At 33.5% G+C, this 72,089-nt stretch overlaps 3 protein-coding genes across 3 annotated transcripts in view; 1 reads left to right on the top strand and 2 right to left on the bottom strand.

Moving 5' to 3' along the window:
• The window catches only part of LOC132637586 (uncharacterized), a 2,489-nt gene extending 295 nt beyond the window's left edge, over positions 1–2,194 (bottom strand). Inside the window, exons 1-4 of the mRNA XM_060354653.1 lie at positions 1,779–2,194; positions 1,015–1,565; positions 437–921; positions 1–146 (exon numbers count right to left, since the gene is read on the bottom strand). The exon at positions 1–146 is cut by the window's left edge and continues 295 nt beyond it. Of these exons, the coding sequence (XP_060210636.1) occupies positions 1–146; positions 437–921; positions 1,015–1,565; positions 1,779–2,194 (1,598 nt within the window). The remainder of the gene's footprint in view (positions 147–436; positions 922–1,014; positions 1,566–1,778) is intronic.
• Positions 2,195–22,762: 20,568 nt separating this feature from the next.
• LOC132636130 (cellulose synthase A catalytic subunit 1 [UDP-forming]) lies at positions 22,763–30,916 on the top strand. Its single transcript, XM_060352839.1, has 13 exons — positions 22,763–23,038; positions 24,475–24,670; positions 24,770–24,951; positions 25,744–25,861; positions 25,958–26,147; positions 26,692–26,958; positions 27,067–27,412; positions 27,862–27,999; positions 28,088–28,426; positions 28,511–28,778; positions 29,242–29,438; positions 29,536–29,886; positions 29,989–30,916. Exons 1-13 carry the CDS (start codon positions 22,958–22,960, stop codon positions 30,574–30,576), a joined length of 3,261 nt encoding a protein of 1,086 aa, XP_060208822.1. The 5' UTR covers positions 22,763–22,957; the 3' UTR covers positions 30,577–30,916.
• A 4,190-nt stretch (positions 30,917–35,106) lies between these two features.
• Positions 35,107–38,883, bottom strand: LOC132636131 (adenine nucleotide transporter BT1, chloroplastic/mitochondrial). Its single transcript, XM_060352840.1, has 3 exons — positions 37,973–38,883; positions 35,904–36,065; positions 35,107–35,824 (listed from the first exon to the last, which is right to left on the bottom strand). The coding sequence occupies exons 1-3, from the start codon at positions 38,540–38,542 to the stop codon at positions 35,351–35,353; spliced, it is 1,206 nt and encodes a 401-aa protein (XP_060208823.1). The 5' UTR covers positions 38,543–38,883; the 3' UTR covers positions 35,107–35,350.
• Positions 38,884–72,089: the final 33,206 nt, after the last annotated feature.

Raw genomic sequence — 72,089 nt, forward strand, 5'->3', positions numbered from 1 at the left:
TTCATCTTAAGAACAGCCCAAGCATGGGGGCAGGGAATCTCATCGACTTGGAACATTTTGCAACTACAAGTTTCCTTTTCAATACACACAATGAAACTCCTCCCTTCATCAATCACGGTGTGTAAGTATTCTGTTGATGGAATTACCTATGCAACAATATACAAACAGATTCACATCAAGTTTTTATTACAAACATAATACGTCATATCAATATATAATTTTTTTGTAAGAAATATACTTATGTATAAGAATCGTAAAGATGAAATATAAGCTATGAAAAAAATACGTATACAGATGCACGAAAACAAACCTTCATGCGAGTAGATTTATTCTCATTAATGGTCAGCAATTCTTGAAATTTTTTCCCAAGCGTCGTGAATGTATACGAACCATTTTGTCGGTTTGTGAAATTTCATCGTCCATACATCAACCTAACTTCCTCCAGAAAATCATATATTGGTAATTCTCTAGCAGATACGAGTGCTGCATTAATGGACTCAGCAATATTTGATGTTAATGTCCATGCTCGGTTAACTGGACAATAAAGCCTAGCCCACTTTGCCCTTCCCACTGAATCTAAGTACTCCTTCACCCGAATATCCTCTTTCTCAACTTTTCCCATTAGCATATCAAAGTCATTCTGTGTGTATGCTTTTGCCATTTTATAGTATACACCACTCAACACTTCATGACTCTTCCTATAGTTATTATATACATTTTTCCAAAGATGCCATATGCATGCTAAATGCGGAATAGTAGGATAAATTCTAGCAACAACCTTGATGATGCTTTCATGTCTATCAGATACAATACACATGTTATCCCTTACCCCATATGCTTCCTTGAACCGTTGAAAGAACCATGCCCAAGACTTATCGTTCTCAGAATCGATCACGCCATATGCCAGAGGAAGTATATTACCTAAAAATTCAATTGAGAAAAGCAAAAGGTTACTGATGTTTACTCCACTGTATTCATTGTATGCAAAAAACAGTACATTTGTATACGAATTACCTGCACCATCCAAAGTGCTCGCTGAAACAAAGGTGCCATTGTATTCTTGTTTTAGGTGGCTCCCGTCTACAACCACTATTGGTCGACAATAGTCGAACCCTTTTATAAAGGCATACAATGCTACAAACAGATATAAGAACTCATTTTCAGGCGATTTTTGCATTCTTATATGAGAACCTGGATACGTTTTATCCAAGATGTATACATATCCAGGTAACTTCTTGTAAGAATCTGCTGGCTGTCCCCTCAACTCGATCATAGCCTTTTCTTTAGCACGATAAGCCTTCATGTAATTCACATCCACACCAATTTCATTTTTCTCATCATCTACTATATCCTTTGGCGTATACTTCCTCTTGTGATTTGTTAACTTTGGTTTAATAATGCCTGCTATAAAACCACTACTTGCTTGAATACAAGAACACACCTTATCATTCAATGGACATGTATGTTTGTCCACAAACTCTCTAACTTTGAACATTGCAGATTTGTTAATGCTTGAAGCTTTCATTTTCCACTCACATTGTTCTGATATACATACAATGGTGTAGCTGCAAATCCGCAATTGTATACTTATACATTCAGTTACCGACACATATCAAATCATTAGGCCAAAAATTGAATACAATTTCATATACCAATTTAAACTAGATAGTCAGATATATGTAAGAAATATCAACTAGTTAAATACACATCACTTAATGAAAAAATATACAATTTTATTGTTATATACAAATACATAATAAACAGTTTAACAAGCATACCTTATAGAATTTGATCTCTCTGTACGGAACTGAAACCTATTGTCAATTGCATATTTTTTCATCACAGCCTTCAAAGTATCCTTGTCATTGTATACCTGATTTACCATGATCTCCTTGTGATTATGATTTGAAATGATCAAATCATTAGACACAACTATTTGCTGACCAGAAGTTGACGTTGTCACTTCTGTCACATCATCTGTATTCATAACTTGTAATTGACGATTGTATTCTAATTGCGTTAAATCACCTTCAACTACACTTTCACTAGACACATTGTATTCAATCAACTTATCAGTTGTGGTAATACACAAAGGATAACTCCCAAACTGCCTACTATCTTTCTTCAGTTCAACATACACCCTGACACTCATGTCATTGTGTATTTCAAGCGGCATAGAATCACCTTCGATCATGTATTTGCTATTAATTGTTTTGTTACTTGTATCTATTCCTACCTGTTTCGCTAATACATCAACTACATTCTCATACGATGCATAATCTTTGAAAACTATTGCATCGATTGTGTAATTCACAAAACGATTCTCATCGTTCCAAATCCCAGAATGTCGAATTACTGCCGGTATGGTAAACTTTTTTTTTTTTTTGAATTCAGTAGTGCTAATGATTATCAACAACTTCAATGTAAAACTACTCGTATCATGAGCATCAACTGAACTATTATTTACCTTCGAAATTCCGAATAAGTCCAGCAATTTTTGTATAGAACAACTCTAAAAAACCTGTAGAAACTCATATGAACAACAGCAGATTCTATTGCGACAATCTAAATTAAAATCGCAATTGATTTTTGAGATTGTATTCTGAACGCATTCTATATGTTTGAGTTGAATTTACTGTTAGGAGGTTAAGCTTTGTTTTTTCCGTTTTTGAATATTATTTTTTGAATTTGAATTGGAGTAATTGTAATCGAAAAGAATCGTGTGATATTTTGGAAGCCAGGTCATTGAGAGTGATTCTAGGAAGATTTTACTTAGTTTGCCTTGTTTAGGAGATTTCATCCCACGATTTTAGCAAAATTTAATGACTGTATTCATGAATACAGTGACACTTAATAACGAATACAACATGAAAGAAGCGCTTACTTTAGCTATATGTTTGCCACGAAAAGTAAATAGCTAAACTGTAGCTATGCGGAAAAAAAAAACCCCCCAAATAATAGTCATTTATGAAATTTTCCCTTAAAAGAGTCCAGGGAGATAGCACAATTGCACAAGCATAGCCCCTTAACAACTAGCTTCCTTTTTCTGATTGTCAATCCAGTATGTGCCAAGCACTTGCTCATCTGGAAACATTTTTGAGCAAATTTTTCACTTTATGGCATCATAATCTATATCTATAACTATATTAAAAGCACGAAGGGTCTTAGAAATGTTGTTTGAATTTTTTGCCCTTCATTAAAAGACTATACAATAGACAAAACAGTCATTTAGTATTTTCCTCAAAATATTATTTAATTTTAATCCTAATATTTAGTAATTCGGAATCAGCTAAAGGTATCAAATCCTTTCCAATTATAATTACAGTAATTAATGTCGTGTAATTTTGTTTTTGTGGAGTCCAAGTCGAAAACAACCATTAATTTATATCAACTACAATATTAATTATTAAATTTTGATTATGTTCCTTTTGGACTAGGTAAAGAATCCTAAATTATAGGACTTCAAAATCAAATAATTTTTTACCTATTCCAGTACGCATAAAATAGACGGCTGCTATATTTACAAATTTGTGATGGATTCTAACTACTTAAAGAGTCCTATTCAAGTAGGAGAATGCTTTGAAGCTTTTACCTCTAATTAATTTGTATAAATTATCCCATGAGTCATCTCCTATCTTCACTCAACGACAGTCAAAAACTAGGGAGCTAGAAATTGGGATAGTAGAAATTAATTACTTATTCAATCTTGATTGACTGCAAGACGAAAGAGTACTAAAACATGTACAGTATTAGAGAAAAAAAATTTGGAATTAGTTGTGCAAGAGAACAAGTATCTTGCAAAAGAAGTTTACGCCTTTCACCAGCTTGATTTGGCCAAAGCACTTTTTTATGATGCTCAGGTAAATTGTTGATTAAAGTTATATTATTTAACTTCTTGTGATTACATAATGAAAGTACTATGTCAAATTTGTGTTTAAGTTGTTTTTTCATTATATATTATGCATTAGGCGAAGGAGTAAGATTCTCGATGTTTATCACTAAATTTTAGGATGATCACAATATAATTTATGTTTTTCATTCGTATTGACTTTTCGATTTTTATGCTATCATTATTTTTATTGTATTTCTTATCTAAATTGATATATTGATGCTTGTTGGTTGGGTAAATTCTACTTTTTCATGAAGTTGCGTAAGAGTTGAAAGCCCAACTTGATTTGGCCTAAGCACTTTTTTATGATGCCAAGGTAAATTGTTGCTTAAAGTTATACTATTTAACTTCTTCTGATTAAATAATGAAGTACTATGTCAAATTTGTGTTTAAGTTGTTTTTTCAGTATATATTATGCATTAGGCGAAGGAGGGAGATTCTCGTTAGTTATGACTAAATTTTAGGATGACCAATATAATTTATGTTTTTTCATTCGTATTGTCTTTCCAATTTTTATGCTATCATTATTTTGTTGTATTTGTTATCTAAATTAATATATTGATGCTTTTTGATTGGATAAATTCTACTTTTTCATGAAGTTGCATAAGAGTTGAAAGCCCTAATGTGAAGCCGCTGCAAATTTTGCAGAATTCAAGTTTTTCTGATATTTAGAACCAAAGCCAATTAGTTAATGAGATGATGATGAAACTAAAAGAAATGGAAGATGCAGTGGTGGCTCGGTGAAGCAGACACTTGAATGAGCTCGCGAGAAAAGTGGAGGCACATGTTATATCATATATAGATCTACAGATGATACAGTATCTATTATGATGTCAAGGTAAATTGGTACTTAACGTTATTTAACTTTTTGTGGTTAAATAATGAAAGTACTATGTCAAATTTGTGTTTAAGTTGTTATTTCATTATATTGTGCATTAGATGAAGCAGGAAGATTCTCGCGGGTTATGACTAAATTTTAGTTTGATCACAATATAATTTATATTTTACATTCCTATTGTCTTCCGGATTATTATACTATCATTATTTTTGTTTTATTTGTGTATACATATGTTCGTGTATATATATCTCATTAAAGTTAAAACAATTCTTGAAATAATGATGTTAAATTAAGAAAAGAAAATAATGATACTTCAAATCTAAAGAAAATAATGATACTTCAAATCTGAAATGCCAATTGACACCCAACGTATAGAAAAATATTTCTACTATAATAAAAGAGTGGGTGGGAATCAGGATCGTTGTCGTCCGTATGACATTTACATAAATAAGTTCAAAAGCATGGGTAAGGTATTATTCCTTTTAAAAGTATGATCCCACTTGATTTCTTTACTTCACACGCTTAAGTACTATTCCTTTTAAAAGTGTAGGCCCACTTGATTTCTTTACTACCATTTGACAAATGCTTTTTGGCCATGTGGGCTCCACTCTACTTTGCAATTACAATTGACAATTTTGGCTATTTTCTAATGCTGAGAACTGAAATATACGAATTACAGTTCAAATAAATTACTACTTTGTTTTGTTTTATATCATTTTGGTGCTTCCTCTTTTAACTGTTAATTTACTTTATGCAAGGGCTACACAGTGTTCCTTTTTCATTTGACAAAATTTAGTTCTACATTAATAATATCTGTTTAGTAAATCCTTTTTATTTATTTCAAATTCATACTTATAAATAATTAAATTTAGAAACCTGTTACTTATTGGAGATTAAAATTCATTTTGAGGGCATTTATTTAAGCCATAAGAAGTCATGCGTGGGGTCCTCAATGATGTATTGATATTTTGCGTGGACCGGATCATTACTGCTCCATTTATATAAGCATAAAATAATAAATATTTCTGGTAAGATTTTTTATTTATTTCTTTTGAAGAAAAAATTTCAAATATAAGGTATGATTAAATTTTACTTCCACATTTGGTTATTGTACAAAATTAACAAAATGTTTTAAAAAAGGTGTTAATTAATATTTAAAATATTTTTATATCTTTTAATAAAAGAAAAGTAAATTATGTTTAAAGTGTATGAAATTATTACTAATAGCCTGGTATATCTTATCAAGTAAGTTGTATTCATTTCTTATTAATAAGTTTCTAAAGATACATGTTTCAGAAATATTTATTCTCTATTTTAATCAAATGAGTGAATAAAGATATTCAAAGAAATATTTATCTTCTTTATTGAATTTCATAAAATAAATACATAATAGCTTCTTATTTATAATTGTAATTTATTTTTAAAAATTACATTTTAATATGTACAAATATACCTCATAGGGTGAAGGTGTGTAATTTTCGTAGCATTGGAGGTATAAGTGTTTGATTTTAAAATATAAGGGGTGTATTCGAAACTGAGTCATAACATAGAGAAAACTAAAAGAAAAAAGGTGGATTTAGATTGAACCCGTAAAACACTAAGATGTGTGTACATATATTCTTTAAAAAGGATTAAGATACAGTAGTTGTTTTATACTTTTTTTGTAAAAAAAAATTCTTCGTATTGCATCCGGAGAGAGAGCAATTAGGAAAAAGGAATTATATACAATTAATGGGATTTGAACCCTTCATTTCAATCGTGAAAGGCAAGGAGCTCGCCTAAGCTAGCGCTCAAGCCCTTAGTCTGTACGTAAAAATATAGGATTATAACAAATGCTATTTGAATTGTAATTGTGCTTATGTAATAAAACTTTCATAATTTTGTTATCAGACCGACTCATTTTTCGTGTTGATCCCGTGCTTGCACGGGCTTCACATCATCTAGTTTGAAAAGATACTTGACTTTTCATGCCATAAGAATCATTGAAATAGTTGTATTAAAGATTTGAGAACTCACCCTTCTATAAATTGCTCGACTCAAAAATTTAAAACAAATAACAGAAGAACAATCTAAGTAACAAAAATGAGAAAGAGAATTTGATATTTGCCTTTTTTACCATATAAAATAAATTTTACATTGGATAGAGTTGTAATTTATAATATTTCTCATACGTAAATTATATGTTTAATTATTTTCCTAATATTTAAAATTCCAAAACCAACTAAATTTAATATGGTTTCCGATAAAAAGGGGGAAAAAGAAGGAATAAGTGGAAAGCTCATAGCAAAATTGCCGTATGATAAAAAAGCAAAAAGAAGAAGAGTGTAAGTGGAAAACTCATTCTTTAATTAATATCCCTAATGAAGAGTGATTGTCGTAGGTTAAAAAGGAAAAAAATAATTAACAGGAGAATAAGTAGGACACTTAGACCTCATTTGTTTGCACTTAATGAAGATCTGAATCTGAATGATTCATATCTCAATCCATTAAATACATTTATTTTTATTAAGATTAGTCACTTAATACATCTTAAGAGGTCTGATTCGGTCAGATCCTCAACGGAGTCTAAAAATCATTTAGACCCTTTGCTTCTTTTATTTTTTTTAATGTTAAATTCGACCGAGCATTAAACTTTGTCTTCTTTTCCAATTTTCTTCAAGTAGAAACACAAATCATTAAGGATCCTAAACTTGCCTCTTCATCTCATCTCTCTTCTGTATTGTCGGGCCAGTAGAAATAATACACATTCAACCTCTGAAACAAAGAAAGCAAGAAACAATCTGCATAGAATTCATTGCCAGAAAAGTTATAATTAAATCTGCTTAATGGACCCTTCTTCCCAAATCTGCATAGAGTCTGCATTATTGACCCTTCTTCCCAATCATCACTCCTCCAATGGCCAAAGAAATTACAATTAAAATTCATTGCCAGAAAATTTAAATCAATAGCATATAACCAACTACCAATACATGATAAACAACCACGAACAAGATCTAGAAAGTCCACCCACAACCACCTAGAGAGTGGTGATCTTTTATTGAGTTATGACGGCAAAGATGGTGGGTCTGTTAATTAAAGTAGCCAAGTAGGTGGTTGTATGAATTCTGTGAATTGAGAAAATAAACAAAATTATTGTATCAATTTCTTCTTTTTCGTCTTTGAAATTTAAGATTAGAGAATGATTTTAGTGGAATCTGAAGGTTCAAATTTGCTGGTGAATTACTCGAGGGTTACAGCAGTGGAAATGTTTCGACATCATTGGTGTTGAAAATAGTTCAAAGCTCTTTTTTTTTAATTATGTTCATTAAATATTTCGTCCCAATTTATGTGTTAACTTTCGGATTTCAAGAGTCGAGTTAGATTTTAGTGCAGTTTTTTTTTATATATTTTTAAATATTGTGAACTGCTAATTATTGTGGCGTATATTATTTCTTATTTAGTTTTGAAATATGTTAAAAAAAATTGAAAAAAATAATTGGAGATTCTATGACCGAATTTGCTATCAAAATTAAGAAATTTGACTTTCGAAATGTGAGTTGTACCACATAAATTGGGACAGAGGGAATAATAATTTGGAAATAAAATGAAATTAGGTTCATTCAGATGTTAAAACAAACAGTCTTAATTATTTAACATTCAGACGTAGAGATAACTTCTTAATCATTCAGATGTGCATTCAGATTCAGACATCTTAATCTTAATGAAAACAAATGCAGCCTTATACTTTAATATCCCTATTAAAGAGCCTAAAAATTGTTGGCTCTTATATATCCCAATTTTCTATTCTCCATGGACAATAGGGCTTATAGCCTGTTTGGCAAAGCTTCTAAAATCAGCTTATTTTAAAAAGTACTTTTTCAAAAGTGTTTTTTAAACAACTACTTTTGGCGAAAAACAGTATGTTTTTGGCCAATTAATTAAAAAAAAAAATTTTGAGCAGCAATTAGTTTTTTACCAAGCTTTTAAAAAGTGATTTTAAGAGTATTTTTCTCAACAGTGTTTTTAAGAGTATTTTTCTCAAAAGTGTTTTTGGCCAGAAGCTATCCCGGACTCTTCTTGATAATCAAATACTTGAGGAAGATCTACAAAATTCTTTCATGGAGATCAAACAAATCCTAAGGAGGTTCACATCATCCTATGTTCGAGAAAGACACCACTAACGGCCCTCGAGTTACGAAGAAATATTAGGAGAGAGGAATCAAGGGAATAAATAGATTTGTACCCCTAATATTCATTAATAAAATCCTGTTTCAACATATTTGTTTGTGATTTGCAGTTTGTTTCTATCATTTAGAATTTGTTGCAAAAAAATCGGCACACCTAGTGGGACCAAGTCTGTCCTTCATCTCTTCTCTCACAAATTAATCCGCAGCGAAAGATGGAAGCTCCAGTTTATGAGTACTTCAATTCTCGTCTTTGAGTTTCGATAAGTCTACACTCTGTTGACACCCAATTTTGTCCCGCCTTTCCTCCGAAATACCTATTTACGCTTCTAATATTTTGGCAAATCTAAAAAATGTATTTATATTTTTACTATAATTATTAGTTTTTATTAATACCGGCATTGCATTATGCTGTCATTATCTTTTATTACCATTTCTACTACCATTATTATTATTATTATTATTATTATTATTATTATTATTATTATTATTATTATTATTATAATAATTCACAATTTTTTATCATTTTACCAGCTTATGCACACGCATCGCATTTATCTTCGCGTAATTTAATAATAGCATTTATTTACTGTTGAATCTCAAATATATTATCGCCCGGCTATTACGACGTCATTTTATTTTCATCTAAATATTAATAAATACATACTTTTATATCAGGGGATAGTTTAGCACACTCAGTACATGATTAATTTAAAATGGGTTTCTTATGTAAATTTAGAAGCCAAACTATTTCTTCCACCCAACCCACATTTTCAATCAATTCAGCCCAAATAATTACCCAAACGGACCAGCCCATACCCGTTTAATTTTGACCCGGACCCGACCCATCCATTTCAAAATAAGGGAAACCCTTTTAGGGTTTCCCTTTCATTTTCGTCTCCTTCACGCCGCCTCCCCCCACTCCCTTCTCTCTCCTTTCTCCTCTTTCCCGCTCCCTTTCTCCCTCTCTACCCTACCCCTTCGTCTCTCTTCTCCCTCCATCATGTCTCTCCACCTTCCCCTGTCCCCCACCACTGCCGTCTCCACTCACCACTGTCCCCCACTTCCCTTTGTCCCCCGCTCCCTTCTCTCTCTTTCTCCTTCATCATCTTCATCCCCCACCACCGCCGCCTACACCCCGCTCACACTTCCCTCTGTTCCCCACTTTCCCCTGCTTCACGCTCCTCTCTCTCTTCTTCACAAGCAAACCCTAGATTTCCCCTATAAATAATGATTTCTATGTTCGTTGAAGGGGAGGATTTTTGGAACACTGATTACAAGTTGTTTTAGCCGCAGAAACCCCTTAGAGATTAAAGTTGAAAAACCCCAAAAGTTTTCCAAAATACCAAATTTGCAGTACGTTGTGACAGTTCAAAATATCGAATCAAAAATACTCAAACAATTTTTTTCGTCTGTTCTGTGGTTGTTGTGAATCCGAGCATACGCAAGTTCAAATTTCAAAGTGTTTCGAGTGTAGATCGAAGATTCGTACCCACTTCGCTGCACCCGAAGAAGGTAAATCTCCTCCTTTTAAGTTATTTTAGCAATCGTTTGAATGCTTTAAACTATTTTTGTTGATTTGTTCGCTTAGTTGTATTTTAGTTTCGTTTGGAGTTATTCTGGTTGAATTAAGCATAATCAGTCCTGTTTAGTTTAATTCTGTGAGTATGTTAGCTTTATAGGTAAGTTTAGATTCACCCGGTGCTTCAAGTTTACATTGTTGGTGGGTATGTCATTGGACTAATCAGGTGTTGGTCCAGATTAGATGACCTGTTAATCGTGTTTGTGTGCATTAATTTTTCTCCATCTCACTTGATTAAGTTCATTTAACCATGTTCGTTTTAGCATTGAGTTCGTAATTTATTAGATAAGCTTAGCTAGTTGTTGGTTGCTTAGTTGTGTATATGCCTCATCTTAGTCACACCTAATGCAAATTGTGCATGTTCATCTCAAGTTAGCTACTGTTCATTTTGTCTATGTTAAGTCTTATATTATTTGGTAAATTTTCGTACAGATTTGGTTTCCTGTGATTAGTTGAATTTAGATTAATCCCTGAAGATGATATGCTATCTGCCTATGTCAGCTTCAAGGATCATATTTGCATACTTGAATGGCTTAATCTTGCATGTTTAAGGCTTACAATTTGCATAATTGTGTCCACATCATTAGTCGTGTATGAGTCATTAAGTTACACAACTCATGAACTGATTAATATCACTAGCAAGAGTTTATGTGCTTTTTCCCACTATCATAAAAGGATGTCAGATGTTTACCAAGAATCTATGAGTTAGTGTATGTTTAAGCATAAGGTTCAACTGGCTTAAAGATTTGTTGTTTCTTCTTCTTTCTTGACAAATGTGTTATCGTGTTTGCTTAAGATGAGTTTTGAAAGTAATGACTTATTAAACTGGTGATAACATGCCCAAGTACACTTGAAAGATTTGCTTAAAATAAGGATTGACTTACCAAGGTCAAGTTGAAGCCTAGATTCAGAAGCAAATCATTTTAGAATTAAAGTTGACAGTCAAACAAACCTATGTGATGTTGTATATAGTTTAACAAGTTTGCTTTGATAAGGAATAAGTATCCAGATTTCTTACTTTAAGAATTGATTCTCATTCTGTTTGGTTTATATGACCCTGGAAAGTTTTCTGGTTGTGATGTGGACTGTGCCAACAGAATCAAGATTTTAAATATAATCAAGATTTGAGATGGTTTGTTGATTAGATGCTGTCTAGGCTTTAATGAATGCTGGAATGACTATTCTCTGTTATGAATAAGCCTGTCTTTATTCATTAATATCCCTTAAGAGTATTATATGGATCAGTTTCCACTAATTACTGTTGTGTTATTGTATCTCTACTATTTTTTGGTGTAACAGAGGTTTTATGCATCTCTTTGTAAGCACATGACCATATAGTGAAAGTGTTGTAAAACTTTCCAAGTTGTGTGTCATTTCACTTGAGAATCTGGACAAAATTCAATGAATGTCTTGCCTTAGAAAGGACTAATAAATTCTCTGATAACTTATTTCACTTGATGTTAACTGTTAGAATGTCAATGAAGATTAACATAAATCACGCTAAAGGTCAAAAAATGAATCTAAATAAAATCTAAATAAGACCAACAAATATCTGAAAATCATGGGATCTTTTCTATTTGATTGAGATGTTATGCATATAGGGATATATCAAGTATACTGTCCTCACATGTTTTGATATGTTACAGGTTTACATATCAAATATGCATTTGGTATATCATCCATCATTAAGTATGCATGATCTGTTAAAAGGATAAGAATATCGTTTATGTCACTGCTTCTTTCCCCTGTATCGATACCTTGCCTGCAATCTTGAGCCCCTCCCCTGAGTTTTGAATCTGTTTCTTTGCCCTTATATGGATCTCTCTACGTCATTTGATTATTGCACCTTTTGCCTAATCCATTGGACCAAGCTTTGTTTATTTTTATTTTTTTATTTTTTTTGGTACCGTGACCATTACTCCTGGACTCTCTGTTTGGCCGAGTTTTGTACATGCCTACAATTGACTATATGTTGATTTGCATGCTCATGACGATTGGCTATGCCTATTTAAAGTTCCGAAACTACCTAACTACACTGCATATTTTCTGTGGGATCCAAACCATTTATCACCTGCTTATCTGCTTGACTATTATGTTCGCTTGGAACCATATTCACGCTAGTAAGGATTCCCGGTGCTACTGTTCTGTTTGCCTGTCCTTTGTTAATTATTGGTTGCTATAATGCAACGTTGACATCATACCCATGAACTTACTGGATACTTCGATGGCTGTTTTCTTACCTGAGTATTATGAACCTGTATAAATGCTCTGTGATAACATCATGTTAAACAAATCATTGAAATAGATAATCCCCGAGGACTGCCCTGTTGATGTATGATCTATTATGGTGATTTTACTTTCTTTTGGGTCGATCTGTTATGCATATTTCAGTTTAATCAGTCAATCTTGTCGAAATGCTTGAATAATGATTAAAGAATAATGTTGAACTTGCTATATACGTTGGTTTGATTTGTGGTATATGGTAAGGTGTTTTTGTTAAAATGACTCATGATTAGGAATTGTTTTGTCTGATGAAGGCTGCTTAACGAATTAGAAGTCTAGGAGTTTGTGTATGGGAGCTGCTTGTGTATGAATAAATGTTTGAGTTAGAGTATCTCTATCTCTAAAGACTCCTAATTTTCTTTAAGTGATCTGTTTGTCTAGTGTATACCGATATTTATGTGGGATCTGTGGTGGTTTGGTGAATAAATAATATGGCCAGTATACCTCTTTACATTTAATAGGCGTTTGTATATTGCAAGTATACTCCACTGATCCGTTTTATTTACATTGTGTGTGTTTGACCTTATTCATCGATTATATACTAATCCTTTCTTCCGTTTTTATGCATGACTATCGCGTACGAGTTCGAGAGACTCGTCTTCTTCCGCATTCGGAGTTGGGCTAAAAGCCCAATGTGACCTCTCCTGTCCAGTTCTGTCCGCAACAAAATATAGAAAACAAAGTTTCTGGGCCAAAGCCCAATAGACAACAGCAGCAGATCAGCAGTCCTAAAATGGGCTGAGCCTGTTTAATATCACTTGCTCCTTTATTTCATTTTATGCATTTGATTTGTATTTGTGCAACTAATACTTTACTTTGTTATTTCCTTAACTTAGATGAACCTTAGCAAATTAGTGGGGTTAGTTTAAGTAATGGGTAGTTAATCCAAAGAAACTAACAATTAATTCCATAAGTTTTATTCTCTTCTTTCCATGTTAAAACTATTTATAATGTATAATATTTATATTTTATTCGGAATGATTGATTTGCAAAATGGCATGACTATATATTTTAAGTAAAAGGAATCATATATCATTCTTACTATTATATACATTTCAAAATGTCACTAATATGCAATATTTTATAAACATTATTTTCAAGAATCATCCGATTATACATATTTTCGCTGAGTATAGTTAAATAATAAAAGGGAGAAAGAAACTCGCGTCCTTTTGCATCATATTTATAAAATGAAGTTAGATTTTGGTTGCATTGCCATATTCACATAACAAAATTTTATTCAAAGCTCAAATTTACTAAAAGTTATTACTTATATGCAAACCATTATACTTTTCGCAAGTCTCATTTTAAAACACATTATTATATTTTCGTTTAAGGCTTTGACGACACTATACAAACCTTATTTTAGATTGCATTTAAAATCTTCTTTTATGTAAATTATTATATTCTCTCTAAATCTTATTTTAAGCAACATTCTTATATTTTTTCTTAAAAACCTTAGCAACATTTCTTACCCCTTTCTTAAAATTTGAAGCATCTTATTTAACATTAATTGATTAACCTAAGTTTGGCCGGTAAACCGCAGTTGGCGGATTCTAAAGGATGCCTAACCCCTTCCCTTTAGGATAATAAGAACCCTTACCTAGAATCATCACTGATTAAGCAGACCATTAACAGAGGTTTAGTTAGCTTTACCTTAGTTAATAATTAGGTGCCCTAATTCACCTTAAAATTAATTAGGTGACGACTCCTTAAAATAAACAAAAATAGGAATCACCAATATGTTGTACTCCTAATTTAACCCGATTAAAATGGGGTATGACACACTCCAACAAGCCTTGCAGTAGGGGGCATTTGTAGACGACAATAGGACTCTACAAGATGAGTTCAATCCATCTTTAAACTCTAAAGTTGGTTAGGATTTCTTGGAGGCTACTCTACGTTAAACCCTAGCTCACACCTGTATAAAAGAATACATATTCCCTTGAAAAGACATCTCGAATATCCCATAAACTCATGGATATTCACAAAGATATCAAAATGTGAGACCGGACTCTTCTTGATTATCAAATACTTCAAGAAGATCTATAAAACCCTTTCATGGAGATCAAACAAATCCCGAGGAGGTCCACATCATTCCGTTCGAGAAAGACGCTAGTAACGGCCCTCGAATTACGGAGAAATATTAGAAGAGAAGAATTAAGAGAATAAACAAATTTGTACCCCAATATTCATCAATAAAATTTATGTTTCAACATATTTGTTTGTAATTTGCAGTTTATTTCTATCACCTAAAATTTGTTGCAGATACCAACTTCACCTTGAAAATAAGAAAAAACACATAATGTCGCTCATCATACATTATTTGTCTTACAATTTTCGATAGTATGGATATTTTATTTTTAATGTTTGATTACAAGTAGAAATTTACCGAGGGTCTATCGGAAACAACCTTCCTATCTCCCAAGATAGGGGTAAGGTCTGCGTACACTCTACCCTCCCCAGACCCCACCTTGTAGGAACATACTGGGTATGTTGTTGTTGTTGTTGATTACAAGTAGAAATTTATTGGTCATATTTGAAAAAGAAAAGAAAAAGAACAAAGGAGATTTCCTATACAGTTAACTCTATGTATCAAATTCAAAGGTTCAAAGGTGAAAGAAGCACTAAACTGTTTAACATAATCAATTTTTAACATTTTTAGTTTCTATTTTCATAGATCAAATACGTCGTTTCAATATACTTATGTCTAGTATATATTTTTTTATTGATTGACGCGATCCTCAAGTACAACGCACATACGCTAAATCTAGTAATGACATAGTTTGGAAGTGTAAATTCATTTGGTTTGGGCTTATTTACCTTAATGACATACATGGGTAGTGGGCTTAAATTGTAAGCCCAATCTGATGTTAAAAAATAAAAACTATGACAAAGTTAAAACAAAAATATATAAATTAAACTATAATAATTATCTTTTTGTGTATAAAATAATTTAAACACTATATATATATGTCATGTTGGTTTGATCTCGGATTGACTTTTTTTAGTTAATATCAAACCAAAGCACTTATAGTCGGGTTTTTATTTTAAATACCAAATCACTGGTCGGATTTCTTTCAGTTTGACTCGATTCATTGATTTGGTGCAGTTTGCGGTTTGGTTTTGTTCACCCCTACTTCAGCATATTCAATCTTGCGCCGCTATTGTCCTTTCCAAGCGACTTCGAGGTTCCTCTCGAGATTGAACTAATATGGAAGGGAAACTAAAGTGTAGTAATAGTTGGTAGTTCGAGTCCTTAGCTCTTATTCATTCACTTCCTGAAATGCATGAAAAATACTTGAATTTAAGGGACCGATGATCTCATGTTAAGTATATAATATGTGCTGAATTTTTTATTTTAATTTCAACTTTTGTATGTTAATACAAAAGTTAACCGAAGTTGTTCATCCAAGGGGCCGAATCTCTAAGGGGCCGTTTGGCAGTGGCGGACCCAGGATTTTAAGGTCATGGGTGCTGATCTTTCTTTAAAGTAAAGTGTAAATTGCTATCGATGGTAAAGTATAAACATAGAATTATTTGAACACAATAATGAGAAACATTTAAAAAAAAAAAAAAGAGTTAAAAGCTGGATGAAAAAGTGAACAAAGCAAGTCGAAAAGAAAAGGGTAAAAGAACAAGGATCTATTGGAGAAAAAGGAGAAGGCAGGGTACAACTAAAAAACTTAAGGACTTCTAAGTTAAAACAGAGTAAAAGAAAAACTCAGCAAATTAAACTAAAAACCAATAAAGAAAGGACAAGTTGGATGGGAGAAAAAGAAGGAAAAGTTAAGTAAAAAGAAAAGACGGAAAACTCTTAAATATTGTGTCACCTGGGAATCGATCCACTACCAAAACCAAGCTCTCAACCAAAGCACCTATTGCAACTTTTGATTTATGGGTGCTACTCAATTTATATATATCCATTTTTCAAGAAGTTTCTATATAAATAAATATAATTCCTGTCCGGGTCAATGGGTGCTCGAACACCGGAAATCAGTATGTGGGTCTGCCCCTGCCGTTTGGTCGGGAATAAGTTATCATGAGATTATAATGTCGAAACTATAATCCGAATATTAAATAAATGAGATATACTTTTATTTTAAACCTTTTCTTTTCTTAAAACTTTGAAAGCAAAGCCTTAGAGAATATCAAATGTGTCATTTTGTTATTTTGTTTCAGGATTACTAATCTCGAGACCGTAGTATAAACAATCCAAAATTGCTAATTCCGAAATTAAATTATACCAACTATCCAACATGGAATGAAAAAATTCCACAATCCATTCAGAAATTATAATCTTTATCCACCCAAGTTGAACTATAGTGAATGAACTTGAATCGTATTATATTGTTTAATTAATTGAGTCTTTCCACTATGCGGATACAAAACAAAAAGAAAAAAGAAGAGAACAAAATGACATTTCCTTTCTTTCAATTGACGGAACATTCCCTGTTCTTAAACTATACACTTTTAAGCCAGAACTGGAGGCTCAATATAATGTTCCTTCAGTAACAATTAAAGCATATTAGTCATGCAGTGTTCATTGATGGCCTCAATGAATTATTTTTTTTCTAAAATGGTTCTTTCGGTTGAGTACTCATTGTCATTGCATAATGAAGAGGATGTTGGGATTTGGTGATTAATGATTAAAGAACATTACAGATGTAATGAAGATACATTAACTACTTTTGCAGTTTCACTTAACAAGGCAAATTAAAAATTTCATTCGACCAATATGTTTTCATCTCTCTCTTCATTGTTCTTTTGGGTATAATATATTTTATAGAGTTGATTTCTCATATTATCACACAACTCATGATTATTATTTTAAAAAGTTACTTTTTTTATTAAAAAAATTTGGATCGACTAAAAATGTAACTTTTTGAGATAATAACTACTAGCTGAATGACCATATAAGAAATCAATCATAATTTTATACTTTGACATCGCTTGATCCTATTAAAAATTAAACATTTATTTATTATATTCTTTACGTTTTCTAAGAAAGTAACGAACCACTATAATAACCCACTCCATTCAAAATTCCAACTAATTGTGACTCAGAAATAAATGGTATTATCATACATTATTTTCTAGTGAGCAAGTCTAAGATAAAATCTTTTCTTATAAATGTGATGGTGATGCCGTATCTACTGATTTCTAATTTAGTTAATCTCACGAGGGAAGTTAGAAATATCTCAAGGGCCAAAGATTTGACAAAGGACCTAACATCTTTTCTAGTCAATCTTTAGATATACCTTTTTAATTTTTATTTAACTACTCTTGCTTGTCATGCAGAATTCAATATTGTTATTAGGAAAAATAAGAACAAATGAACGAGTGAAAACTGAAAACTAGAAACTGTACGTGACAATAAATGTGTGATAAATGCTTTACATCACTTAAGACATATATATCAGATTTGTTTTTTGTCAAAAAAGCAAGAAAACTTTTCTGTTATATGACAATCTAAATAGAACTTTTACCGCTGGGACGGATTTGTCCCTCTTATTTACTCTTTCTGAAAATAATTTTAGGTATTATCCAAGTCATGGATATCTATGTTCAAATAATGGCATTTAAGAACATAATATTCTTATATAATTTCTAAAGCTTATCGGCGACATGAACTTTTCTTTTTTACCCCAACAGAGAGAAGACAGCCTAAATTAGGAAAATACATCAAATACTTATTCATATTCAAATTGAATATGTTTAATACTCCTATGTGCATTGAAATTCCGATTTAAGTTTTGGCCTCTTTTTCAAGGAAAAAAGTTGAATGAAAAAGCATAAAAGTAGGTCCATGCATATAGATTCAAAATGTAGTTTTTTAAAAAAAAAAAATTAGGTATGCTTTTTTTTTTTAAAACAATAATTTAAATGTGTTTAATTAGGAAAGTAATTATGAATTACGGTACATCTTTTTGTATTTATAAAATAACAACAACAACATACCCAGTGTAATCTCACAAATTTGTAGCAAAATACGAAATTTAATTTTAAAAAAAAAAGCTGAGAAATTGATATCTGAACAAAAATAAGTTTTATTACCCAGAAATGAATAGAAGAAAGACAAGCTCAGATTACGAAACAAATTGAGTAACAAGTTTGAAATGAATTTTGCCAATTTTCCCACTTGATAAGTCTTATTTTATTTGAACGAATATCGAATTTTAGTATATAAATAAACAGAATTTGCCACACAAAAATATCATAAGGGGGCGTCGGTGAGGAGCAAGGGTGCATATGTAATTAAACGCAAACATGACGTGAATTTCTTTATATTTTATGTTTTTGGTGAAACCAGCAAATACTGAAAGAGAGTACAAAATGACAAAATATGAAAGGAAAAGAAAAAGAAAAAATATTGTCCACCGACAGATACTAGAGTTGTCGGAAGAGAGAAACCGGGAGTAGCCGGTAATAACAGCAAAAAACAGCCTGTTCACAGCCATGGGAATTGCCTCACTTCCACAATCTTTCTATTTTGACTTAAAAATCATACACTGTTAGTATTTGTTGCTTGTATAGCTTCACAAGTTGTCATTGATTGGACCTGGTGAAAAATGTCGGAAACGGTTCTTCATTACCACTTTTGACTTAAAAGAACTTGGTTTTATGCCACGTCAGTAAATTATACTCCCTCCGTCCCAATGGCACCATTTGATTTGCCATGAAGTTCAAGAAAGAAAGAAAGACTTTTGAAACATATAGTTCAAAATAAGTCTTATATAAATGTATGGTTGTAAATTATCTCATAAAGTTAAATTGTTTCTAAATATAGAAAAACAACATTCTTTTTTGGACGAATCAAAAAGAAAATAGTACCACATAAATTGAGACTGAGGGAGCAGGATCAATCCTAATTTTACTTTAATCATGAGATGAAATGATTCAAGATATATTATAATATTTCCTCTATTTCAATTTATTTATCTTATTTTTCTTTTTAATTTATTTTTAAAGTATTTTTTAAGACAATTTTTTAATTTCAACATCTCACATGACATATATAAAAGTATAAGATTAAAGGGTATTTTGAATTTTGATACATTATACATATTTTTAATTTAAGACCGCAAGATTTAAAAAAATTCTTTATTTTCTTAAACTTTGTGTCAAGTCAAATTAAAGTAAATAAATTAAAACATAGGGATTAGTATTTACTAGAGATAACTCCGTATTACTCACGCATATCCTACTTTATGCAACAATATTTGAAATTATAATCTCGGGATAAATTTTGAGATTATTTTATTTTACATTGGCATTAATTTTTTTAAAATAGCAATTTCAAATTTATCTACATTATGGTTGTGATACTATTGTTTTTATACCGTATTCTATACAAGATTACAATCTTAAAATTATTAATTCCGGAACAAAACAACATGACAACACTTTGCCTTTTGTTATTATAAATAGTGAAAGAAGACACTATCAAAGATTGCGATGGAGTGGTAAGTATTTTTCTATCCTTAATTATAGGTCTCGAGTTCGAGCTCTGAGTATAAAATCGTCTTTGATAGGGAGCGCTTTTGTCACAACCCAACTAACGGGCCATGATGACACCTATACTATCCCCTGGTAGGCGAACCATTCCTAAATTCAATTACTTTTTTCAAGATATAGGATGCTGAAAGAAATCGGTAAACACAAACCAACAGTATAAGTAATAAAACCAATGCGGAAGAAACACTTTTATTATTAAAATTCCCAAAACCTGGTCTAGACTCGTACAAAAGCTTCTAAGAGAAATACAATTTGGAGTAACATTACAGACTCAAAACTGGATCAACTTCTGTCTAAAGATAAGGAGTAAACAGAAGTCTAAAGAGAGATTCCAGGCTGCAGGATCCTCTAATAGCTCACCCCAACGCCTCTGATGAATGACTTGAAACAGTCGCGAGACTCCGAACACAATCTGGTCAGGTCATGAAAACCAGCAACAACTCAGGTCATCACTACACCGTTCATTTCTCTTTGCGAACTATGGTGGGGGGGGGGGGGGTGTTCAGGTATCTAGGCAACTAGTCATAAAATAATAACACACATGGCGGCAAGCCCACATAACAACTGAAGGAACTAACCTAAATGGCATTCTTCTCCGCACCATGCCCAAAAGCCTATCATGCTTTCCCCGTCAATAACTCATCTACATATGTGACCTAATTGGAGTCTAACATTAGTAAACCGTGACCTATCTCGAAGCCGAACAGGAGCCACGAACAACAAATCCGAGCCTTTTTCTTCCGGAGCTTCCAAATACAAAGATGAAGGTCTACGAAATATGACACTATGTTAACAACGAGTCCATGAATACCCAAAGAACCACACTTCTAAGTAGAACTCGCTACCCCAAAAGTGACACCGGGCCCTCAAGGATAAAATCGAAACTTTAAGTTAAATACATCCTACCCATATCCTACGAGGTTGTAATCTTAGTTGTCTACACCTTTCAATCATAGATGTCTCTTAGAAATCATTATTTCCCCCCACATCCAAAAAAATGGCTAAAACCCAAATCTACCCATTTAGACATCAAGTTTGGAAGTTGAAACTTTAGTTGGAAATGGTTTACCCAAACTAATAACTATGGAAATTCTTCAAAACCACCCAAGATTTAGTTGAGAAAAATCATTTGTTTACCTAGGGTTGTACAAATCATAAAAGTCTCCCCAAATTCCAAAATCCAAGCATGAAATACTACCAATCTAGTGAAAAGATTTAACGGGAGATAATGAAATGAGGGTTAGGATTTACCTCCTCCCAAGGACATAAATGGTTTCTCTCAAATTTTCTCCAACAATAGCTCTAGAACTTGGTGGGTGTAAATGGTGGCAAATCTCGAAATGAGGAGTTTAATACTAGGTCTGCCCAGTGATTTGCTTAGACGTGAGATTTTGCTAGCAGACGCGATGCCGCACCCGCGGAAAATATTCCGCGGATGCAAGCTCACTTAACTAGGTAGAATTCCGCAGAGGCGTAAGAAAAGCCGCGAATGCGGCCCAATAATCACAGATGTGGCACATCTGTAACAGAAGGTAAAAATTCTCACCAACTCTCAAAAGTTGCCTAATGGTCAAACCGTACCTTCCTAAACAACTTAAAAGACCCTAAAATTCTCGAGGACCACGCCACCCATCCTCGTAAACCAATTAACACAAAAAAATAAATTTCGAGAAGGGTATTTTTCGGAGAAAAGGATAAAATAGCTATAACGACCAAACAGATCGTCACGTCTTTATTCCTTAAAGTATGGCTTTTTCAACGCGAGTTTAAATTATTCGAGTCCCAAAACTGATATCAACAACCGGTGAAAAACCAAAAAAAATTCTTAGAACCCTACCAAACTCTTGGAATGTGAAGGTCATTGCCATTAGGGTGGCTAAAGACATATCAACCATGTCTCTTGATGAAATGGTTGGAAAACCATAAGAAAATAGTGAAAGAAGACTTTTTTTTTTTTTTTGAGATTGGATGAGTATGTTTTTAAATTGATTACATTAAATTTTTTGTTAACGAACCAGTTCACCTTATATATCATTCTAAATTCGAATCTAATACTCCCCTCTTTTTTAGTTTACGTTATATCATTTCTTTTTAGTTTGTTTTGAAAATGATACTAGCTTTTAAAATTTAAAAGCAATTTAATTCAAACTTTTAATTTTATTTTTAATGACAAGTTTTTATGGTGATACACAATTTTTGACGCATCTAAAATAATAGTACTAAATTTTTTATAATCACACAATTATTCTTATATATTTAAAATTTAAGTTTTAAAGTTTATTAATTTTCTGAATTATGTATACAATTAAGTAAAGACAAAAAGTAAAAATGGGAAAACAAAACTAATACCTGTAGCTTTTCTTTTCTTGAGTTTGGATCAGCCAGCTACCCTTGCAACTTATTGGTAACCGGCCAAGCCAGTTAAAATTCCTAATAATGTATTAAAAATATTTAATTAAATCAAACTAAATCTCACAAGGAAATGATAAAAAGACAGAAGCATACCACATAAGAAAGAAAAAGTAAAGGGTGTGCAGGTATAGTGATGATCAGTTGAGAAAGTGTAGTGTTACTTCACATTGGCATAACCCTTTTTTTTCATTTTATTTTGTGCTGATTTTCAAGATTCATCAAACTGTGTAACATATAGATTTAGTGTGTCCTCTGTTTCTTGAAAGAGAGAAATGGAGGCAGGTGTTGGAATGGTAGCTGGATCTCACAATCGAAATGAGTTGGTCAGAATTCCCCATGATTCTGATAGTGGGGTATGTTTCTTGCTGTTTAAATTTATTTTTCTGTTTTTAATTCAATGGAGGTGTTTAGATCTGATTGGTGATAATGTGATTGAAGTGTAGATCATTTCATCAATCTTGAATTAAGTGAGACTTGTGATAATGTTTGAATCTTTTCATAAATCTGGACTTAAAGGGTCAATTTAGTGAGATTGCTTATAAAGATTGAATCTTATCATTAATCTGGACTTCAAAGTGCTCAGTTTAGTTTTCTTTTTTCTTTTGGGGGCATTTGATTTGCTTGAAGTTTAATGTTTGCATCAGGTCTTTGATTGAAGTGGGGTGAGTTCCAGGGCCTTGTGTTTCAGTTCTTAATTCAATGTTGGGTTTTTAGATCTGACTAGGTAATAGTGTGTTATTGAGATTTTGATAAAGCTTTGATCTTTTCATCAATCTGGACTTAAGTGAGATTTCTAATAAAGTTTGAATCTTTTCATCAATCTGGACTTCAAAGTGCTCAATTTAGTTTCTTTTCTTTAGGGGGCATTGTGAAGTTGCTTGAAGTTAATGCTTTGCATCAGGTCTTGATTGAAGTGTTTCAGTTCTTAATTCAATGTTGGATTTTAGATCTGACCTGATGATAGTGTGCTGTTGAGATTTCTGATAAAGTTTTGATCTTTTCATCAATTTGGACTTCAAAGTGTTTGATTAGTTCTTTAAGCATTAGGGCTTTTAATTTGGTGGAAGTTTGTATTTTGCATTTGGTCTTCGGTTGAAGTAGAGTGAGTTCTTAGTCCAAGACTGGTTTTTTCCCATGGAATTTGGAATGGTGTTGATGTTAATCTTGTTGCTGATTTGATTCCTTAATGTGTTTCTATGTATTGCTTTCATTTGGGATGATATTTTTATGTTGCGGCACCTAGATTTGACTTCTTTTTGAAATGGAGGTATTAAGATTTGAGCTCTCTTTATATGTTTACAAGTTGTTTTCCCCTTTTACATATAAACTTGATGTTTATTTTGTTGGGGAAGTTCTTCGAAAATGTACTTTTTTGGTGCATCAAATCTTTCAGCGGTCTTGCCTCTTGCTGTCAATGCTTGTGTTGTCCCAATGTGGTAATTTGATAGCTGCTTTAGGAGAAAGATAGGCATGTTCAAGTTCGGACTTCTTTTATCTGCATATTCAATTCAAGAGTATGGATTATGAATATTTCTTTGATTTTTTCCGTTCTCTGTTCATCCAAGAAGGAAGTGAATGCTCGAGATGTGAAATGTGGTGCCTTAAACCAAATATATAGACCTATATCTACTAATTATTAGTGGCTTCCAGTAACCTCCATTCCAATGAGTAAATGACTCGTTCTGCTTCTAACTATCATGCATTTGATTAGGTTGAAGCTTGAGTAGGTTTGTGCGTATGTATTGGTTAATCTAAATTCCTGTTAACTAAAGTGGATATCTTGGTGCAGCCAAAACCCTTGAAGGCTCTGAATAGTCAAATATGCCAAATTTGTGGTGATACTGTTGGGTTGACTGCAAGTGGTGATGTATTCATAGCTTGTAATGAGTGTGCCTTTCCTGTTTGCCGGGCTTGTTATGAGTATGAGCGCAAAGATGGAAATCAATCATGTCCTCAATGCAAGACCAGATACAAGCGGTACAAGGGTGAGTTCAATATCTTTCTTTTTTTAAGTTCCTTGCAGTTTCATTTTTGTTTCTAAACTGAGCTTTTGAAACTAAATCATTGCTTGGTCTACGTATTAGGGAGTCCACGAGTAGATGGAGATGATGACGAGGAAGATATTGATGATATCGACAATGAGTTCAATTATGCCCAAGGAAACAGCAAGGCCAGACAGCAATGGCAGGGTGAAGATGCTGGTCTCTCTTCATCCTCTAGACACGAATCTCAGCTACCGATCCCTCGTCTTACAAATGGCCAGCCAGTGAGTGATAATGTGCTTATGTTGTCATTCTTGTTGCTTTTGCTGTACTTTTGTTTTATTTCTTGTGTACAAGAACCTTCTAGGAGGTCCTCGTTTTGCATCCCTTATTTGGGAGTGAAGTGTAGTTGACTGGGTTTTTCTGCGGGAAACGCGGTTTTGAATGCTGATGACAAATTGTTGCTTAAAATGAATTGCTTTTTTATGTATTATTAAAATAGTCACTTATTTAGCCAATCAGACATGGTTTTGTAATTGTTTTAGATTAGATTCTGATGTGGTAACTTTGCCTATTTACTATCTTGTTGATTCGCTGTAGTATGCCATACTTGTACATTGTTTGGGACACCAACTCTTTGGTCCTTAATTATTGAGTGTCCCATGAAGCAAAAACTAAGCATTATTTGTCTTTCTGATTCTTTCAAAAATCAAAACTTCTGAGCATCTCGGACTGTGGGTTTATGATGAACGAAAATTGAAAAGGATGGCAGTTATCCCGTTTCAATTAGATTTGCTGCGTCCTGTATACGAAATTTGTACACCGGGTGATTTTACTGGTTTTATGCCGTGACCTTGAGAAACTGATTTGAAGCAAATGGTGTTATAGTGAATGAACAGACCTAATATGTTTTTTATTTAATAATTTATTCACCAAAAATGGTGGATCTGTGGTGAAGTCCTTACCTATTGGCAAGATACTGTTTTTTGTATTTTTCTGGCAGGTGTATTGAACTCTTCTAAACATAGTCCCCGGCACATTTTTCTTTCTAAAAATATTCTTTCTGCTTGTCCTAGGTTTCTGGTGATTTTCCTAGTGCCACAACAGATACACAATCTGTAAGAAGTATGTCAGGACCCTTAGGCCCTGGAGACAAGCATGCTTCCCTATCTTATGTTGATCCAAGACAGCCCGGTACAGTCCTATTTGAATATATTCTTTAGATAACTGCAACAGTTTAAAATACTTCGTTCCTCATCTAAACTTATGATAATTTCATATTCTTTGCAGTTCCTGTACGAATTGTGGACCCCTCAAAGGACTTGAATTCTTACGGGCTTGGAAGTGTTGACTGGAAGGAGAGGGTAGAGGGCTGGAAGCTAAAACAGGAGAAAAATATGGTGCATTCGACAAACAGATATGCAGAAGGGAAAGGCGGAGACATTGAAGGGACAGGATCAAATGGAGAAGAGCTGCAAATGTGAGCATCTTATTGAATAAGTGAAAAATATTTAAGGAACAATACAATATATTATAGATGACTGGATCAAACTTTCGCTCCTTTCTCTAAGAACTCCAGCACTGATATCCATCTCACTTCACTTTTGAAGTTGTATTTCAAATTTGAAAAGTACATTCAAGCATGAATGTTATTCCAAATATGCCCAAAGACAACTCCATCATCAACTCCAACTCCACAAATTCCAAATAAAGTGAAAAATATTTGGAATCTATGGCGAAATGCCTACTTAGTTTGGGAAGTGAAAAGTAAATTTTTTTCCCTTTTATTGTCCTTGGAACTATTATGATGTCCATCTCACCATCACTGCTAAAATTTTGTAGTTCTTAGTTTGGGAAATGAAAAGTTACAAATTTCTTTTGTATTGTCCTGGAACTGTTTTCTGTTTATTAGTCCATCTTTCTTGGTAATGTAATACTGTTTTCCTGCTGTTTCATCTTTGTTCAGAATGCTGCAAGAAAATATAATTTCAATCTATGTTACTTACTGGTTTTCTTTTTGACAGGCCTGATGATATTCGCCAGCCTATGAGCCGCGTGGTGCCTATCCCTTCATCCCACCTTACCCCATACCGGATTGTAATCATTTTGCGGTTGATCATCTTGGGCTTTTTCTTGCAATACCGGCTAACTCATCCAGTGAATGATGCGTATCCTCTGTGGCTAGTATCAGTTATTTGTGAGGTCTGGTTTGCCTTGTCCTGGCTTCTCGATCAGTTTCCAAAATGGGCACCAATCAATCGTGAGACATTCCTTGACAGGCTGGCGATGAGGTTAGTTGCTAACATACTCTTAGGCAGAAATTTTTCTTCACTTCCTTTTAGGATAAATACTGGGTCTCAAATTTCACGGTCTTGAAAGTCTTTTCCTCACTTTCTCAGGCATGATAGAGAAGGGGAGCCGTCGCAGCTTGCACCTGTTGATATTTTTGTCAGTACAGTGGATCCTTTGAAAGAACCTCCTCTCATTACTGCCAACACAGTGTTATCCATCCTTGCTGTGGATTATCCTGTGGACAAGGTCTCATGCTATGTCTCTGATGATGGTTCAGCAATGCTAACATTTGAAGCCCTTTCTGAGACTGCAGAGTTTGCAAGGAAATGGGTTCCCTTCTGCAAGAAGTTCAACATTGAGCCTCGGGCCCCTGAATTTTATTTTGCTCAAAAGATAGATTATTTGAAGGACAAGGTTCAGCCTTCTTTTGTCAAAGAGCGCAGGGCAATGAAGGTACAAATGAAACTTAAATGTGTTGAATTTAGCAATGGGGACTTTGTGCATCTCATTTGCTGATGGTATTGCTATGTAGGCATCACGTCTTAGAAATAACACTTGTGATGGTAGTTGAGTTTTATGCAGCCAATGTGTATTCATTAATTAAACTCCACTATTTTTGATAGGATTGTGAAAGGCTTAAAAGCTTAGATCCCTTAACAAATTAATGTATACAGGATAAGTAGTTGTGGAGATCACTTTAACCTGAACGTTTGTTGGTTAACTGCATAGTGATTTCCATAAATCATTTGCAGAGTTCTGTGAGTTGGGAAAGCTCAGGCCTCTCCATTGTTAGGATTTATGTCGATAACACTGCCAAAATTCTTTTTTCTCTGTAATAATTTTGAAACGTTTTACCAATTAAAATAAATAATTATAATAATCTGACAATTTTGACTCTGCAGAGGGAATATGAAGAATTTAAAATACGAATCAATGCTCTTGTTGCAAAAGCGCAAAAAATGCCCGAAGAAGGTTGGACAATGCAAGATGGAACACCTTGGCCTGGAAATAACCCTAGGGATCATCCAGGAATGATCCAGGTAATTCTTTACGTCTCTAATTATGTGAAAGTTCATGCAATGTGCACCTTCTGCTGTTTTTAATAATTTACTTTGGATTGGATGGCAGGTCTTTTTGGGGCACAGCGGGGGCCTTGATACTGATGGAAATGAACTTCCTCGTCTGGTTTATGTTTCTCGTGAGAAGCGACCAGGTTTTCAACACCACAAGAAAGCTGGAGCTATGAATGCTTTGATTCGTGTTTCTGCAGTTCTTACGAATGGAGCATATCTTTTGAATGTCGACTGTGATCACTACTTCAACAACAGCAAAGCACTTAAAGAAGCTATGTGTTTCATGATGGATCCTGTTCTTGGAAAGAAGACATGCTATGTTCAGTTCCCTCAACGATTTGATGGCATTGATTTGCACGATCGATATGCTAACCGCAACATTGTGTTCTTTGATGTAAGTGTTACATACACATTCCCCAGAGTCATGTTTAAGTTGGTTGCAATGAGTGCTGAATTCATTATGTTTGTGTTTTGACAGATCAATTTGAAAGGGTTGGATGGTCTTCAGGGTCCTATGTATGTGGGAACTGGGTGTTGTTTTAACAGGCAGGCCCTATATGGGTATGATCCTGTCTTAACTGAGGCTGATTTGGAGCCAAGCATCATTGTAAAGAGCTGTTGTGGTGGGTCAAGGAAGAAGGGAAGGAGTGGAAACAAGAAATACATTGATAAGAAGAGGGCTGCAAAAAGAACTGAGTCCACCATCCCAATTTTCAATATGGAAGACATTGAAGAAGGCGTTGAAGGTATGTCCTTATAATCGATATCCTTCGAAAATCTTGGTCCATGCGATGTGGTAAATTAATTATTCTACTTTGATAAGTCAATATCGTCTTAAAGCATCTAACTTCTGAGGGATACAACTAAGATATACTTGGGAAATATTATACTTTTGACCTCTTTTGACATACTCTTTAAGGTTCTTTTCTATCAGATATATGACGGGATTGAAAGCAAACTGAGCTAACCTTTTTATGATATTTTTCTCCATTGATCCTTCATTCAGCAGTATGACTTGAAAAGTCGGTTTAGCTGAATGCAATTATTTTAACTCTCTACTCCTATACTGTCCTGGATTTATTTGACAGACAAATTTTTTCAATCATCCCAGCTTTCCAACCTGTGTTACCTGTCTCATAGCTGAGGCTGCTAAATGTATGGATACCATCATCACAATGTTGTTTGTTGACTGTTTCTTTGGATTTACAGGATATGATGAGGAGAAGTCACTGCTTATGTCACAGAAGAGCTTGGAGAAGCGGTTTGGTCAATCACCAGTGTTTATTGCTGCCACCTTATTGGAACAAGGAGGCATTCCTCCATCCACTAATCCTGCAACTCTCTTGAAAGAAGCAATCCATGTTATTAGCTGTGGCTACGAGGACAAGACTGAATGGGGCAAAGAGGTAATATACTGTTATGACTTAGGTGTGCATTTTTCTTGTCTCTATTGATTTTATTGCGGCACAAAAGCCCTTATTAAGCTTTGTTGTTTCCTATCAGATTGGGTGGATCTATGGATCTGTGACTGAAGATATTTTGACTGGGTTTAAGATGCATGCTCGAGGATGGTTTTCCATATATTGCATGCCTCCTCGGCCAGCATTCAAAGGGTCTGCTCCTATCAATCTTTCTGATCGTTTAAACCAGGTGCTCCGGTGGGCCTTGGGTTCTGTTGAAATCCTGTTGAGTAGGCATTGCCCAATATGGTACGGCTACGGTGGCAGATTGAATCTTCTGGAGAGACTAGCATATATTAACACCATTGTCTATCCTATCACATCTTTACCTTTGATTGCTTACTGTGTGCTTCCTGCCATCTGTCTTCTCACGGGCAAATTTATCATTCCTGAGGTAAGTTAAAAGTTCCATTCAGATTCCTTTATGCCGTTAAGTTTAACTTTTATCATAAATAGTTGATTGAATACCAATAAAATGATTCTGAATTACCTGCAGATAAGCAACTATGCTGGCATATGGTTCATTCTTCTCTTCCTTTCCATTTTTGCAACTGGTATATTGGAGCTTAGGTGGAGTGGTGTGAGTATTGAAGACTGGTGGAGAAACGAACAGTTCTGGGTCATTGGTGGTACATCGGCTCACTTGTTTGCTGTCTTCCAAGGTCTCCTCAAAGTGCTTGCTGGGATTGATACCAACTTTACAGTCACGTCAAAGGCAAACGATGAGGAAGGAGATTTTGCGGAGCTTTATGTGTTCAAATGGACGTCTCTGCTCGTTCCTCCCACAACAGTCCTTATCGTGAATCTGGTAGGAATTGTGGCTGGTGTTTCATATGCCATAAACAGTGGATATCAATCTTGGGGTCCTCTATTTGGGAAGTTGTTCTTTGCCATTTGGGTCATTGTCCACTTGTACCCTTTCCTCAAAGGTTTGTTGGGACGTCAGAATCGTACTCCTACCATTGTCATTGTCTGGGCCGTTCTCCTCGCATCCATATTCTCATTGCTTTGGGTGCGCATTGATCCCTTCACATCAGATGCTACAAAGAGTGCAACAATGGGTCAATGTGGCGTCAACTGCTAGTGAACTTTTTCCTGGTCATTTTGTTGATGATAATTTGCCAATGCTTTCCCCTGTTGTATATAAGAAAACTATGACGCTGAAACACGCTCAAGGCCTATAGTCATGTTGTGCCGCTCTTGTTAGTCATCAGGAGTGATGCATGAAAGACATCGAACTCTGTTGGATTTTTGCCTATGTTTTATTTGTATACCCTTGTTGTATCTCAGATGTTCATGTAAGCCCTGTATAACTTAAGATGTGAAGAATTTTAAAGTTGATTTTCCTGTCTTTGTGCAGTATCGTTCTACATTGTAGACCAACTTTCTCAAAGAGATGATATCATAGTCTAAATTTATCTTTCTGTTTCTGAATTGACTTTGGAGCCGTTAAATCTGTTGTGATGCTATTGAATGGACAAACCTTCTCATGGCAAATGTATTCGTTCAAATTGCTGTCAAGGCAAATAACAACTATGCCCGGATTTCAAGCATTTTCGAAGTACTTAAAAGAAAAGCCTCTGCTCTAGGTTCAAGAAAAAAAATAGGGGAAACACTTGAAGTAGTTGAAAAATGTTGCAATTGGGAGAATGTATTTATATTTGCTTTAGTTAAAACGATAGAAAGAAAATACAATATTTTCTCTTAACAGTTTTAATTTTAAATGAAGTGGTCACGTATGTAAATATCAAGCCAAAATTAGAAGAAGAGGCGCTATGAGTTCGTATCTCTATGTTAAATCATACGTAAATGTTTTTATGTGTTTTATCTAAGAAAAAGAAGTAGGATTGCCCGTGAATGAAATATTGAAGACTAAAAAAATGGGTAAATGATTTGAGGATGAATTATTATTTGTCAATAGAGCACGCTAACTTACAAAACTCGAAGTAGGACGACCCCAAAGGTTTATCTGTTTTAATTCTAAGCATTCGATGTTACATACTATTAAAATACTTACATTACCATAAAAATAACAATGCATTTAATTTGATGCTCGTTTGGTGAACACTATATAGGACTGATTGTTTTAATGATTTGAGAAAACTAAAGCGGGGCTATTTCTCCAGCTTCAGTTTTTAAAAAAAGAAAAAGAAAAAAATGTGCTTTGATTATTTGGGTGATTGGAGGAACAAAGAATGCTAGTCGTATACTCGTACGTTATTTAGAGCAACTTAAGTCAGAAAAGGATGCATGCCAGTTTCAGTTGCTTGCCGTAGCTGTCTAATAACTTTGGAAAATGAAGAGTGCGTGCAGTGGTAGTTTTTCACTTAAAGCAATCAATTGGATCTTGTTTTAGAGGGAGTTTTGTTGACATTTCACATCAACTTAATAGTTTTGAGTTTCCTGGTCTACTTCTTCTCCCAACCCTTTTATCTGCTTCTTGTTGGTGCTATATGTATATATATTTGCCTACCTCTCTGACATGACATATTGTGGATTATGACAATGAAGTACAACTCTCTGCATTTGGATGGGTAATTTTCTAGACTCTGGATTTAACCTAGGTTGTATGGATGCTGAGTTTAATACATCTTAGGACTTAGGTTATGGAGGATTTGTCATTGTGGAAACATGGGATTCAGAGCAATGTGATATGTATCCTGATGGTCAATTTCATTGTAGACCGGAATAAACTTTGTAAGATGTCTATGCTTAAAACAGAATTAGTCAATTTTCAAGCTAGTCGGGGATACTCTCGCTTAGAAACAAAGCATGCTTGAAAATTGCATTTCTTGTAGACCACTTCAACAAAAATTAATTGACAGTATTTGTAATATAGACATACTACTATTTCAACAGAGGTTAGCATTGCTGGAATTCTAAAGAACAGTGAATTTGCTAAGGAGAAGAGTGAGTTTTCCTCTCCTTTTGTTTGGTATCTTGATCTGAACTTTGATAATCGCTTTCTGCAAAGATTACTGTGGACCTGAGGGATGAACCAGAAGCACAACCAAAACCAAAAGCAACGGTTATTTGAAATGCATTATGTCTCTCTACTTCATTTGGTGGTTGTGAAGTGTAGATCTTATTAAAAAATTGTCTGAGATGATCTAGCTCGTTCTGGAGAATTTTGGAAAAACCAATTCAGGTAGATATCTCTTATTGACTTTTATGACTCGTCTCCGAGCTCGTATCTGTTAGCTACATTTGTGCTTTCTTTCCGGTGTTGGTTCATGTTCTTCTAATTCATTTTCTCCTATGAACTGAATTCGTGCAAGTCACAAGTTGTATACTGGAGATCTAGCTAGCTACAATGTATTCAATTTTCTTAATACCATCCTAATTTCTGTTATTTCTACTCTCTTTTCATCCCTATCTCTTGCTTTTTCAGTCAATATAAGGTAGTAGTAATATTTATGCTTTTTAAAAGAAATCAACTACCACTCCAGTCATAGATTGAAGTAGAGCTGGGAAAGCCTGAGAAGTTTGACGAATTGATGGCTGCAGAAGCAGAGCAAGCGGTGGATGAGAGGAACGCTGAACAGAAATAGTAGCTCACACAACTGCATTTACAGCGTTTTTGAGTAGAAATGGTAGTTGTCACCTATTTTAAGTGTTGGATCTTGAACAAGATATTCTACTGCGTCCGAATTTGTAAAACAAGAAAACTCAGTTTATTGAAAATTCATTAATTTCGAGCAGGGTCCTCTGCTGGCATTTTTTTTTTTTAATAAATAAATTTTACTCTACTGGGCATTGCCTAAGAGAGTTCTTTATTGAATAATGCAGAAAAGAAAATGCAGAGTTCTGGGTTTATTTGGGGGATAGTGTAAGATTGTTTACTTGTGATTGATTTGGATAGGAACATTTCGCCTGTATGGATATTTCTCGGTTTCTACTCTGATCCTATTTTTGTACATCATTTGTCAGTAACACTTTTATTTTTCACTTTACAGTTATCGCATCTTTTACTGTATAAGTATTGCGATAATTCATACTTCGCTGTGTTTGCTGTTTTGCCATCCCAATCTACTCTCTTTCGCCTCATGGAATCTTTACACAAAAATTAATAGGCTTTCTTGAGGTATTAATTGCGAACTCATTCCACTTTTGGAGGATTCATTCCCTGTTCCAGCGGCTGAGAAGCCTTAAGCTACTGAGAATCTTTTGACTCAACTTTTCCACCTGGACCCTCGTTTACCTTAAATTTGAGAAGACGTTTGATACAATAGTTGTCGATTTCACTTGCCCTAAACATGAAATTGTTTGGAGTTCCCTTTTTCTTTTAACACTTCCCTCCCTCCCCATGCTACAGAAAAACACTGTACAACAACTACGTTACTTGTCTCAAACTAGTTGAGATCCACCATTTGAGTAATCATTATCTACGTTAGTCAATCAGAAGTTCTCGTATTTCCTAGTGGCATATAAGTCTGACATGACCAAAAGATTTCTAGTAAAAATTGGACTAAGGAAAGGCAATGTAATTGATAAAATTTACTGAGACCGCGATCTTTATGAAGTGAATAGCAAGTATGCAACTAGCATGGTATTTTAAAAGGCAGTGTCAGGACTTGTCCGGGGCTCGCTTCGGGGCAGGGCAGTGGCAAAACGCTCTGGGGCTAACGTCCGGGGTTTAGTTCCTATGAGGCTTACGCCCTAAGCGCCCAACCGTACGCCTTAAACACGCCCAACGCCCAGGGCTCGCCTAACAGTTCTTACACAAATTATATTTTAAATTCCTTAATTAAAATCATTCACCCTCATAATTGTTTAACAAAATAATGATACTTAATAGTTTTTCATCTATAGAAATAGAAGATTGGGTGTAACTCATATAACAAGTCGTAGTATTGGATATTTACTATTTGAGAACGTCGTGAGGGTGAATATCACTTATTTTTTTTTAAAAAAAAACACATAGCGGAATTGTACATTTTCACTTGTCATTGGTCATAAGTCCTATGTATCAGAATTATCATATAATTTTATTTTTTGTTCATGAAGAAGTTATGTTTTAATTGTAATATTGATAAATTTTATTGATTATTTGCTTATAGGGAGATAAAATGAATAGTATGATAGTAATAGTGTTTTAAGAAACTGTGTTTTTTTCCGTGTTTGAAAGTTAAAATGTTAGAATTGTTTTGCATTTCATAATAGCTTTTATTTCATTGTATTGTTTATACTTGTAAAATTATGTTATATATAATTATAAGTTATAAGTGATGTATAATGGGCTTTGATCATTTTTTTTTTGTGAGGATCAAGCGCGCGCGCGCTCACACACACACACACATATATATATATATATATATATATATATATATATATATTTACAGTTTTTTTTTTAATGTAATTTTACCCATTTAAAAATATTTATTGCAATTATATTATTTTAAGAAATACTAAAAATTAAATACCCATGGGGCTACGCCCCATGCCTCGAGGCGTATGTAAAACGCCTCCGCCTTTTAAAACACTGAGTAATACATCTAATAACTGGATAGTAGCATCCTCAAACATCCTCACCCACCTATAATATACTCATGGCCGAAACAGCTTTGACAATCATAAAGCCAAAGGTTATCTGTCAAATGGTAATGGCAATGTCTTATCATCAAACTGCATTTCATTACCTTGCTGAAAAAAGAGAGGCCAAAACTAGTATCATTGTTCTTGAGATTTTATCAATTCTCACCTGACAAACCAGGCTCAATCCAAAACAAAATTCCCAGCGTCTGGAAAAAGGAGCAAGATAAATAAACTCAATTGTATAAAGAGATGTTCCCTATCCTTTGCCTATTCTTGAATTGCTCTACGACCCTACCGCGTAGCATATTTCTGAAGGAGCTCATTTATTCTTCATTTTCTGCCTCTATCAATATCCTCTTGCATGCTTCATAACACATGAAAGATATTCCTGCTGCAGGAACCAACTTCATACAGCTGGGACCAAGCCCTTTATACAACCCCTGAATTCCCTCCTGTTCGAGTATAGTGGCAAGAGCATGCATTACATTCCTGTAAACTACTCTTCCACTAACAGCGCCCACCTGCATGTGCTTACGAGCCACCTCTAGAGGAAAGGTTGCAGTACTAGATATAGCACCGGCTGCTGATCCAATCAGAAGAGTCTCTATGTTTCCGATCTTCTCTTCTTTGAAAATCTTTCTGTAGGCTTTCCGCAATGTATCATAAGCAAAGTAGTTTGTGGCAGCATAAGGAATGACTCCTATAAGACTAGGAGTGAGACCTCTATAGAGCTCACCAGGCCCACCCTCTTTCAGGATCTTTACAAATGCATCAAGTAAACCATCATAAACTCCTTTCTGCAGATAAAAGGAGACAATTTTCATAAAAAGTTCCAGTGGAAAACCTTCAAGCTGTCAACAACAACTTCATTTTTACCTGAATTGTCAGTCGAGTCTTGACTAGCTCAAGTGGATATGTCAGTAAGGTAGAGCTTACTCCAGCACAGGCTCCTGCAACTAATGAGGCAGGAATTGGAATTTTGGGTTGCTCACCGGGTTTAGATGACAAGTTCTTATTAACGGTATCATACGCAAAAAGCTGCATTAAGAAGAAAAATACAAGAAGATATCAGCCATGACAAGCAACACTGGATACAGGCCAATTTTAATGCTGAAAGGTATGACTTGGAGGTTAACTCAGCAATGGACAAGTAGCAAATGTTGACGCAATGTGGAATTACCATATTGTTCAAGTTTTATCTCCGATAAACAGAAGCCTGCTAGAAACCATTCAGCTTACAGGAGCTGATCTTTCATCACTCTAAATCAACCAACACAATTGCATAACATTACTTATCTACTTCAGTAATTAAGCAACACTATATTTCTCCTGGAATCCAGCGACACATCGATATTTATGAAGCATATTTCATTCTATAAAAATATATCATTTGACTAGGGTGAGAGGGCGTAAATGAAGTAAAACAAATCTAGCGGTACGTCAAACCAGTTAGACAAGAAAGAAGCAGAGTGCATATTAGCAAGTTTTACCCCTACAAATCTATTCAACCATCACTGACTCACTTACATACTGATCTAAACTTCTAAGGTGGGTAAAGAGTTGAGAGGCTGTGATACCTTCAGGCAAAAATTGGAAGGTAACAGGGAAGTGTTGAAGGACAAGTTGAACAAAAATAATTCTCATATTTCTCATTTCCATTTCCTCTCAAGGATATCAAAAATAGTTACTATGAAGTAAAATCAACTTTTCTGATGCATACATATCATGCACCAATAAGAACTGTGAAAATTTCACCGGCTAGAAAAGTAGAACACTACATCAGAGGAACAATAAGAGGATTAAAAAGATTTATGGCTTTGCACCTAGATATTCATGGAAAAGGTAAATCAATCAGAATGGAAGAACAATGGAACACATAACACTTGGTTTAACTTTCAGCAATTCATTACAAAAGAAAAGTGTCAACTAATCCTGTTGTGTTCACTAGATTCATGATCCACTACCAAAGGACCAGTAGCACCAAAATATAAGAAAAAATTGGACCACCCATGCCATTTTATCCTAAACCACCAACCCCTCAAAACCAAAAAGGCCTTCATTAACAAGCAGTTTTACTCCAACAACAAGAAAACTACTACTATTACTACACCTCAATCCCAAGCTAGTTGGTGTCGGCTATATGAAATCCTCATTAACCATGCTGCTCAATTTAGACCCAGCAATCCCAATAATAGCAGGTTAACTCCAATACACAAAAAGAAAAAATGAGGCTAAAAAAGTGATGTCAAAGGCACTGATTGAGGATTCCTGAAGTCATAATGTATATAATTCTCCGAAAAAAGCACTGCTAATGGTTTCTTACAATAAGTTATTACATACATGCAAAACTAATCAATCAATCAATCAGGGCGGGAAAACAATGGGACGCAAAACACTTGCTTAACTTCCAGAAAGTTCAGTACCAAAGAAAAGTGTCAATAGATCCTATCTTGTTCCTTATATTCCTGATCAATAGATTAAAAAATGCAAAAGGAAAGTAGGCACTCCAGATGTTTAATCCTATAATCCCCAATAACCTAGAATAAGTCATCTAATAGGTAAATGCTGCCACAGCCAAAAATAAGAGCAACAGCAAAGACAGTATTAACATCAAGAAATATTAGTGAGCTGTAAAAGGGGAACTTCTCTCCATCAACCTAACATTACTAGAGAAACAAGGAACATATATCTACTTCAATTAAAGAGAGCAGTCATTGTCAGAATGATGACAACTTATGTCACAGCAGCATTTAGTTGAAGTCAAAACAAACTCTCAAACTTTATGAGACTTCAACAAACCATCAGCTAAGCAAATAATCCATAAATAAAAAGGAACAACTCCTACTTAGATCATTTTAATCAATGGCAAACATTAGTAGCATAAAAATGGCCTAAACCCAAGTTCACAAAATAAAAAATACAAGCGATTAAGACTTAAATATTACCTCAACAGCTTTGCTAGGCGCAACACGAATGACATTAACAAAGTTACCCCTAAACAATCCAGTCCATCCTTCAGTATTCATGATATTATTAAAAACCTCAGTACTAGAATGTCCACTACTTCCAACCATCAAATGTGTCCTTATTGTCTCCAATGGAGCTACAGCAGTTCTAGATATCGCTCCGGCGATAGCACCACTTATTAACCTCCTTAATGAAGGATTTGAAACATTCAGCTTAATCTTTAACCCACCTTTATTCTTATTCTTCTTCACAACCCCTTCTTCTTCCTCCTCCCCATTGCCTACAATCTTAAACCCCTCTTGGAATGACAAGTATTTCACATACAAATCCGAATATGGTAACTTAAATCCTCCATTTTCGTCTCGGGAATCAGATGGATTAGGTGATGAAACACCAAAACCCATACTTCCCATTTGACCAACTGATGCAAATAATCCACCAGGACAAAAGTTTGAGTCTTGGACACCCCATTGATGCCCCAACTGAGAAATAGACAAATTCCCATCTTTTTTACATTCCAACACTTGCATTTTTTCCCTTCTACCCATCAATCTAAACTCCACCCCACACACAAAAAAAAAAAAAAAAAAAAAGCAAAAAGAAAAACAAGAAACCCCTTTTTATCCTTTAAAATGTAGAACTTGAGATTTTATGAACTTGGAAGAGCGAAGAAGGGAAAGAATGGATTTTTACCAAGTGGGTAAGTGAAAAGCCCATTCTTGACAAGTGGGGTTGGTGAGATTAAGGGAATAGAATAGAACAAGAAAGGAATAAAAATTAAACGCTTTGGAGAAGAAGAGATTTTGACAATATCTTTGGGGAATCTTGGGTTGAAGGGAGGCGATATATGCAAGGATGGATTTTATTGTTAAGAGCCTTGTTGGATGGGCCGATGCCAAACAGATTATAAGCAAAAAAAAAAAAAAAAAAATTGAGGTAGTCTAATTTTTTTTTTTTTTTTTTTGCTTATAAGCTGTTTATAAGCTGCTTTATATAAGCTAAGTTAAATAGACTCAATTATTTTTTTAAGCTTATTTTAAACATAAAATGACTTTAAGCTGGCCAGTCAAACACTCAAAAAAGCTAAAAACAGCTTATAAGCAAACTTATAAGTAAGTTACAAGCCAATCCAAACGCGCTCTAAGATGAAAAATGTGACTCTCTCCTTCTCCCTTCCAACCCCAGAAAACGAAAGGAGGAAAAGATTTGTAGGAATTAATCGAATCCGCGACTTAAATAGCACCAAAAAAAAAAAAAGTTAAACCAAACTAGTACAAAAAAAAAAGAACATAAGTAGTATTCACGCACGAAATTCATGCGTGAAAGGACCAAACTGCAAAAACATTGTTTTTGGCCTTTCACGCACGAATTTTATGCGTGAATGGGGTCATCCAATTTTCTCCCTGGATGAGGTCATCAAAAAGAATTTTGAAAAAGAACAGTAGTATGTATGGACCACTTTCGAGCACACATTTTGTGCGTTAATGGTGTGGTTTTTTTTTTTTTTTTTTTTTGCGTTACCTTTCCAATTACTTTTTTTTCATACTTTGGGCAAAGATTAGTCATGTTTTAAAATCCCAAAATATCAATATTTTATATAAAACTTAATATCTTTTTTTGCGTACAATAATGTCGGCTCATTACATCAAGTCCACCTAAACGTTTGGATCGTCGTTTTAGGGGTTCTAAAGTGCCCCGAAAAAATATATTTTACCCTTTCACGCATATATTTTGTGCGTACCTAATCTGTTCCTGAAAGTGAAAAAATTATATTTTCCCTTTCACGCATAGATTTTACCCTTTCACGGTAAAATATAATTTTTTCACTTCCAGGAACAGATTAGGTACGCACAAAATATATGCGTGAAAGGGTAAAATATATTTTTTCACTTGAAGATTGTATTGTTATTGTAATTTATTATTGTATTGCTTTGAATTAGTATTGTAATTAAATGGAATGAATTATTTTTTAATTAGTATAGACCTCTCGTATTGGATGAATTATTATTAAATCAAATATTTAAATTTGTACATTCAAATATAATAAAACACTTAAATCAAAACCTTATAAATATTACAAGTTTCAAAACTTACTTCGGGGCACTTTAGAACCCCTAAAACGACGATCCAAACGTTTAGGTGGACTTGATGTAATGAGCCGACATTATTGTACGCAAAAAAAGATATTAAGTTTTATATAAAATATTGATATTTTGGGATTTTAAAACATGACTAATCTTTGCCCAAAGTATGGAAAAAAAGTGATTGGAAAGGTAACGCAAAAAAAAAAAAAAAAAAAAAAGCCACACCATTAACGCACAAAATGTGTGCGTGAAAGTGGTTCATACATACTACTGTTCTTTTTCAAAATTCTTTTTGATGACCTCATCCAGGGAGAAAATTGGATGACCCCATTCACGCACAAAATTCGTGCGTGAAAGGCCAAAAATTATGTTTTAGCAGTTTGGTCCTTTCACGCATGAATTTCGTGCGTGAATACTACTTATGTTTTTTTTTTTTTTTTGTACTAGTTTGGTTTAACTTTTTTTTTTTTGTGCTATTTAAGTCGCGGATCTTATATATATAACATAACCCCCCCTTTTATGTTTAGGGTTTTTATACCTACAGAGTACAGACGTCTACTACTTGTAAAAGATATGTACGCGTTTGGCCGTAGAAATTATATATTTTTCTCTTTATTTGGAATTTTTGAAGTTGGAGTTCAGTTGAGTTGTGTTTAATTATAGTTTTTTGTGAAGATATTTTGTTGGTTGAATGTTGTGAAAAGTGTGGGGAAAAAAGAAGTGAAAATAGAGTTTTAAATGTTTTTCAAATTCGAAATTTTCATGATCAAACGCAATTTTCAAATAAAACATAAAAAAATTGGGAAAAAGTGTGCGGAAATTAATTATTTTCTTCATATATTATAACATAAATAATTCTATTGATTCAAAGGTATTGTGTGTTTGTGTGTCCACATAATATCAAGATTTTTATATACGCAAATTCACGAATTTTGCGGATATATCTATGTGAATTCATCTTTTGTGAAGAAATTCAATCGAAATAAAAGTTATAAAAAGAATTTACAGAAGAGCAATAGAAAAAGTTTGGTAAAAGAGAATCATAAAAAGAATATTTATAGTTGTGAATTTTTCTTTAAATTACAATAATATGTTTCTCTATTATTTCCTTTTCTTCATAAACACTTAAAACTCCTGTTTACCTTTTCTTTTGTTTTAAGCAACTTTTCAAAACTTATCGTGCTTAGTGAAAATTTAAGTTAGAATGAATATTCCATAGTATGTGGGAGACTTCGATGAGAAATCATCAATAACTAGCTTCCAATTTAAGCTTTGTTCATTTATAAGTATTTGTTACTTTAACTTTTGATTAATGAAATTAAACTTTAGTATACTCTAAAAATAATAATTCAACAATTCATAGACTACATGAAAAACATAATTTAAATTAGGGATAATTTCATAGATCTCCTTTTAAATTTGCTTCGTACCACTAACCGTCTTTGTAATTTGTGAATATTATACTTAATTTCTTTATTTTGACTTCTTATAATAATTTAACTTATTTATTATTAAGCTAAAATAATTAAAATTTGACCAATTTTCTTTCTCTCATAATTACCATCTTTTGAATAATTTATTTATGATTCTTTTCAGAATTCCTATAGAAAAAAGTAGTTTTGCAATGTCAGGTTTTTTTCTTATACTGAATTTTCTAGTACTATTATGCACTAGCAGCAACTCGTTTGAAGAGTTTACAAGAAGAAAATTATTTGTGTTATAAAATGAAGCTAAAAGAGTAATAATATTAAAAGATGAAAATTATAAGCATAGAGTGACAAAGAGGAGAGATTTTATTATTCTTCCAAAATGTGTTTCAAGTACATTACATATGAAAACTTATGCCTCTATTTATAGTGCTACATATGCATTCAATATATGAGATAATGGAAGAACCATTAATATGGTGGAAGATAATGGAAGAACCATTAATATGGTGGAAGATAATGGAAGAGGCATTATATTTGTGTAGTGGACATCCATTCTATATTTCATAACACTCCCCCTTGGATGTCCATAGATGATGTGTATCGTTAAAAACCTTATTAGGAAAAACCCTGTGGGAAAAAGCCTCAATGAAGGAAAAAAGAGTACACATTTCTAGTAATACGCTTTGAGAGCTGTCTCATTAAAAACCTTACCAAGAAAACCCAATGGGACAAAACTTGGTTAAGGAAAAAAGAGTACAACGCGTATTTCACTCCCCCTGACGAAGACCAATATTCAGATGTCGGAGTCTTCGCATTCCAATCTTGAATATCATTTTCTCAAGAGTTGAAGTTGGCAAAGATTTGGTGAACAAATTTGCAGGATTGTCACTTGAACGAATTCGTTGCACATCAATATCACCTTTTTTCTGGAGATCATGTGTGAAAAATAACTTTGGTGAAATGTGCTTCGTTCTATCTCCTTTTATAAATCCTCCTTTTAATTGAGCTATGCATGCAGCATTATCTTCATATAATACTGTGGGTAATTTTGTATCACACTTCAAGCCACATCTTTCTCTGATGAAATGTATCACTGATCTCAACCACACACATTCTCTACTTGCTTCATGAATATCTATTATCTCAGCATGATTCGAAGAAGTAGCAACAATTGACTGCTTTGTGGATCGCCATGATATAGCAGTACCTCCACATGTAAACAAATAGCCTGTTTGAGATCGAGCTTTATGTGGATCAGATAAATAACCTGCATCTGCATAACCAACAAGATCTGTACTACCTTTGTTAGTATAAAACAGACCCATATCGCTAGTTCCCTTCAGATATCGCAATATATGCTTAACTCCGTTCCAATGTCTTCGTGTAGGAGAAGAGCTATATCTTGCTAGCAAATTAATAGAGAACGCTATGTCAGGTCTTGTAGCGTTAGCAAGATACATAAGTGCACCAATTGCACTAAGATATGGTACTTCAGGACCAAGAAGCTCTTCATTTTCTTCTTGAGGTCGGAACGGATCTTTACTCACTTCAAGTGAGCGAACAATCATTGGAGTACTTAAAGGATGCGCATTGTCCATGTAAAATCGTTTTAAAACCTTTTCGGTATAAGCAGATTGATGGATAAAGATCCCATCTGTCAAATGTTCAATCTGCAAACCAAGACAAAGTTTTGCTTTTCCCAGATCTTTCATCTCAAATTCTTTCTTTAAATATTCAATCGCCTTTTGGAGCTCTTCTGGAGTTCCATTTAGGTTTATGTCATCAACATAAACAGCGATTATAACGAACTCTGATTTTGTTTTCTTAATAAAAACACATGGACAAATGACATCATTTATAGAACCTTCTTTTACCAAGTATTCACTGAGGCGATTGTACCACATGCACCCTGATTGTTTTAGACCATACAACGATCTTTGTAATCTGATTGAATACATCTCCCGAGACTTTGAGTTAATTGCTTCAGGCATTTTAAATCCTTCAGGAATTTTCATATAGACTTCATTATCAAGTGAGCCATAAAGGTAAGCTGTAACCACATCCATCAGATGTATTTCAAGGTTTTCATGTACAGCTAAGTTGATGAGATATCGAAATGTTATGCCATCCATAACGGGTGAAGATGTTTCTTCATAGTCGATACCGGGTCGTTGAGAGAATCCTTGTGCAACAAGGCGTGCCTTGTATCTCACAATTTCATTTCTCTCATTCCTTTTTCGCACAAAAACCCATTTATGGCCAATTGGTTTTACACCATTAGGCGTTTGGACTACAGGTCCAAAAACCTCACGTTTGGCAAGTAAATTCAATTCTGATTGAACTGCCTCTTGCCATTTTGGCCGATCATATCTTCGTCGACATTCTTCGACAGATTGGGGTTCCTGATCGTCAATGTCTTTCATAATATTTAGTGCAACATTATATGCAAAAACATTATCCACCATAATCTTCGATCGATTCAAAGTTATCCCATCACCAGAAGAACTTAATGATAGTTCTTTATTTACTTGAGTCTCGGGTTCCCTAATATCTTCAGGAGTATCAGGATTAGTCAGATCTTGAATATCTTCATGATATTCTTTCATAGTGTCATTTTGATCATTTTTCGTGTTTTTTTTCTAGGATTTTTATCCTTAGAACCCAATGGCCTACCACGCTTCAGGCGTGCATGAGATTCAGAGGCTATGACACTAGTAGATTTTCCCTTTGGGACATCAATTCGGATAGGCACATTCTCTGCAGGGATATGTGACTTAGTTATCCTTTTCAAATCAGTAAAGGCGTCTGGCATTTGATTTGCTATTTTTTTTGCAAGTGAATGATCTTCTGGATCTCCTGTTCACATATGGGGGCACGTGGATCAAAATGAGATAGTGATGGAACTTTCCACACAATTTCTCTTTTGATTTCTTTTCTCTCTCCCCCTAATTGTGGAAAATTCGTTTCATCAAATCGACAATCTGCAAATCGGGCAGTGAATAAATCTCCCGTCAATGGCTCAAGATAGCGAATAATAGAGGGTGATTCAAACCCAACATATATACCTAACCTTCTTTGGGGGCCCATCTTAGTACGCTGTGGTGGTGCTACAGGCACATATACAGCACAGCCAAAGATTCGGAGATGAGCAATATTTGGTTCATGACCAAATACTAATTGTGACGGGGAGTATTTATTATAATGAGTCGGTCTGAGCCGAATAAGAGATGCTGCATGGAAAATAGCGTGACCCCAAACAACCGTGGGCAACCTCGTTTTCATGAGTAATGGTCTTGCAATCAGCTGCAGACGTTTAATTAATGACTCTGCAAGGCCATTTTGAATGTGAACATGAGCTACAGGATGTTCAACTCTTATCCCAATTGATAAACAATAATCATTAAATGTTTGGGATGAAAACTCTGCAGCATTATCAAGGCGAATAGACTTTATCGGATTACCAGGAAATTGTGCCCGCAATCGAATTATTTGTGCCAATAATTTCGCAAACGCCAGGTTGCGAGATGACAGTAGGCACACATGAGACCATCTATTAGGACAATAAAATATCTAAATGACCCACTAGGGGGGTGAATTGGTCCACAAATATCCCCATGTATACGTTCCAAAAATTCGGGGGATTCAAACTCAACCTTTGTAGGTGATGTCCTAATAATTAACTTGCCTTGATAACAAGAAGGGCAAGAAAATTCATTGTTTAAAAGAATCTTCAGGTTCTTTAATGGATGCCCATTTGAATTTTCTATAATTCGTCTCATCATTATAGATCCAGGGTGTCCCAATCGATCATGCCAAAGTACAAACGTATTGGAGTCCGTAAACTTCTGGTTTACGACAGAATGTGCCTCAATTACTCCAATTTTTGTCCAATATAAGCCAAAAGACAAAGCAGGGAACTTTTCTATAACAACTTTCTGGCCAGAGACATCCTTGGTGATACCAATATATTCAAGATTCATCTCATCCATTGTTTTAATATGGTATCCATTTTGACGGATATCTTTAAAACTTAATAAGTTCCTTCTGGACTTAGGAGAGAACATGACATCCTTTATAATGAGTTTGTTCCCTTAGGCAAAATTATGGCGGCTCTTCCGGAGCCTTCAATCAAATTAGTACTACCAGAAATGGTATTAACATTTGTCTTACCCATAAGTAAATGAGAAAAATATTTCTTGTCTTTGAAGATCGTGTGTGTAGATGCTGCTTATATGATGGTTGCTATAATATCTTCTTACATTTATTGTAACACAACACACGAATATAATCTATACCCCTAATAGAAGCTTATGACATCATTGAAAATTTTGCTGCAATTATTGATAGCATTCACAAATACGTAACAATTAAAAATATGAGAATGGCTCATCCATAAGTGAAACAGGATCGCCAATTTATTTTCATGTATGTGACGCAACAAAATGATATGAAGAAATCCGTATAAATTGATGTGTAATGGGAAATCATGGGTTCATGCTTTAATTATCTGTAAATGTCTACTACCTTAGAGTAATTGGTGCAAGTCAAAAAGAAAAAGAAAAGGCATATGCATATAGGCAGTGTCTCTAGCATAAATTTTCACGCTATTAATTGTGACATTAACATCTGGGGTAAACGTAGTTTTGACATCATTGGGATGTTAAATAAATTTAATGAATTTAATAAAAATAGGAATAGATCAGAACTTTATTTAATAAAGAACACTACTACTTCGGGAGTAAATCTCATAGCCTTATCCTTTCGGGAGTAAAATTCAAAGTTTACTTCTTCAGGAGTAATTTAAAGTTTACCTCTTCGGGAGTAAATTTTAATGTTCACTACTTCAAGATTAAAGTATTCTACCTCTTCTGGAGGTGAGGCGTGATATTTTCACAACCAAAAGTACATATGTATTTATAATATTTACTTACTAAATATCTTCACATTCACTTCAGGGAATGAATCTGTATTTGACTTAAAACCTCTTTTAAGATATTGCTATTACAGGAGCAAATCGAGGTATTCATATAACGTAGAGATTTTTTTTTCTCTAACATATCTTCAATTGTAATAATATTACCACTTCTGGTGGTTGATTAACTTAGTTATGTTGAAGCACGTGAAAAATAATCACTTCTGGTGATTATAGACATCAATGGATTTAGTCACAATGAAACTTCAAAAATATTATCACTTCTAGTGATCATATATTTCTTACAAATTCTCATTCTCAGCCATTAATGGGATATGGAATTAATCATCATCCATTTTCGTAATATTGTTCTTCTGGAACAAATATGAGGCATGAACTGCCAAGTGAGTCAGTTAAGTCTTTCCTCAGATCCATAAACAAAATCGATACCGTTATTAACAAAGACATAAATATCAAGAAAATACTAACCTTTTATCATCATGGAATCATATGCACTTCATTCTTATTTTGCTAATGGAAAGAAAACCATATTGCCAAAGGGATACCACTCCTCTGGCTAAGTAATATATACATCTTTCGAAAAGAAACGTTAATTTTCCTTACCTCAGATCTTTTCAAAGTGAGTGTTCAAGGCAGAGACTCGTGCTGATAACGTGTTATAAAATGAAGCTAAAAGAGTAATAATATTAAAGGATGAAAACTATAAACATAGAGTGACAAAGAGGAGAGATTTTATTATTCTTCCAAAATGTGTTTCAAGTACATTACATATGAAAACTTATGCCTCTATTTATAGTGCTACATATGCATTCAATATATGAGATAATGGAAGAACCATTAATATAGTGGAAGATAATGGAAGAACCATTAATATGGTGGAAGATAATGAAAGCGGCATTATATTTGTGTAGTGGACATCCATTCTATATTTCATAACAATTTGGATATTGTAGTTAGAGTCCATTTTTTATTAGTTGCAACTTAGAACTTGTTTGATACTCTTTTGATACTTGGCCTCTAAGTGCTTTAATATGCGTTGGATATTGCACAGAAGTGCGACTCGTGACTATGGCAGGGCGGTACGCTCTGCTCTCTCGCGACCCCTACTCTAATCAAAAGACTAAAGCCCCCTATTGAAGATAGGTTGCCAAACTCCTTGTGCTTCAGGACCCCATAGTAACAACAACGAATGTGCTAAACTATTAGCAGGAGTAGAAACCGCGACAGTTAAGAAATTGCAGCCTTCCAAATAAGAATCAAATGTGAATTCAAAATAAATAAATAAGTACTTTCATTATTATGAAATGTTAATAAACAAGACTTTTTCTTAACTCCGGAGTTTTGGAATAATGGTAAAGTTGTCTTTGTGTTACTTATACGTCACGGTTTCAAGTTGTGGAAGCTAATGCTTGCATTAGGGTAGGCTGTCTATACCACACCTTTTAGAATGCGGCCCTTCTCCGGACCCTGCTAACGCGGAATGATTTGTGCACGAGACTGCCTTTTTTTGTTTTGTTTGATGCAAAATTGAAGTAGGAACATATATCATAGTTTTCATTTCATCCTTAACATTTCGGATCGCGTCATCGAATTCCCAGTCACCTTTCTCATCAATGTACTAATCTTGAACTTGAAATATTGATTCCATGGAACAGAAATGAGATTAATATGTTACTTTGATTCGATTCTTCATAGGCTTGTCTAATATAAAAATTCTTTCATACAAATGTGGTGGTTTTCACCATAGCATTACGCATTAGGATCTTTAGAGAGATCTATGAAATAAAGTTCATGTTTATAATATCTTACATTATTATTCTATTTTCAAAACATAACAACAAATTTTTTATATAATATGTATAACTTTTATAATTTTAGTATTGATTTACCTTATTCGATCATTGTTGGAGTTTCAAAACGAATTGGTATTCAAAATCTAACTTACTGATTTTGTTGAGCTGAAACCCTTCTTGTTAATTTCTATTGAGCTTCGAATTTGGAAGGGAAATTGTCGAAACCTACAACAATTGCTTTTGTGCTTCGACTTTTGGAATTGTCATGTTTATTTGGAGTGGATTGAAAATTTGAAATTTATGCTTTGTGATATGATGAAGCTTAAATCGCTAAACCCAATTGAGATTGATAATACTGAAAAAGTCTGTCATTGATGAAGCTTTGAAGATGAAATTTGGATTTGCAAAATCGAAATCATTTTCGACCTTTGTTGTTTCAAAAGCTAGGGGACATCTTGTGAAGCTTATAGCTCAAGTTTGAGATCATATTTAGATTTGGATCAAATTTCAAATTAAACTTCGAGGTATAAGAAGAACAATCCTATTTATGTCACACACACACACACACACATATATATATATATATATATATATATATATATATATATATATGTCATTATTCTTATACTAATAGTAGGGTCTTCTATTTTTTTATGTCTTTCTTCTTTGTGTATATTTGTCTTAAATTCTTTTTCTATACACATGATACATCCTTCTATAAAATAATTTTTACATTTTGCTCTTTTATCTCTACTAGGAAACCATTTACAAGAGAAACATGCATTACTATCTAAACCTTTATTTCTTTCGAAATCGTGACTACAGTCTTCTGATATATTTGCTAAATTATCCATTTGAATTGGTTCTAGGTCTAGTTTTTCTAATCCTATCTCATTAATTAATTCTTCTGCTTCTGAGTCTGATGAGTCTGTTTTAATATTTTCTTCAGTATCTACACTTACTATAGAGTATATACTTTCCGTGTCTGACATATATTCATCTACATTTATTAAGGTTTCTTGAAAGTCTTCAATTAGCTGTGAATTTCGTGTCTTATTATTTATTCTTTTTGGACATGTATTTGCTAAGTGTTCTACACTTCCACAAGTAAAACATTCCAGTTTATTTTTATAATTTCTATCTGTTCTGTATTTTCTTATATGTCTATTTCTGTCTAAATAGGGTTTTCTGGCTGATGATTTTCTAAGATAGTATTTCTTTCTATTGTATTGAGGGTAGTTTCTATTATATTGGGTCAAAAGCGTTTTCACTAATTGTACAATAATAAAAATAATCATTTAAATTTTTTTAATATGAAACCAACTACTTATACTTAACTGCTCTAATTTAATTAAAGCATTTCTTTGTAGTATTACTAATCCACTATTTGGATCTTCTCCTGTAATTAAAGTATGTATTTTATTAGTAAAATTGTATGGATTTGCTCCTATGGATACTAAGTGTTGAAATTCCATCGGAAAATCTTCCTTATATGCTTCCCATAGAGCTTTAGCTGATTCTCCTAAAAATGTCTCTAAGTATTTATACATAGTTTCAGCATCTGTATCATTATAAGTTTTTATATAGTCCGCTACTACTATTCCTTTCCAAAGGTCTATTACTGAATTCCATCTTTGTGGATCATGAGCTGCTATATTTAATATTTTTCCTTTATTACCTCCTTCTTGGAGAATAATAGGTTCTTCTATAGGCATTCTTTTCCCTGATGGTTTTATATTGTCTATAGGTTCTCCTGCTGTTCTAAAAACTCTTCTTCTAGGTACATTTTCTGTGCTCGTGTCTACTATGTATTGTTCTCCTGTTGTTCTTTGAAATGGACTAGAACTAGACGCACTAGATTTCATTAATTCTTTTTGACTTATTATCGAGTCTATCTCTATCTCGTCATCACTATATTGCATATCTTCTAATATTTTATCGAATTCGTCTGATTTCTTTTGGTATATATGTTGTACTCTATATCCCCAATTATCAGTTCGAGCTTCACATAATTTAAAGTGACTGATGGTTTCTTCTATTGTTAATTGTCCTAACTTACATCCTTTAAATCTAAAAAGTATATTTTTGTTATTTTTATGGAGTCTTTTTGCTTCTTCTATAGCTATGTCTACTTCCAATTCTTCTTGTATTAATTCTATGTCCATAAGGGTTGACCCAGTAGTTTCATTTTCATCTAGAGTACTTTCTTCTTCTATGTCTCTTTGTGATGTATAATTATAATTGGTAAATCTTATAGATGTCTCTCCTCTAGAATTAGTGTACATTAGGTGTGACTCTGGCTGTAGAATCTTCTTTCTACTAAAGTTTTCTAATTTCCATTCTAACCCTGCGTATTCTTCAGGATTTATTTTTATCGGTTTAATTAAATTTATTCCTCTATTTCCCATTAATTCTACGACATCTTCTACTTTAATTTTAAACTTAGTATTACTATTATTCGTCATTTTTCCTAAAAATCCTATGCACATTAATAAATTATTACCATTACACATTTCTTCGTATCCTTTAGTCTGTATTCCTATGTTTATATGTTTTCCGAATTCTGCTAAATTCATTATAAAGTCTGGACTAATATAAAAAATTCTTCCATTATTTGTCATATCTATCTCTGTTATTCCGATTATTGACTTCTTCATGTCTGACCATCTATCATCGTAAATTACTATTAAGACTTTAGTTCCTAAATTTTTTCTAGTTAATCCTTTTAATCCTATTACTATTAATCCCATGTGCATTAGCGTCCTTCCAGTATTTTTTATTTGTCTTAAAGCTTCTGGATTTATTAGATTTATAGTAGTAACTTTAGTTCCTATGGCTGACAACTGCTCTTCTCTATAATGTCTGTATAATTGTGTTGTTCTTGAAAACTGTCCTATGTTGTAGAAAGTCTTTGGATTTAATAGTTTTAATTTATTTTGTTGGAAAATCTGTATGTCTCGGTCTACATCTATTACCTCACTTAACTGTTGGTTGTTTTCCTCTGGTGTTCTTCTACTTAAAATTCTTGATAAGAAATTATTACCTATTCTATTATCTGAAAAATTTACTTTTGGTCTTTCTTGCCTTTCTGATCCTCCTTCATTTCTTGATCTAATTGGAAGAAGGTCCATTTTTGTGCTTTTCTAGTTATTTTGACTTTTTTGTTTTGAGGTGTTATTTCTACCTTTTTTAATTGGTCTATTAATTCTTCAACTTCTTTATTTTTAGAGGTTTCTTTATTTTTCTCTTTTTGTTGTTCACTTAACAACCGAACGCGCTCACTTATTAATTCTAACGTTAGTACTATTATTTCTATTTTCTTTATTATTTCTAATATTAATGAAATTATAGTAATATTTTGTTGGAGTGTTATTTGATCTGATTTAGCGTTAGGTATATAATCTTTATAGTCTGTTGGTAAAGGTATAAACTTTTCTATTAATTTTGAGGCTTCTTCTTGAGCTAAGGTTGGTCTACTCATGAAAGAGTGGTTTCTTTTAGTTCTTCTACTGTCTTTTTTAATTCTTTAATATCACTAGTTAAAACTTCTAACTATTGCGTTATTTTAGAGACTATCTGGGTTGTCTTTAGTTCTATCTCTTTTGGTTTTTCTGTAATAACTTTAACTAACTTTTCTATTTCCGTCTTTGTAGGTAATTTTTCTAGATTAAATTTGTTAACTAGAGTCTGGACTTTCTTTTCTAATTCTAATTCTTGTGTTTTTAAGTAATCGAGATTTTGTTCTAATTTTTCAAAAGTTTTCTTTTGCTTAGTCTGGGATGCTTCTACGACCTCTAATATTCTAGTAATGTCTTTATTATTTTCTTGTATTTTTTCATTAAAGTTTATGACTAAATCTACTAATGTGTTCAACTGTTTGTCTTCACTATGTAATATATGGTCTCCGTTTTTGAAATTACACTTTGTAATACTATGATCTTTTAATGCTCTATATTTCTTTTCTGGGTATATTTTTAAGTCTAAGTATTCTAGATTTTTTAATGTATCTATCTTTCTAGCCTTATTTATTACCCAAACGGAATTTTAATTTTACAAACTTTCTTTTGGTACTCTATACTAGTTGTAAGTCTTTCTATATCTTCTCCAATACCTTGTAATTTCCACGTTATAGCAGAGATTGTCTCTTCGTTAATCTGACTTTGTAAGAGTCTATTGTTTATTAGTGATGATAATGTTTCTGAATTTATTATTTCTAAATACGCACTTAAGGCTTGTTCTACTTGTCTATATTCTCGTCTTTTCTCTATATCTCTATATAAATACCAATGATTGATAGCTATTTGTCTAACAAAGGGTAGTGTTCTCATATAATTAATATGGTCTAAATCGCTTTTGGTTCTTTGAGGTCTTTCTAGATTTTATATATGCTAGTAACTTATATTCTAATCCTGATATTATATGTATTAATTCTTGTAGTCTTAACTGGTTTTCTTTGGTACTACTTAATTTAATATATTCTGGGTATAGGTTATTTAATTCTTGTTTGACTTCTAAATAATGATCTTGCATCTATTAACCTAAAGGCATACGCTGTACTTTTTGTTCTAGCTGTCTAATATAGTCTTCGGTTCTAAATATCTCGTTATTGGTAAAATGAATTTCCCAAAGAAGATTATTGCGAAAACTTAATACTGCCGTATTATTATTCAGGTCTTCTCTATAAGCTGTGTCTAAATAGTTAATGTGTTCGGTAAGGATCTTTCTTGAGCTTCTAAGGTTTACTAATCTTTTTTGAGTAATGTAGATCATGCGATAGTGAAAACTTATATGTTTAGCAAAACGGTGTTGTCTCATTAACTCTAGTCTAACAGTAGGTACAGGTGCTTGCTTTCTTCTTCTAGCAGAAAAATGTCTTCTCATATAGTCTTAGATGAGTCTTAGGTTCCAAAAATCTTCTCGCTCTGATACCAAAACTTAGAGCGGGGTACCAATTTTTCAATAAGTTTGTTCAATAAAAAAGTTCAAAGGACAAAGCAGGAAATTAATGTTGTTTTCAAATAATTTTTTAACAATCCTACTCGGTACTTCCTCACTCATATATTTCTTCTTATCATGTAGTTATATTTTCTGTCTATCTCCCAAAATTTTCATTTTTTTAATCTGGACTCTGTCTAGTCACGAATCTTGTTATACTGTTCATCTCTTTCTCTTAACCTTTGTTCTTAATAAAGTCTTCTTTAACCACACCCCCGTAACCACGGCCAACATTGTCCTTTATCATTTGGACATTAAAACGACCTCTTTAAAACCTAGGAATTTATAGGTTAATCCATCGAGGTTATTAAGAAGTTAAGAAAATAACCATATACTAAAAATAACAAATTCATGATGACAAGAAAATTACTTAAACATAATATTCATATAATCACAAAATAATTTACATTATAGGGAGATTAGTACAGAGAACATAGTAAATAAACTTACATGGTTTGAAGAAAGAGAGAGGTTTCCCTTTCGGGGAACCCCAAAAACTATTTCACACTGGGGGGTAGGTAAAAAACTTAATACTATTTTACAATAGGAGTTTATCTTACAAAGGTTTTTGACTGGGCAAACGATTGGAACATTTGATGAAGGGGAAGAGGAATATGGAAGTTTTCTAGAGAGAGGTGGTTGGTGCTCTTTTTCGTGATGTCTTTGCTTCTCCGCAAATGCTGCTATTTATAGGCGTCTGGCGGACTTTAACTCCGGATTTCAAAATGTTGAAGAATCTCTTGAGTTCAGCCGGGTGCTCTTTAGGCCCCATCGTCACGTGAACTTTTTCAAAAGAAAACTTTATTTACTTGTCTGTTAGCTGATTTGTCCATTTACTGTGGCTGCTTTATTAAAGCTACTTTTAATAAAGCTCTCTTTTTCTGCAAATGTCTTCTAGCCGTTGCTTTTGTTCAACGAATCTTTCAGCCTTCTGTCTTATCATAACTATTTCCTCCACTACCTCTGTCTGATTATTTCGTTTACATTTTTTTTTTTATGTTTATGTAGTGCAATAGAATCGAAACTCATTCCCGTATCGTTGTCGTTTGGGTCTTGTGAATCTTGAAATGCACTATTCTGGAAATTTACCATATCTCCTTCTTCTGATCTATGGACTGGTGACATCTTTGGACTTAGAGATAATTCTGGACTAGGGTTCTTGATTATATGCTTGTCTTGTTCTACTTTTGTTTGGAAAAATCTTTCCAAAGTCTCTTTAACTATACTTTCTATGTTGTCATTTTTTTTTCTTTTTTGCAAGTATGTGGTAGAAGTAGGTCCCTGCATCAGTGTCTTTGGTAGTCTTCGTCTTATTTGGAGAGATGAACATCCCTCATCTTCACTTTTTGGCAAAGTGACAGCCATCAACGAATTTGATGAGTCTTTACTGGCTACCGTTTGAACCGGACTAGCTGTATCTTTATCCGATACAGTGGATCTATTTGCATTCATTGGGGAATGCATACCCGTCTCATCCATTTTTGTCTGAGATGGAGAACTCTGGGATTGTACCAATTCGAACTTAACTGCTTCTAGTCTTTGTTCTAACACTCTTGTTTGTTCCAAGTTTCATTTTTTCTTGGATGAGTGGCTCTTTCTGTTGGTTAAGTCTTATGACGGTCTCAGTCATAGTAGAGCGGTGATCGCAAAAAATCACCTTGTCTGTGTCTTTTTGTATATTGTACTGAGGGGTTTTATCTAGATTTTGTCTGAAGCTGAAGAAATATAGTAGTTTGGACCCAACACTCCTCTAGCATAGTGTAATGCCTCAGTGAAATCATTAAAGCCTTTAAAAAGAGGTTTTCTTATATCTTTAATAGAATCCAAAACTTCTATCCAGGTCTGGAAAATACCTGGTTGGGTGTGCATTCCCCAATGAATGCAAATAGATCCACTGTATCGGATAAAGATACAGCTAGTCCGATTCAAACGGTAGCCGGTGAAGACTCATCAAATTCGTTGATGGCTGTCACTTTGCCAAAAAGTGAAGATGAGGGATGTTCATTTCTCCAGACAAGACGAAGACTACCAAAGACACTGATGCAGGGACCTACTTCTACCAAGAAAAGCATACTTGCAAAAAAGAAAAAAAATGACAACATAGAAAGTATAGTTAAAGAGACTTTGGAAAGATTTTTCCAAATAAAAGTAGAACAAGACAAGCATATAATCAAGAACTCTAGTCCAGAATTATCTCCAAGTCCAAGGATGTCACCAGTCCATAGTTCAGAAGAAGGAGATATGGTAAATTTGCAGAATAGTGCATTTCAAGATTCACAAGACCCAAACGACGACGATTCGAGAATGAGTTTCGATTCTATTGCACTAAGTAATTTAGACACATAAAAAAAAATTAGACAGAGGTAGTGGAGGAAATAGTTATGATAAGACAGAAGGTTGAAAGATTCGTTGAACAAAAGCAACGGCTAGAAGAGATTTGCAGAAAAAGAGAGCTTTATTAAAAGTAGCTTTAATAAAGCAGCCACAGTAAATGGACAGATCAGCTAACAGACAAGTAAATAAAGTTTCCTTTTGAAAAAGTTCACGTGACGATGGGGTCCAAAGAGCACCCGGTTGAACTCAAGAGATTCTTCATTTTGAAATCCGGAGTTAAAGTCCGCCAGACGCCTATAAATAGCAGCATTTGCGGAGAAGCAACGACATCACGAAAAAGAGCACCAACCACCTCTCTCTAGAAAACTTCCATATTCCCCTTCCCCTTCATCAAATGCTCCAATCCTTTACCCAGTCAAAAACCTTTGTAAGATAAACTCCTATTGTAAAATAGTATTAAGTTTTTTACCTACCCCCTAGTGTGAAATAGTTTTTGGGGTTCCCCGAAAGGGAAACCTCTCTCCTTTTTCAAACCATGTAAGTTTATTTACTATGTTTTCTGTACTAATCTCCCTATTATGTAAATTATTTTGTGATTATATGATTATTATGTTTAAGTAATTTTCTTGTCATCATGAATTTGTTATTCTTAGTATATGGTTATTCTCTTAACTTCTTAATAACCTCGATGGATTAACCTTCGTCTCTTTTATTCCATCTGTCTTCTATTTCTCTTCCTAGAGCTCCTGGTAATTTATTAAATAATTTCTTTCCTAGTTCTTGGTCAAAAGCGTTTTCTTCATGTCTGACCATCTATCATCGTAAATTACTATTAAGACTTTAGTTCCTAAATTTTTTCTAGTTAATCCTTTTAATCCTATTACTATTAATCCCATATGCATTAGCGTCCTTCCAGTATTTTTTATTTTTCTTAAAGCTTCTGGATTTATTAGATTTATAGTAGTAACTTTAGTTCCTATGGATGACAACTGCTCTTCTCTATAATGTCTATATAATTGTGCTGTTCTTGAAAATTGTCCTATGTTGTATAAAGTCTTTGGATTTAATAGTTTTAATTGATTTTGTTGGAAAATCTGTATGTCTCGGTCTACATCTATTAATTACCTCACTTAACTGTTGGTTGTTTTCCTTTGGTGTTCTTCTACTTAAAATTCTTGATAAGAAATTATTACCTATTCTATTATCTGAAAAACTTACTCTTGGTCTTTCTTGCCTTTCTGATCCTCCTTCGTTTCTTGATCTAATTGGAAGAAGGTCTATTTTTGTGCCTTTCTAGTTATTTTGACTTTTTCGTTTTGAGGTGTTATTTCGACCTTTTTTAATTGGTCTATTAATTCTTCAACTTCTTTATTTTTAGAGATCTCTTTATTTTTCTCTTTTTGTTGTTCACTTAACAACCGAATGCACTCACTTATTAATTCTAACCTTAGTACTATTATTTCTATTTTCTTTATTATTTCTAATATTAATGAAATTATAGTAATATTTTGTTGTAGTGTTATTTGATCTGATTTAGCGTTAGGTATATAATCTTTATAGTCTGTTGGTAAAGGTATAAACTTTTCTATTAATTTTGAGGCTTCTTCTTGATCTAAGGTTGGTCTACTCATGAAAGAGTGATTTCTTTTAGTTCTTCTACTGTCTTTTTTAATTCTTTAATATCACTAATTAAAACTTCTACCTGTTGCGTTATTTTAGAGACTATCTGGGTTGTCTTTAGTTCTATCTCTTTTGGTTTTTCTGTAATAACTTTAACTAACTTTTCTATTTCCGTCTTTGTAGGTAATTTTTCTAGATTAAATTTGTTAACTAGAGTCTGGACTCCTAGAATGTTTAGACTTAAGAATATACCCAGAAAAGAAATATAGAGCATTAAAAGATCATAGTATTATAAAGTGTAATTTCAGTAATGGAGACGATATATTGCATAGTGAATACAAACAGTTGAACACATTAGTAGATTTAGTCATAAACTTTAGTGAAAAAATACAAGAAAATAATAAAGACATTACTAGAATATTAAAGGTCATAGAAGCATCCCAGACTAACCAAAAGAAAACTTTTGAAAAATTAGAACAAAATATCGATTACTTAAAAACACAAGAGTTAGAATTAGAAAAGAAAGTCCAGACTCTAGTTAATAAATTTAATCTAGAAAAATTACCTACAAAGACGGAAATAGAAAAGTTAGTTAAAGTTATTACAGAAAAACCAAAAGAGATACTATCTCTCAGTGAAATCATTAAAGCCTTTAAAAAGAGGTTTTCTTATATCTTTAATAGAATCCAAAACTTCTATCCATGTCTGGAAAATACCATTAGTTCTACCATGGATTACAACATAAAATTTAAATTTCTTATCTAGATTTTTGTCTGTAAAATACTGACAAAGTGCATTTAGAGTGGCTACAAAATGACTAGAGTCTTTTAGGACACCTACAAACATTATTTAGATTATTCGTAGAAAATGGAATTATAATTAGTAAGAAAAAGATGGAATTATGTAAAAACCATATAAAATTTTTAGGGGTAGTGCTAGGAGATGGCAAAATAAAGTTGCAACCTCATATAGCTAAAAAGGCCTTAGAAATGCTAGATAAACTAGATAATGTTAGAGAATTACAAAAATTCTTAGGAATAGTAAATTATGCTAGAAGTTTTATAAAAGACTTAGGAAAAATAGCAGGGCCATTGTATTAAAAAACAGGATCAAATGGTAAAAAACACTTTAATAGAGAAGATATTAGATTAGTACAAAAAATTAAAGAAAAAATAAAAAATATTCCAGACTTAAATATGCCCCTAGAAACAGATGGAAGCTTCGAAGGATGGGGAGCAGTATAAAAGGCAAAACCAAATAAATATAGCAATAAAAGTGAAGAAAAGATATGTGGTTACCAAAGTGAAAACCTAGTTATAAAATGGACAAAATATGGGTAAGAGGCTTGAATATAAATATAGACTTTGTCATCGGATTAGACTTTATGTTACATAACAATGGAAGTTGCATGATTACAAGAGATGGAGTAATTTTTCTAAAAAATATTACTCATACACCAGTACAAGCTCATAAAAGTGAAACTAGAATCAGACATAAGAAGATCTCTACTCCAGACCAAATAAACTTGCAAAAGAAAGAAGAGAGTTGTTGTAAGGATTGTCAAGACAACAATACGTGCTGTAAAAGCAAAAGAGAAATAAAGAATTTAATTCTAGAAGAAGAAGAAATACTAGACAGCGATAATCTAATAGATAAAATTATACTTTAATAGACATAGAAACAGGATTATGTAATTTTAAAACAGGGATAGAAAGGATAGGGGTAATAAAAAACCAAAAAGATTTAGATAATATAATAAGAATACTAGATGAGATAGAAATTATAGGAGAAAAACCTTTAAAACATTGGAAAAATAACAAAATTGTATGTAAGTAGACATAATAAATCCAGAATATATAATTAAAACAGCCTCAATAAAAGCAACTAACCAAGATGTGGAAGACTTTAAAGTACAAATAAAAGAATTATTAAATTTAGGAGTAATAAGAAGATCTACTTCTAAACATAGATTTGCAGCATTTATGGTAAGAAATCATAGCAAAATAGTAAGAGGAAAAGAGAGAATGGTAATAAACTACAAAAGACTTAATGATAATACTAGGACAGATGGATATAAGTTACCAGACAAAACAGAACTAATAAATAGAATACAAGGAAAAAAGATATTTAGTAAATTTGATTGTAAATAATGATATTGGTAGGTACGAATGCATGGAGAAAGTATAGAATGGACTGCATTTACCTGTCCTGAAGGACATTTCGAATGGTTAGTAATGCCATTTGGATTAAAGACAGCTCCACCGATTTTTCAAAGAAAAATGGATAGTATATTTGGAGACTATACCAAAACTATCAGGAAAAAGAATGCCTATAGAAGAACCTATTATTCTCCAAGAAGGAGGTAATAAAGGAAAAATATTAAATATAGCAGCTCATGATCTACAAAGATGGAATTCAGTAATAGACCTTTGGAAAGGAATAGTAGTAGCAGACTATATAAAAACTTATAATGATACAGATGCTGAAACTATGTATAAATACTTATAGACATTTTTAGGAGAATCAGCTAAAGCTCTATGGGAAGCATATAAGGAAGATTTTCCGTTGGAATTTCAACACTTAGTATCCATGGGAGCAAATCCATACAATTTTACTAATAAAATACATACTTTAATTACAGGAGAAGATCCAAATAGTGGATTAGTAATACTACAAAGAAATGCTTTAATTAAATTAGAGCAGTTAAGTATAAGTAGTTTGTTTCATATTAAAAAATTTTAAATGATTATTTTTATTATTGTACAATTAGTGAAAACGCTTTTGATCAACAACTAGGAAAGAAATTATTTAATAAATTATCAGGAGCTCTAGGAAGAGAAATAGAAGACAGATGGAATAAAAGAAACGGAGTGGTTATATATATATATATATATATATATATATATATATATATATATATATATATATATATATATATATATATATATATATATATATATATATATATATATATATATATATATATATATAAGTCATCTAAGAAGAATCGTTTGCATGCCATTTTCTTAATTTCTTTAGGTAACTATGAAACACTGAATGAATCTAAGTCATCAAATATTATTTGGACAAATGGCATGAATCTAAAAGGGCATTCACTACAATAAATGTGATATTTAGCTACGAAATTATTAACCATGACACAAAATTCGTCACCAATTATTCATTTTTTGTGACGAAAATTATATTTCGTGTTTAAATACATGGTCAGAAACTTTTAATGACGAAACTTGAAATTTCATAGCAAAAATTTTGTCCACTAAAGTTTCCCACCAAAAAATAAGTTGGCGCCATTTATTGAGTAATATTAGCCACGAATTTTAAATTATCAGTGACAAACTATTTCGTCACTAATAATGTATCCAATTTGTGACAAATCTTTTTTTGTCTTAAATTTAGTTAAATTCTGGAGACGAAAAAAATTTGTCACAAAAAATATGTTGTTACAATAGCGACAAATTAGGGTCTGTAGATAAATGTTGTAAGCTTTAGCCACAAAAATTTATATTTAATTGTGACCTTTTTTTTCGTCACTAATAATATAAACAATTAGTGACGATGATTTTATTGTCTCTGATCAACCTGCGCTTTAGTGACAAAATAGATTTGTCACAAAACATGCAATATTTTAAATAACGACTTAAAATTTGTAGTTGAATAATTCAACTATTTGCTATGAAAAAAATCATAGCTAAATACGAAATGTTCTTTGGCTACGATTTATAATGATTACAAGTGTCAACTGACAATAAAAAAAAATCAAGCTTTTCATAAGAAATCGATTGAGTCCATCGGTTAGTTGGCGAAGGAGAAAATTTAAGAAAAATTGACAAATTCATTGGTAGTTAATTTGTAAAAATGACAGAATCCATTGATTTTCTTAAATTATGCAAATATAAAATGCATCATCCGGGAATACAATCGAGGTTTGTACCGCGTCAAGGTACTATTCAACCACTTGTGGTGCTTGTTTTTGGTTTTTCTTATTTATACTTTTCAATTGCATTTTTTGCACGAAAATAATTGGTGATTTTTTTTTTTTTAACAAATTGCTAACCACACCGGTCAGTTATTTTTAATGAGTTGAGCGGAGCTTTGTCCAAGTTGATCGGTTTATGGAATAGTAATTTTTATTAATTTTTAATAGAAAATCGATTAATTTCATTTGTTTATTGAAACAATGAATTTTTTGGTTTAATTTACTGATAGACTCGGTAAAAAATAGTGTCCCGAAATTTGGCGCTAAAAAGCTAACATTTCCTTTTCATTTTTTTTTTGAATTTTTCGCACGTGTCTGTCAATTTTGTGGTATGTAAACTCTATCGATGAAATCGGTCAGTTTGCTTCAGGCAAAAACTACCTACTGATTCCACTTAAAGCAATTATACGAAGGTAACGTCAACGTGCAAGATTATGCTTTGAAAAGATGCAAAATATATTGTGGATCTTTGATTACTCATTTACCACTAATGAAGAAAATTGAAATATAGGGAAATAACCCATATATACGGCCCACATATCTAATTTGCAGCCAATGTAACTCTTTGTATCTGTTTTGTATAGCTATATATACATATTACATATACTTTGTATATAGTGTATATGCTATGTATAAACAAGCGAAACCAACTCAAATTGTAGTGTATAGACAATGTATATGCTCTGTATAGCTATATATAAGTTGCTCAATTTCTTTTGTAACTTTACTTATACATCCTTATACACTGTATATAGTGTATATGCTATGTATAAACAAGCGAAACCAACTCAAATTGTAGTGTATAGACAATGTATATGCTTTGTATAGCTATATATAATTTGCTCAACTTCTTTTGTAACTTTACATATACATCATTGTACACTATTTTACATTACATATACATTCTTATACGCTATACATAATGTATAAAAAATATATATTCTTTGTATAACAATGTATAAGTATTGTATAACTATGTATAAACAATTTATTCCCTTGGGGACTTATAATTCCTCTCAAACACCACCATATCTCCATTGTCAGCTTTAGAATCTCTTGAAATATTTTAACTCTGAGATTTGTATTAAGATTTTGACTATATTATTTAAAACTGATAATCTTTGCTTGGGAGGACCTAGGTTTGAAGCTGAAAAGAAGATGTTTTGGGTAAAAATATGAAGAACTCCACTGTGGTTTTGTTAAAGCTTCTTGTGAAACTTCAAACCTATAAATTTGCTGCTTAGAATCTGTTGGGTGAATAATTAATATGAGAAATAAAGACAAGGGCTTCTATCGGAGCTTATAATTGCAAATGGTGCAGAGAGAGCTAGAGAGGTGGAGGGGAGAGAAGAGAGGTGGATAGAGAAGAGAAGAAAATTAGAGGTTTGATAAGGTATTGTAATGGTTAAATTTATACATGCCCGGAGCTACACAGACACGATGTCTTCAACATAATGCAAAAATAAGCATCGTGCTAAGCATAAATGACCCATGCAAAACCGCCACCAACCTATGGGTCTACCTATGCCCCAATTTACATCTAACATAATCCAGGTTTCTAGCCCAAGGCTATGCGTCATAATCCAGGTTTTGTAGCCCAAGGCTATGCGTCACATAGGCCATGCACTGCATTCATAGCCTCATACGAGCCATGCTCAGCCTTCAGTTCGTGTTAACGCCCTTTCATTGAGTCTAAAGGGATAAAACACATGTTTATTATTGTTTAATTGTTATCTGTTCGATACGAAGGTCGTTGAGTTCTTGTCAAGAGGCAGGTAAATTTCATAAATAGTCACATAACTTTGTTCTTTTTTTTTTCTATTAGAAAAGTCATATAGCTATATTTTCTTACGGAAAAATTACAAAACTTTCACCCTACTAACACAAAAGTCACATTTGTTGATAAATCCAACCTTCTAAAGAGTTTACTCTATATTTTAACCCTTTTTTGTCTTTGATTTAATAAATACAGGTCCTATTAAAAGAGGATCTCGACCCAAATTCTTAACGTGGTGATGAGTGATAATTCACAAATCTTTTACTATCTTCAAATGTATCAAAATGTTGGGTTTTCCGACAATTATGACTTTTGTGTACTAGGGTGGAAGTTTTGTAATTTTTCTATTAGAAAACATAATTTAATTTTGGTGAAAAATAATTCATAATTATGTGATCATTTATGAAATTTACATGTCAAGAGACTATGAGATTTTGGATTGTGATAGCTATATTTTAGACTTCTTTACATACTTGATTTGTAGCATTTTTTTTTACAAACAACCATAATTTTGTTGGTAAATTTCAATAAATGAAATAAGTTGATTTAATTTTTGGTATATAATTGATTTTTGGAGTATAAAGTTGTTGTCATGTGATCGAAATGCAGGGTAATGCTGCATATAATAGATCCTCGTGGTCGGTCCTTCCCCGGACCTCACACATAGCGGGAGCTTAGTGCACCGAGCTGCCTTTTTTTTTTAATTGATTTTTTTAAAAACGAAGTTATCTTTTATGTTAGCAAAACATTTTAACAGTTGAATATTATATGGGCTGTTTAAGAAATTTTTAAATGTAACAATTTGACAATGATATATTTTTATTGTTGTCAAAGCACTTAATTTTCTCTAAAACTTATTATTTTGAAGAAAAAAACACTTATTATGTACTTGGTTTATGGCGTAAATTTTTTGTTTCTTTTCAACTTTCCGCCAAAAAGCAAAAGGCGGCAAAACGAATTCTTCCCCTCTTTTATTTTTCACTTTGGTTCTAGGTTTTCCCTCTCTACACAGTTAGAACTGAATTTGGTAGGTCTCTTCCTTAATTGTATTCCCACTTCCCTTCCTTCAAATTCTAGATTTGTTTTTGAGGTTGATTTTTCTCCTTCCTTATTACTGTGTTTACTTTGAAATCACAATTTTGGAAATTCGACAAATCACCACAGGTTCTTTTCAACCTTGTTTTTCTTAGGGTTTCTTACTTTCTTTTTATTTGTGCTTTATCAGATTTTAATCATCCTGAGGCCATCAGAGATATCTACAAAGTAGATATACCTATTTTCTACTCCAAGGTTTGTGTTGGACTTTTTATTCTTGCTCCGAATCTATCTTTCCCTTTAGTAAATCAGTAATTTTGCACTAATCATCTTGCTAATGAGAAAATGAGGAACAGGGTAAACGTAATTCAAGTGTTTATGCTACTTTTAAGAATTATTCCCTTATTAATTCTTATGTGTAATTGGTTAGTGTCTCCAATTAGTACAAGATTCAAGACTTGAGCTTCAATTTCTCGTGGAAAAGGACATGTCGTTGAGTTCTCCCAGTTTCCAGAATTCCCTATCACAGGGTAGTAGGTAAGTTCAAGAAGTCTATTTTTTCTATAGCTCTTCCTCAATTTCTCTTTGATATTTTAGAATTAAGTATGTGGTTTAGAATTAGACCTCTTTATACAAAAAGTGACAACTCCTAAATTAATAAATATAACATGATAAGATAGTTCTAGTTACGCTATAGAAAAATTGAATTTCCTTTTCTAGTTGTTGTCATTATTATGTTTTGGTGCCAATTTGGTTATGAGAATTTTCCTTTAATTCAGGTCATCACACATTTTTTATGGATGTTGTAAAAATAGCATCTGTAATGGAGAAAGTGAAAATGAATATTAGCGTCGAAGTTCTTATTTGTTGTTTTAATTGAGAAGTTCTGAATCTTGCAACCATTGTGGGAATATATATCTCATTAAATAGACTTGCAGATTACTACTATTTGCAGGACAAAAAGCATGTATTCTGTGTTAATATGTAGAATTCTTAGTACTATATTACTTGTGACATGCTCAAATTACTTGGTTACATGTAGCTTCATATCATTGTAATATTTGATCTATAATGTTGTGAAGAATATGTTCAAGGCTTATATTCGCAAAATTAATTTTCACCATGATATGTCACTTCCGAGTCATTCAAAGGGCATCCTATATCCTTATAGATGAGTATTAGAGAGGAGTTCCTCTACTTGTCAGCTTTATGCTATGGCCTTAGAAGATATGGATTCCTTAACTTTTGAGCTCCTAGGTTTACTCCAAGGTAAATGAACTTGAACATTTTCCTTTTTCTAATATCAGGTACATAGTCTCTGATATACATTTGTAGATATCCTTTCTCAGGTACCGGAGGAGGTGGACCTTAGTATGGATCAGTTCATTGACTTGTGCATTCTATGTGGATGTGATCACTGTGATGGCATCCGAGGTATCATGCTTGTCAATTAGATCTTTGTTTGAAAATATGTTAACTGCATTATATAGGTTGTAGTAATCAAATAGCTCATACAACTTTTTGACTCTACAACATATTTACTTTTGATTCCTAATGTATGTTTGCTTTTATTGTTGTAATAAGAGCTGTACATGTGCATATAGCATCATAATTTAGATTGTGTATAGATAGAAATCTTAGGCTACAGCTTGGTCTTCATTTGTTACTTCTAAGAAGTTTAACCAAATCCCAAAAGTATAAAGATGTGAGGAACAATTACACACAATTGACCGAATAGCTGATATCTTAGTATTTTTTTGTGTGTGGTGCGAGAGGTAGGAACCTCTTTATCTTATACAAAGAGACATGGTTGTACAGTAGATCTTAGACATGACTTTTCAGCGGGCTCATACTTCTGATAAAAAAGGGAAGCCAATCCAAATGAAAATCTAAATTGGTTTGTTTTGTCTCTTTATTTTCTCTACTAATAGAAGGGGAAATAAAGTGAATAATGCAGGGGAGGAATTGGGTTAAATAGAGGTTAAGGAAACATTACAGGCTAAGTTGATGATGGAAATAATGCCAAATAAAGTAGCATCTGAATGCTAGTACTTCTTACAAACAAGTGCCCAAATGATAATTACATGCATAAAATTTGAAGAATGACAGATATAAACAAACATATGAATGCTTAAAGTTTACAAGAATTTTTAGCCAGTGATGTTTTTTAATGGTAATTAGAATACTTAAGAGAGTTATGTACAAAGCTTAAAGCAAATCCCATGCACGTTGCAACCCTATTGCTTGGAACCACCCGACTCTACTCTATTCGAAGCTACTGGTCTAAGGATAAAAATTTATACATTTGAGTCTACTAGCTATTTTGGTCTTTCCTGTTATCTATGCAAAGTATATCCTTCACCACCTATGTCTGAGTATCCCATCCATAATCTTCTTTCTTGGCTTGAAGTATCCTAAAATAAATTTTTGCCAAGTATATTATCCATAGCATTTGCCTGTTTTCCTCATTTCTTTGTCAGCCCATTCAATCTCATTTTATCAGTCCATCATTGGTCTTGATAGCCCATACAAATGAAATTTGATATACTTAAAAAATTTAACAATTTATGTGCTCTTTTAATTGTTCTGCAGGGGAATGGAGAGAGGGTTAGGCCAAAAACTGATGCCAATTCTAGAGTCTGTCTTGAGTGTTGGATTGGTGGAGGCATGGATGCATGTGGTATATGGTGCATGTTAAATTGGACATAACATAGCTTAATGCTTGGGTGCTTCGTCGCTTTACAAGGTAAGGTAGTTTGTCAAGGAACTCTCATATTTTTAACAATCCTTTGTTACTTTTTTATATTCTGGTATTGCTTTGTTCTATCTTGATTTAAATGACTTAGTCACTTTTGATTAAGTAAAAATAAAATGTATGATATATTTCATTAACCAATATGTTGGGCCCGTGCCGAGCACGGGCAACACTCATTTGGTATAATTAGAAGAAAAACATAATATATGGAAAGATCTCGTCCTTCACCACCTTAACTAGGCACTGTTGAGAGTTTTTACAGTAGTTGTTATCACATGCTCTACCATCAGTGGATCATCTCTTAATTGCCAAGTACTTTTAGATGATTTCTCGGTTTGTATCTCTATTTCTTGGAATATATTGTTTCTTTTCTTCCAATTTCTATTATTAATTGTCTAATGCATGAAGTATGGTATAAATATTCAAATGATATATTTGGAAGGGGAGAGGAGGGAAGAGGGATCCATATCATACTCTCATAGAGAATTAATGATAGCATTCATATCAAATTAGATTTTGTGACTGCAAACTTAACCTATAATTAAGGAGTAGGCCAGTTCTAGTTGGTTTATTGTAGCAACTATATATAGTTAATGTTTAGTGGATATGGACATAACTTTGGGGCTGGAGGTGGCTAGTTCTTATTAATGTTTAAGTCTTCTTTTCCACTAAAGTTGTAATCTACTTCATTAGTTGGTCACTGGATTACTTGATGGAATATATGCTGCCAAATAGAGTAATTTGTAATGTTATGTTAGGAGTTCGTAAATCATCATTTATGTTAAATTTGTAATGATACAGTTTTTAGTTGTAATTTAAAAATTAAAACATACTCCATTTTTTGCATTTTAGATAGTGTTCTACATTGACTTTCTTTTTAAAATAGATGCAGATTCAATTGGAATCAAGAAAGTTCGTGGAAAGCTAGAAGAAAGGTCTTGCAAAATGAAGTAGTCTATTGGGAAAAAAATGATATCAGAGATCTAGTTGGTAAAGGAAAGTCTATTAAGGCAATTCACAAATTAGCTATCAATGGAGTTGGGAATAACAACTCAAATATTCTTTTGCTTCAAACAAGCAATGAGCTCACAAGATAGGAGAGAGACTCAACTACATTGTATTTTTCAAACTAATCACATTTTTGTCACAAGACATTATTTTGTCATAAATTGTGACAATATAGTATTTGTCCTAGAATTGCCTTCTAATCATTAATATAATTCATTCTTTAAGTACAAATTAAATTTGTATGTTATCACAATTATTATTGTTACTAATCACGACAATTACTGTGACATTTTTGTTGTGTCACTAAAAATAATTTTAGTGACGACATGATAGGTTTTAACTACAAAATTATAAGCCAATTTTGTAAAAGAGAAGTTGTCACTAATTTATACATTTGGGGACGAAATATCTTTTCGTATATAATAGATTGTTTTTGGTGACGAAATTAATCTTGTTCAACTACGAAATACATATAACTTTAGGGACAATTAATGTCATCACTAATTACACAAAGAATTAGTGACAAGATAGTTTTGTCAGTATTAATAACCTTTTTAGTGACGAAGACGTACTATCAACTACAAATTTTTATACCTTTTTTTGACGAATGAGTTTGTCATAAATACTATGCATTTGGGCACAAAATGGAATTTCGTAGTTAATGTAACTTTATTTAGAGACGAAACACTAAGTTGTCTCTGTATACATTTAGCGACCCGCATTTAGGGACGAATGGTTGACGAAATTTTTTTCGTCACGGAAGGTTTTTGGTGACAAAATATGAATCTTTGGTGACGAAATAACTTGTCCCTGGTAATCAAATTTGTTGTAGTGATTGAAATGTAATAGACATAAATTTGCTGGAGTTGATTCCATTCTGGATTGATAGTAGTCCTCTCTATAGTGTTTGAAGGGTTTCCTCTTTAATCTAAAGTAATGAACAATATAAACATCAATACTGGTGTTACACCTCGTGGTTTTGTACATTGAGATTCATCGTGTGTTAGTGGTTCTAGTCTCGGATACGGGCGTTATCAAGGTTGAATGAGATTAGACAAGTTTATCTTATAGCTATAAGGGGTTAAGTTCGTGTTTAGCAGGTATTGGAAGAATTAAAGGTTGAAAAAATCAACGAGAATACGTTTCAGGAAAAAAGGGGTTTTACGATCAGATATACGGACCGTATAATTTTTACGGACCGTATATCTGGCTGACTTCTATCGTAAATTGATTCCATAAGGGGGTGAGTTACTGGTTGGATTTTACGGTCCAATTATACGGACCATATAATTTTTACGGTCCGTAAAAGTGGACCGTAAATCCGGGTCGGTACCAGATTTCTTTTTATATATAATCTCGACCCTTGTTAATTTTGCTCATTTCAACATTTTCCAAAGTCCATTAAAGCTCTAGAACCTTCTCCTAAGCATACCCAACTAAACCCAAGTGAAATCAAAGATGAAGAGGCAAAAATCAAGAGATTCAAGTGTTGGGAGGCTCACTGGGGTTTATAGAGTTCAAGAATTCCTTTGGTGTTAAAGTTGGGGTTTTCATTCAAGTGGAATAATTTGACCCAAAGCTTGTTCTCGTGTGATTAAGTCAAGTTTTCACATTTATTGCATGTTGTTGAGGATGTTTGATTGTTATACAACTTGATTGAGAAGAGAAAGAGAAAAAGAAAGTTCAAATATGAATTTGAAAATATTTTGAGTAGTAAAGTAACTTGAGTTATAATTATTAAACTGTTTTGAGTATAATCTTCTTATGAAGGGTAATAATAATGATGGGAAGGTGTTGCATACAAGTGTATAAGGGGTTGTTTTAAAGTTGTTGATAATCATGATATTGTTGAAGTTGTCATTGTTGTTGGGAGATGATTTGGAATATGTTGGAAGTAGATGAAATAGGGGAAGTGCTACCCAATTCCCGCTAGCTTATTAATTATTCTAGTTTGAACTTATGAGTATTTCAAAGACTTGACGTTAGTGTAAATCCTCTTGAATGTAGATTTTTCGGGCTTTGAAGGAGAACGTAAGTAGTTAAGAAGACATAAAGGTATGTTAAGGCTAACCCTTCTTTCTAAACGCATAATTTCCTCATCGTGAATCAATCTATGATACTCATAACGTTCTATTTCCTAGAAACGCCAGAAGCTCATGATTTTGTTGATCTTATTCATCGTCGTGATCTCGTCTTATGACAATTGACCCTCTAAGGAAAGATATAGTGATGATGATGATATTTCTTTTACTTATGTATCCTTATAGGTTTATATATATATATATATATATATATAGCTATGTTGTGACACCGGGCTTATATGACGGTGTATGATATCTATTGCGCGCGCACCGCTGCAGTTGGGTACGGACAACACCGAGCCTTGTTATGGTCGGGTACGAACAGTACCGAGTCTTGCTATGGTTGGGTATGGATGACACCGAACCTATATTGTCGGGTAAGGTATAGAATGCTCTCTTTATCTTATGCTACCTTCATGCTTTGATCATGTTACTATTCATGCCTTACATACTCAGTACATGGTTCGTACTGATGTCCTTTTGTTTGTGGACGCTACGTTCATGCCCGCAGGTAGACAAGGAGACAGACTAGACCTTTAGGCTGCTTCTTCAGTGATTGCATAGAAGGGCTCCATTTGATCCGGAGCTACAAGAGTTGGTATTATTCCTTTTGTGTACATATGGGCATGGCGGGGTCTTGTCCCGTCTTTATGATACTTCATACTCCTTGTAGAGGCTCGCAGACATATGTTAATATATAGCTAGAAATCCCATCGCCTTGCCGGTTTATATTTTGTATATCATTTTGATAGCCTTATCGGCTTGTATATATGGGCATGGTTAGTGATGTTTATATAGATGTGCCTACGTTCGATGGAACTTGTGTCTTTTGGTTTCGTGGTGATTATAAGTAGCCATGAGGCTTACTTAGATATGATTATGAGAGTATGATATGAGGTGGTCGGTAGATTAGCTCTGGGTGCCCGTCATGGCCCTCCGATTGGGTCGTGACAAAAGTGGTATCAGAGCAGTTCGTCCTAGGGTGTGTCTACGAGCCGTGTCCAGTAGATTCTTGTTTATAGGTGTGAAGCGCGCCACACTTATAAACAGGAGGCTGCGGGCATTTAGGAATGAATGACCTTCTTCTGTCTCATAGATCGTGCGATAGAGCCATGATATAAGAATTTCCCTTTTCCTAACCATGCGCTATGTTTTCAGCGATGCCTGTGAAGAGAAAAGTTACAGCAGCCTAAAAGGGCAAGACTGTGGCAGGTAGAAGGACTGGACGGGTACCGCCGACAGATATAGAGAGGGGCGAGTCTCAGAATGAGGTTCCATCTCGGTCCTCTCACTCTCCGCCTGCTTCAGAAGAGCATGAATGAGCCTCAGCTCCAGCTCCAACACCCTCAGTTCCTCTACAAGATGCCTCAGGCTAGGAGATGTGAGAGGCCATCCATTTGCTGACCCAGTTAGTCGCCACATAGGCCTAACTGCAAGGTACATGTCATAGTGATAGAGCTGTCAGTGCCAGAGCCCGTGATTTCATTAGTTTGAACCCTCCAGAATTTTTTGGGTCAAAACCGGATGAGGACCCGCAAGGATTCATAGATGGAATGTTGAGAACATTGCGGGTAATACATGCTTCGGATGTTGAGTTGATAGAGTTGGCCTCCTATAGATTACGGGATGTTGCAGTTCATTGGTATGCTGTTTGGATGTCTTCTAGAGGAGTTAACGCACCTCCATCGGTATGGCAAGAGTTTGTAGATGCTTTCCTCCAACACTATTTGCCGCCAGAGGTTTGACGGGCCAGAGCTTATAGGTTCTTGAATCTTAGACAGGGGAATATGAGTGCCCTAGCGTATAGAATTTATTTTAATTCTTTGGCTAGGTATGCTCCAGCCATGGTAGCTGATATGGGGGATCGCATGCACCGATTTGTGAATGGTTTAGGGCCACATTTGATGGATGAGCGTTTGACGGCCTCACTTCAGGATGGTATGGATTTTTCTCGCATCTAGGCCCATGCCCAGAATTTGGAAGAGCGACAACAACAGCGGCGGAATGAGCGTGAGCATGATAGGGGTTATAGCAAGATGGCTAGATTCTCAGGTCCTATTAGTAAGTTTAGAGGACGTCAGAGGCAGCAATATTCTAGACACTCAGGCCATACAATGACTAGTGCACCTCCACGATTTACAGGCCAGAGATTTGATCAACCTATTCACTCCGGACTGAGTTAGAGTTTCAGGGTCCCGGGTTCTCAGTATAGGGGTAATTCAGGCCGGATAAGACCAATCGTACCACGATGTA

This window comes from Lycium barbarum, chromosome 4 (assembly GCF_019175385.1).
Source record: "Lycium barbarum isolate Lr01 chromosome 4, ASM1917538v2, whole genome shotgun sequence".
Classification (NCBI taxonomy): Eukaryota; Viridiplantae; Streptophyta; class Magnoliopsida; order Solanales; family Solanaceae; genus Lycium; species Lycium barbarum.

What these genes read in the sequence shown, in the direction of transcription:
- LOC132636130 (XM_060352839.1), top strand. Translation starts at nt 22,958, where the DNA reads ATGGAGGCAGGTGTTGGAATGGTAGCTGGATCTCACAATCGAAATGAG. An exon ending in GTCTTACAAATGGCCAGCCA is followed by an intron (nt 24,952 to 25,743) that starts GTGAGTGATAAT and finishes TGCTTGTCCTAG; the next exon opens with GTTTCTGGTGATTTTCCTAG. An exon ending in CATTGAAGAAGGCGTTGAAG is followed by an intron (nt 28,779 to 29,241) that starts GTATGTCCTTAT and finishes TTGGATTTACAG; the next exon opens with GATATGATGAGGAGAAGTCA.
- LOC132636131 (XM_060352840.1), bottom strand. Translation starts at nt 38,542, where the DNA reads ATGGGTAGAAGGGAAAAAATGCAAGTGTTGGAATGTAAAAAAGATGGG. An exon ending in CGCCTAGCAAAGCTGTTGAG is followed by an intron (nt 36,066 to 37,972) that starts GTAATATTTAAG and finishes TTCTTAATGCAG; the next exon opens with CTTTTTGCGTATGATACCGT. An exon ending in AGACTCGACTGACAATTCAG is followed by an intron (nt 35,825 to 35,903) that starts GTAAAAATGAAG and finishes TTTTATCTGCAG; the next exon opens with AAAGGAGTTTATGATGGTTT.